Genomic DNA, 70,224 nt, shown 5'->3' with positions numbered 1-70,224 from the left:
ATAAAACCCTTCAAAATTTATCTGGACTTGGTGTCTCTACATAAACCTGCGGAATTGAGGTACGGGTACTTTACAATATTATATTAATTTTTATCGCTTTTTTTTCTTCTTAATGTGCAAGGCATTTGTACTTTCAATGTCCTGGCCCTTTTCAACATCTGAAAATGTCTGAAAGCCAATAAGAAAGAGTGGAACTCGATTTTTGTTTTAATTTCTGTCCTTCTGTCTTATTAAAGGAGTCTTAATGGTGAGTCATTGTATCAATAATTTTTTTTTTTTTTAGTGAGAGGAGGGGCAGCAGAGAGACAAGAGACAGTTTCCTGAAGGAGACTTTGTAGGATCCACCTGGCATACCCATTAGGGAGTGATGCACTGCCCATCTGGGGCATTGCTCTGTTGCTCAGTGCCTGGGTAGAGGCCATGAAGCCATCCTCAGCGCTGGAGGCCAACTAACTTACTTGAACCAATTAAGCCTTAGCTATGGGAGGGAAAGAGGGAGAGAGAGAGAGAGAGAGAGAGCGCACAAGAGAGCATGAGAAGGGGGATATGGAGAAGTTGAGGAGCAGATGGGCACTTCTCCTGTGTGTCCTGACTGGGAATCAAACCTGGGACATCCACACACTGGGCTGATGATCTACCACTGAGCCAACCAGCCAGAATTTTTTTCAACTCAAAGGGATCCATTATCTGCTCATTGACAAGTAGGATTTTAATAGTGATGCACACCAGTAAGCCTTTTATGACTTAATCAAGGAAGCAAGAGGTGTCCCCAGGAGACTGCAAAGGATGCAGCCCTCACACAATCCAAAAAGTTCATTCCCAGAGTTAACCTAAGAAAGGCAGGGAGCACTTTGCTTTTAAACAGCTATTCCAAAACACAGGAATCACATGTTTCCCTGCTTTGAACACAGTAAGGTTTTAAATTCCCCAAGCGTGGATCCACAGCCAACCCAGCACCTGACAGAGGCCTAAGCACCCTCTAGGTGGCAGGGATGACAGAAAACAATGACGATCTCTGAGAGAAATGGGATCAACAGAAAACAAGGGTTCTCAAATCAAATGTCACACACAAGTGTGTGTGTCACACCCCCCCCCCCCAGGACCCCTTCATCTCAAGCAGTCACAAATTAGTGTCTAGTTAATAAAGTTTCTTGGCTGGATCACCAAAACTATGGGAGAGAAAAAAATTTTCTTTTTTTTCCTACCCTTCTAAATTCTTCTGGCTGGTTTAATAACTAAATTAATATGGAGACAGCCTGACCAGGTGGTGGTGCAGTGGATGGAGCCTTGACCTGGGATGCTGAGAATGCTGGTTCAAAATCCCAAGGTTGCCTGACTTGAGAGCGGGCTCATCTGGCTTGAGCGTGAACTCACCAGCTTGAGCGTGGGGTCACCGACCTGAACGTGGGATCATAGACACAACCCCATGGGCTGGCTTGAACTAAAAGGTTGCTGGCTAGAGTCCAAGGTAGCTGACTTGAGCAAGGGGTCACTGGCTTGGTCAATGCGCACATGAGAAAGCAATCAATGAACAACTAAGGTGCTGCAACAAAGAATTGATGCTTCTCATCTCTCTCCCTTCCTGTCTGTCTGTTTCTATCTGTCCCCCACCCCCTTTCCCTCTCTCTTTTTCTTAAAAAAGATTAACATGGAGATAGAAAAGCAAGTTTGGTAAATAAATGTTCACTGGGTCATAGAGAACATTAGTCAGAAAGGCTTTGCTAAGCCCAGACATAAACCCTTGCTTATATGGTTAGTTAATCTATGACAAAGGAGGCAAAGATGTACAATGAGGTAAAGACAGTCTCTTCAAAAAATGGTGTTGGGAAAGCTGTAAAGATATACACAAAAAATAAATTCAGGCCACTTTCTTTTGCGTGTGTGTGTGTGTGTGTGTGTGTGTGTGTTACAGAGACAGAGTCAGAGAGAGGGACAGATAGGGACAGACAGACAGGGAAGGGAGAGAGATGAGAAGCATCAATTCTTCGTTGTGACACCTTAGTTGTTTATTGATTGCTTTTTCATATGTGCCTTGACCAGGGGGCTACAGCAGACCAAGTGACCCCTTGCTTGAGCCAGCAACCTTGGGCCCAAGCTGGTGAACCTTGCTCAAACCAGATGAGCCCGCACTCAAGATGGCGACCTCGGGGTCTTGAACCTGGGTCTTCCACATCCCAGTCTGATGCTCCATCCACTACATCACCGCCTGGTCAGGCTCGGGCCACTTTCATATACAAAAATAGACTCAAGATGGGTTAAAGATTTACCAGTAAATGCTAGACAGGAAACTATAAAACTCCTAGAAGAAGACATAGGCAGCAAACTCTTTGACATGCTCTTTTTCAGATTTTTTTGGGATATATTTCCTCAAGCAAAGAAAACAAACAAACAAATAAACAAATGGGACTACATCAAACTAAAAATGTTTTACACAATGAAGGAAACAACCAACAAAATGAAAAGACAACTTAGTGAATGGAGAAGATATTCACCAATGATACATTAGATAAGGGACTGGTTTCCAAAATATGTAAGGAACTCACAAAACTTAACACTAAGAAGACAAAAACTCAGATTAAAACGTGGGCAGATGACCTGAATGGACACTTTTCCTAAGAGAAAAGACAGATGTTCAACATCACTAACCATCAGGGAAAGGAAAATTAAAGTTACAGTGACATACCACCTCATGCCTGTCAGAATGGCGATCATCAATGAATCTACAAATAACAAGTGTTGGCGAGGATGTTGAGAAAAGAAAACCTTCGTGCACTGCTGGTGGGATTGTAAATGAATGCAACCACTGTGGAGAAGAGCATGTAGGGTCCTGAAAAATTAAAAGTAGAACTTCCCTATGACCCAGCAATACCACTTCTGGATATTTATCTGAAGAAAACAAAAATACAAATTCGAAAAGACATATGCACTCATATGTTCATTGCAGTATTACTGGTAATAGTCAAGATATGGAAACAACTTCATTGTCTATCAATAGATGGACAGATAAAGTAGACATGATATATATATATATATACACACACACATATATATATGCACACACACACAAACACACAATGGAATATTACTAAGAAATAAAAAATAATTAAATCTTATCATTTGCAAGATCCATCTTACCTTTGATGAATTGTGAGGGTTTTATGCTAAGTTAAATAAGATGAACAGAGAAAGTCAAATACTGTGTGATCTCACTTATATGTGGAATCTAAGATAAAATAAATAAATACACAAAACAGAGGCAGAGGCACAAATATAGAGAACAAGCTAATGGTTGCTGGTGGCAGGGGGCAGTAGGGCAGGATGGGAGGGAAGAAAAATCTGAGACTTATAGAAAAAAGGATAAAAAACGGACGTCTTAGATTCCTCCCTGTCTATTCCCATTGTAGTTATCTATGATGAAATTTCCCTCCTGAAGCAGGTCTATCTAAATTCTTACTGGCAGAAAGGGGGAAGGACTTTATTTGTTTTGTTTTTGTTTTTTCTGAGTCTTTTGTTTCTTGAAAATAATTTAGGCCCTGACAGGTTGGCTCAGTGGTAGAGCATCAGCCCAGCATATGGAAGTCCTGGGTTCCATTCCCGACCAGGACACACTGGAGAGGTGCCCATCTTCTCCACCCTTCCCCCTCTTCTTTCCCCCTGTCTCTCTCTTCCCCTCCTGCAGCCAAAGCTCCAGTGGAGCAAAGTTGGCCTGGGTGCTGAGATGGCTTCATGGCCTCAGCCTCAGGTGCTAGAATGGCTCTGGTTGCAATGGAACAATGCCCCAGATGGGCAGAGCGTCACCCCCTGGTGGGCATGCCAGGTGGATCCTGGTCGGGTGCATGTGGGAGACTGTCTACTGCCTCCCTGCTTCTCACTTCAGAAAAATACAACTCCCTCTCCCACAAAAACCCAGCTTAAAATAATCAGTATTCCTCAAAAAGCATAGTTTGGGATGGTGCACTCCTTCCTCCTCTCCCGAGCTGGATGAGATCACCCAGAGAGCAGGGGCGGGGAGAGGTAGGGTTGGTGATGGGGCAGTAATGTCTGTGCTTCCCTCTGTCCCTCTGTCCCACTTCTCTGTCTAGCTCCTTCTTAGCATCTATCTGGGTCTCCAGCTTGTCTCTCCATCTCTCTGCCTGCGCCTGTCTTTGGTGACACACAGACCTGCCCTTGCTCTGCTGCAGGGACCGGCACCTCTGACCCTGAGGATGAGTGAAGGAGGCCAGGAGGAGGGGCAGGGGTGTGAGTCTCACAGCTGCCCAGATATGACTCAAGTCTGCATGGGAGGAGGAGGAGGGTTAGGTACAGTGCTGGGGATAGGGCTTGGCAGCTGAAGAGGAAGAAGGGAGTTGGCCTGACATCCCTTGGTCCCTGTTCTTTGGCCTTTTCTATGTCCTGTCTTGCTTGGGGTCATGGAGACGTGAGCCAGTTATTTGGGGATGGGTCCAGGACAGAGTCGTGGGGAGGTCACACTGTGGAGATGTTTCCATATCTGGCTGGTGGGACTGGTTTGGAGTATGACCTCAGGAATAGGGCCACATGGGTCAGAACCCAGCCTAGGGTGAGGGAGAGAGAGAGAGGCAGAGACAGAGAGACAGAGATAAGCAGAGGCTGGGACCAGAGACAGAGAAATGAGGTCACAGAAGGATGGAGACAGAGAGAAATAAAGACACAAAGAGAACAGGGAGAAAAGAGACAAAGAGACAGGCAGACACAGAGATAGATGGAGACAGAGGCACACAGAGAGAAAGAGAGAAACAAAGGCACAGATATTGACAGGAAGAACAGATAAAGACAGAGAGAGATAGAGACAGCAATAGAGAGACAAGAGAGCTAAAGGCCCAAGATGAGAGAGAGAGAGAGAGAGATGGGTAGATTGGGACTCGGAGAAGACAAGGAGATGGAGACACAGAACAGAGAAGGAAAGAGAGATGGGAACATACAGAGGCAGAGACAAAACGACACCAGTTAAAAGAGATTATTAAACAGCCTGGGAATGATTTAAAACATAGAGAGAAAGAGAATTTTAATTTCCTCCAACCTGACCCAACCCCAGCTTCCAGGAGCCCTGTAATATGTGGCACTCCCTCCACACTCTAGCTCAGTGGTAGTCAACCTGGTCCCTACCGCCCACTAGTGGGCGCTCCAGCTTTCACTGTGGGTGGTAGTGGAGCAACCAAAGTATAAATAAAAAGATAGATTTAACTATAGTAAGTTGTTTTATAAAGATTTATTCTGCCAAACTTAGCGAAAATCCGACATAAAGTACTTGGTAGGTAATTATTATTATATGCTTTAACTTGCTATAACTCTGCTTTATAACTTTTATAAAGTAAAGCTACTTCCTTACTTTATAAATCACCATTACTGTGGAAACCGGTGGGTGGTTAGAAAATTTTACTACTAACAGAGATGCAAAAGTGGGTGGTAGGTATAAGAAGATTGACTACTCCTGCTCGAGATCATCTGCAAGGTCCTTTGGTTGTGCCTCCAAAACATAAATTCTGCCTCGCTGGGTCTCCACAGCTCGACTTCCCAACTCCTGGTCCAGCCCCTCATTGCTTCCACTGTGGTCCACCTCAGCCTATTTCTGGAGGGATGCAGCTTCTGTGAACAGCTGCAACCCCCTGCCTGTTCTCCTCCCTCCTCTAGGCCACCCTGTGCTCTGTTCCATGCACCTCCAACACTCTTCCCCTCACTCTCTTCCTGGATGACTCCTCATTTCATCTCAGTCCAAAGGTCACTTTTTCAGAGAGGTCACCCCTGACCCCTTCCTCAATCTAATACAGGGCTTCCCTCTTTCATCTTTTTTTTTTTCTTCTCACAATATCTACACTTTTCTTCTAGACCCTTGGTACAATTGATATGTTACCTTTTTTTTTTTTTTAGATTTTATTTATTCACTAGCTGTACCTGGCCATGCGTTGCTGTGGCTCAGTCTGGTTAAATGGAAAAGAAAGAAAAGAGAAAGTGCACGTTTCTAATGTTTAATTTCACAATGCTTGTGGGTATACAATGCTTTTTGTTGTTCCATTGTCTGTGCAGATACAGAGATTGTCTGGTTTGCTGACTTCAGAACACGCAACATATAATTGTCCATGTGAGAAGCAATCCATGTGTAGATCTAAAGCACACAATTCTAAAGATTGGTCCTGAGCTTTGTTGATGGTGATTGCAAACGCCAATTGAATTGGGAATTGCAATCTCTTATATTGAAATGGCATACCCGTTGGAATCATAGGAATGTGAAGAATGAGGACATCTTCACCTTTGAAAGGTCCTGTCAAGATTGTTGCTTCTACAACATTGCTCATTACTTTTTTACAGCGCACAGACCCAAACACTTCATGTTTTACCATGAAATCCATCAGCGATTTCAGCTTCTGTCTGAAAACACGTGCTGTGATGTCATGCCTATCCACCGGCGATTGCCCAGGAAGTAAGAGCTGTTGTATATCGTCCCAAGCTGGATTGCATGTGAATGTAATGAATAGGTCTGGACGCCTGTAGTGACGAACATACGCAATTGCATCTTGAGCATACTCATGCATATGACGTGGACTGCCTGTATATGAAGATGGCAAAATCGTTAGTCTTCCAACGTTAGTTGTATTATCGTCATTTACAACTGTATCTCGTGAATGAACACATTCTTCAGAGTGAAGCTTGGTCTGATTCAAATGGATGAATATCAAACATTCTGTCTGATTTTTGCATACATATCTACGATGTCTTGGTGAAACAATTGATGGCATTTCAAAATGTAATTGTCTTCATTCTCTTGAATCATTAATCGGTATGAATGATAGTTCATTGTGCTGCATTTCATATTTGTTTCTTCTCCACTGACTGGATTTATCATCTTAACGTTGAAGTGATATCCATCGGCACCATCCAAAATGATTGGATATTGCAGGGCATCGTAGCATCAATGAGTTTCTGTTTTGTCAGTTGATTGTTTCTCCAATGAAGAACAATATCTCTAGGTTGGAATTGATCTCTGACTCTTCCAATTGCCACTTCGTCTATAGTTGGAGCATTGAATCTTCGCACATGTTCTCCAGCAGCCGTTTTGTCAGCATGAATAACAATCTTGTGTGTATCAGATGGCATCATGTCAATTGCAGTTTTGAACAAATGCACTAAATTTTTTTTTTCGTGAAGAAGCTCTTGCAGTTGGGAAATATCTGCAAGATATTTTTTTTATGCCGGTAGAAATTCCACAGCATGCATTTAATTCATCATTGTCATCACCGATGAAATACATTCATAGGAATTTATATTGACCATCTGGGAAAGGAAGCAGGGAGCCGGCTTTATGATAAATGTGTCTTTTCACTTTAAAAGTTGGCATGAATTGAGCTGTTACGATTTCTGTGCCGAACGACGTCATTTGGAAGCATGAGTTCTATTTCCTGATGTTAGGTAAGAAATGCTTTGATTCGGCGGTACGTCGGCAAGCAAAGTTTTTAATGGCTCTGGCAGTTCTCCAAGTTGAGGTAGTTTAATTTTTCCAGTGGTGCAACACATTCCTTTTGTTTCTCCATTAAATTTCAGAGCCTTGCAATAAGGACACACTTCAGTCATAGTGCCAATGAGAACATGCCGGTTCAAACTATAATCATCAGCCGGGTTGTGCCGGAATGCAAGGTGATTGTAATCACGTGATTGCTGAGCATGGAGTCGTGTGTGACGCTGATCTGCTGTTTCTCGTTGAAGTCTTTCAGCCACTCTCAGCCTGTCGTGTTCATTCTGTTGAGAACGAAGCAGATCTGAAGCTGCAGAATGCGACTGCTGTGCTCGCAACCGTGCATCCTCAAGTCGGGCTGCACGTAAATGGATCATAAATTGGAAACATTGAAATGGAATCGTAAAATATTTAGTATAGCGTGTGTTGCTTTTATGTCCAACAAATGGCACTTTATTTATTTATTTATTTATTTATTTATTTTTATTTTATTATTATTATTATTATTATTTTTTGTATTTTTCTGAAGCTGGAAACAGGGAGAGACAGTCAGACAGACTCCCGCATGTGCCTGACCGGGATCCACCCGGCATACCCACCAGGGGGCAATGCTCTGCCCCTCTGGGGCGTCACTCTGTTGTGACCAGAGCCACTCTAGTGCCTGGGGCAGAGGCCAAGGAGCCATCCCCAGCCCCTGGGGCATCTTTGCTCCAATGGAGCCTCACTGCGGGAGGGGAAGAGAGAGACAGAGAGGAAGGAGAGGGGGAGGGGTGGAGAAGCAGATGGGCACTTCTCCTGTGTGTCCTGGCCGGGAATCGAACCAGGGACTTCTGCACGCCAGGCCGACGCTCTACCATTGAGCCAACCGGCCAGGGCGATGGCGCTTTTTTTTAAAAAAAAGCATGTTTTTAACCTGTCACAGGTGTGACATCTATATCTATTTAATAGTAGGTATATAAAAAAGAGCATGTATTTGAATGCAATGTTGTCTCAAAATTTCAAAGCAATCAATGAAGAACTTTCAGATATTTAAGATTTTGAACAAACAAATATTTACATTTTTATTTATATAGATAACTCCTTTATCCATCATAAAAACAACACCAAGCAGGAGCTGTTATTAGCTATATTTTACAGATGAGAGATATGAGCACAGGGAGGTGAAGTGGTTTAAGTAGAGGTTAAGAAAGGCCGAGTTCGGAAGAGATGGAGATGGACAAACAGACAGCGATAGACAGATATCAAGAAGGAGAGAGTTGGAAACATGGTGAGAGGGTCATCAAGAAGACAGGTAGATTATACTGAAACTGTCAACTTAAAATTAGCTCAAAGTCTAGAATTATATGCCATTATCATGGCTTTTCAGCATTTGCCATATTCCCCCTTTAATCTATATACAGACAGCAAATATTTACTTATGGTGTTTCCACTATAAAGACTGCTGTCTTAGGGACAAATGCTGATGAAGTATTTCAGCAGTTCCTCCTTCTTCAAAGACTTGTATGTCAACATAGAGCTCCATGTTTTATAGGACATACTCGAGCTCACTCCATGCTCCCTGGAGCTTTAGCACAAGGGAATGCCCCCCCCCCCTTTTTTTGTATTTTTCTGAAGTTGGAAATGGGAAGGCAGTCAGACAGAATCTTGCATGCACCCGACTGGGATCCACCTGGCACGCCTACCAGGGGGGGATGCTCTGCCCATCTGGGGTGTTGCTCTGTTGTAACCAGAGCCATTCTAGTGCCTGAGGCAGAGGCCACAGAGCCATCCTCAGTGCCCAGGCCAACTTTGCTCCAATGGAGCCTTGGCTGTGGGAGAGGAAAAGAAAGACAGAGAGGAAGGAGAGGGGAGGGGTGGAGAAGCAGATGGGTGCCTCTCTTGTGTGCCCTGGCCGGGAATCAAACCCAGACTCCTGCACACCAGGCCGATGCTCTACCACTGAGCCAATGGCCAGGACCTAGGAATGCCCTTGTTGATCAAGCTACCCAAAATAAAATTATTTGGAGCAACCATGACAGATGGAGCAATTCAGTCTCATACTATTCATTACCAGAACGCTGCAGCCCTGTGTAAACAGTTTTAACTTTATCGGGAAGCAGCATGGCAGATTGGGAAATCCTGTCCAAGGGGTCCTATACTGCATATTCTGGATTTATAGTAACCTCTGTCAGAACAGGAGAGGCTGCTAAGCATGTTACAGCTCATTGTCTGTATGCATTTTTCTATTATTGGATTTCCTAAACTGGTTAAACTGACAATGCTCCTGCATATGGAGTAAAAGCATTTACTGTATTTTGTCAAACCTTTTGAATTATGTGTATTTCTTACCATCTTTAAAGTCAAGTTATTAAAGTGTACCCAGAAAATATTTTAAGGTCAATTTAAAAAAATTTAAAAGGGGGGAGTCATATCCTGGAACTCCTACGGGTCTACCATATCATGCTTTTTACTTAAAAAATTTTTAAATTTCTTTTGAAGGCTGATGAACAGGAGATGCCAAATCTTTTTCTCCTGCAAACTACTACCTTCTTTATTTGATCCAGCTAATAACACTGTTTTGTCTTTTTCCAAATAGCTCCAGATATATGGAAAAGGTTTATATAGGCAGATGGGGATCCTCAAACCCCTCAGCAAGATCTTCCGAGCAAGGCTTTTAAGATACCAAGAGGCAGAAAAAGCCCAATAGAGATCAAGGGAACTACCAGCTTTTAGGATATGCCCTTAAAGGCTTCAATGCCCCAAAGGGGTCTCATAGGATGCCATCTGGGTCCTGCTTCAATAGTGGAAAGGAAGGTCATTGAGCTAAAGCCTGCCAGACTTACATGCCTCTGTTGTGAGGAAACAGGGACACTGGAAGGTAGGTTTCCCTCCCGCTCCTCTAAGGGAGGGTTCAGTCTCTTCCAGCCCTGCTCCAGCCACCTATGACCTAACCTTGCCCAGAATGCTGGGGTTTGCCACTGAAGGCTGAAGGTGCCCAGGGCTGTCAGCCCCATCTATGACACTGTGGACGAACCTAGGGTATTTCTTCCAAGAAGCAGGTAAACTGATCTCATTTGCACAAGGGCCACTTAACTATGTCTTGCCTGAATAGTCAGGTTTTTTATTCTTCTCTCAAAGATCTCTGTTGTGGGTGCTGATAGTACTATTTTCTGCTGCTTTGTTTAATATATAGTGTTTCTTTTATTCCTCCTACCTCAAAGCCCCACTCATATTTCAGAATGGGTCCTACTCCTAATTTAGAGCTCTCTTTCCCCCTTTTGCCAACTTCTATTATAAATCTACCTTTGACACCCAGCTTAGTGTATCCCAAGGTTCTCTTTACCAAGCCACAGTCACAGAGCTCCAGGGAAAAGCAACCTGGTCTCATCTCTCCAGGCAGAGGAGAACAGAAGCTCCATCTCCACACATGCTGCAGATGGCTTTTTCAGTCTACCTGAATCTTTACCAGCTAGAAGCAGTGGTCATTGGGACTTGGACGTGAGCTGCAAAGGATAGAATTATGACAACAATTCCAGTGCCATGTGGACTTTTCCTGGACTCCTGCTCCTAACAGACTGAACTGGGGTTGGGTTGCATTTTGAAAAATGAGTGGGATTTGGCATGGTGTTGGGGCCAACTTGGATTTGGTGAACATGTTAAGGACACTACTCTTTTATGGATTCTTGCTGTATTGGCCAAGAGTTTGCTTAAAGGCTTTAATCACTGTAAAAAAAAATTAGAAGACTGGGTAAAGAAGTTGTGGCACATATACACCATGATATACTATTCAGCCATAAGAAATGATGGCATCGGATCACTTACAACAAAATGGTGGGATCTTGATAACATTATATGGAGTGAAGTAAGTAAATCAGAAAAAAACAAGAACTGCAAGATTCCATACATTGGTGGGACATAAAAACGAGACTAAGAGACATGGACAGGAGTGTGGTGGTTACGGGGGGTGGGGGGAGGGAAGGAGGGAGAGGGGGAGGGGGAGGGGCACAAAGAAAACAGGATAGAAGGTGACGGAGGACAATCTGACTTTGGGTGATGGGTATGCAACAGAATTGAATGACAAGATAACCTGGACATGTTTTCTTTGAATTTATGTACCCTGATTTATTGATGTCACCCCATTAAAATTAATAAAAATTTATTTATAAAAAAAGGAAGACAGGTAGACAGTGATATTCAGACACTCATTTTAGGAACTAGGGGTAATAATAATTTAGTAAATAACAGATCTAACGGCTATATACCACCCACTCTTTTCTAGGTGCCTTTGCAATTGCTTTACACATGTTGTCCAGTTTGAATATTCATAATAAGCCCATGAAGTACCCATTATTATGCCCACTTTTCTGAAAGAGGAAAGAGGTACTGAGAGGTCAAGTAGCTTACCCACAGCAAAATGGCCGTGAATCAGGGCTCCTGGCTCCAAAGCCCACATCTTCAGCTCTTTGTTATGCTGTCTCCCTCAAGCATGTCAGCTAACAGGAACAGAAACTGAGGGACAGGTGAGCCAACTTCCTAGAGACGCAGGTCACGGGGGCCCAGGATGCGCTTCCGCCCCTCACTTGAACCATCGCCCTCACCCTCACTTATAGGGGAGGTGCAGTCTTGGCCAGAGAAGATGCGAAGCATTAATGGGGAGGTGATGGGGTGACTCCCCTTACCCCCCTGCCCAGAGGGCCCACTCTTATTGCTTAACTGAGAGAGAGCCCTCCCTCCCTTCCTCACCGCGTTTGCCCAGAGGGCTGGCTGAGCAGGAGAGAGAGTCATTAATCTCCCCAACACAGTGGAATAGAGGCCACCTATTCAGAAAGAGCATCTGGCCTCACGCCCAAGGCAGCCCCAGTGTCTATCCCAGCGCCTAGGGCCCTGACCCTCAAGTTTTACCTGGTAAACACAGGAAACACCCGTGACTGGGTTTGAACAAGCTTTCAGGGTGGGGTCCTTGGCCGTCTCTGTTTTACTCAGAAATCGATTATATTATCCAAAGAAAAGTGTTTTCTTTCCTTTTTAGGGCAATTGGGGATTTGGTGGTGTGGGCATCTCCCTTCCCTGTTCCTGTCCTGGGGGAGAGAGGTGTTTGTATGCAGTGAGCAGTGTAACCCTGGAGTCCACCCAGGAGGCGGCAGGATGGAGAGAGGGGTTCGGGAAGGGGTTTTAGTGGACAGTGGGAGCTTCCTGCCTCCTAGGGGGCCACGGAGAACACTGACCACGTGTGAGATGGTGCGTGGCTGTGGGCTCCTCATCTACAGTGAAGCTGTTCTAGGGGACCTCAGCCAGTATCAAAGGAACATCAGTGAAGATGGTGGCCTTGTGGGGCCAAAGGCTCAGACAGTCCCCCATTTTACTGGCACCGAGTGTACTGAGTTATCAGTCATCACCCCTCAGAAGAGGATAAGGGGTCCCAGGGAGAAACTGGACATTTTTTTGCCAGGCAGGTATGGAAAGGGCCAGTGGGCTTGGAGCAGATTGAAACTGATTTGATCTGTGAGGTCCAACACTGCAGCCACTTTAGGTGGCTGTTGAGCCCTTTAAATGTGGCTCGTGTGGTGGAGGGACTGGCTTCTAAATTTTAAATGTTTTTGTTATTTATATATTTATTTTAGTTTTATTTAAGTGAGAAGAGGAGAGGTAGAGCAGCAGACTCCCACGTGTACCCCGACCGGGATCCACCTGGCAAGCCCACTAGGGGGCGATGCTCTGCCCATTTGGGGCCATGCTGGCAATGGAGCTATTTTTAGTGCCTGAGATGTAGGTTTCACCAGTCATTCTCAGCACTGGGCTGATGAGCTTGAACCAATGGGCCATAGCTGTGAGAGGAGAAGAAAGAGAGGAAGAAGGGGGAAAAGGAGATGGGTGGAGCAGATGGGTACTTCTCCTGTGTGCTCTGACAGAGAATCGAACTTGGGACATCCACATGCTGGGCTAATGCTCTACCACTGAGCCAACCTGAGTCAGCTGGCCAGCGCCCTAAATTTTATTTAATTCTAATTAATTTAAATGGAAATACTGACATGATTGGAAAAGTTTTAAGTATGTTTGGAACAATCTGGGTATGTGAACCTACTTTTTTTAAATTTAGAAATCAAATTTAATGGTGTGCTGTTGATCAGTAAGAGTCCAGCGTGCGGAGGACCCGGGTTCGATTCCCGGCCAGGGCACACAGGAGAAGCGCCCATTTGCTTCTCCACCCCTCCACCGTGCCTTCCTCTCTGTCTCTCTCTTCCCCTCCCACAGCCAAGGCTTCATTGGAGCAAAGATGGCCCGGGCGCTGGGGATGGCTCCTTGGCCTCTGCCCCAGGTGCTAGAGTGGCTCTGGTCGCAACATGGCTACGCCCAGGATGGGCAGAGCATCGCCCCCTGGTGGGCGTGCCGGGTGGATCCCGGTCGGGTGCATGCGGGAGTCTGTCTGACTGTCTCTCCCTGTTTCCAGCTTCAGAAAAATGCAAAAAAAAAAAAGAAAGAAAAAAATTAAAAAAAAAAAAAGAGTCCATAGGTTTCAGGTAAACTTATTTCTATAGCGTTTGGACTGTTGATTGTGTCGTGTGCCCATCACCCACAGTCAAATTGTTTTCCAAGATGCTCATCTTCACTAGCTATTGGAGAAATGAGCCTACTTTTTCAACTCTAAGTTTATGGGCTCTAGAGAGCAAGTGTTTCTAATACAAATTTAGTGTTTGAATGGAGATGCTGCTATAGGGATGAGGTAGTCACTGGAGTTTGGAGACTTGCTATGAAAAATGTAAACTATCTTATTAAAAAAATTCATAATGATTACATGCTGGACTAATCATCATTTAGCTTTAATGGGTTAAATGAAGTATACTACTAAAAGTAAAATAAAAATTTGACTATTTGTCTTTTGAAGGTGACTACTAGCAAATTTAAAGTTGTATGTGTGGCTCACATTCTGTTTGCATTTTTTTTTTTTTTCAGAGAGAGAGAGATAGGGACAGACAGGAACAGAGAGAGATGAGAAGCATCAATCATTAGTTTTTTGTTGCGACACTTTAGTTGTTCATTGATTGCTTTCTCATATGTGCCTTGGTTGCGGGCCTTCAGCAGACCGAGTAACCCCTTGCTGGAGCCAGCGACCTTGGGCTCAAGCTGGTGGGCTTTGCTCAAACCAGATGAGCCTGCGCTCAAGCTGGTGACCTTGGGGTCTCGAACCTGGGTCCTCTGCATCCCAGCCCAATGCTCTATCCACTGCACCACCGCCTAGTCAGGCGTTCACATTCTGTTTGGATTGGACAGGGGTGATCTGGAGGAATTAGGAACCGAAGATTAGCAAAACAAAAAAGTTTAAGGGGCAGTAAGTAATCTTAAGTGGATATTGCTGGAAGCACTTTGCAAGCTGTTGTGGCAGGGGCCAGTGAGAGTTTTCTTTTTTATTTCCTCGTTATCCTGGTCCCCAGGAATGCCTCCGACCTGTAAAATTGCTTTAGGAACAGCAGCACCTAGTCTGGGCTACTATGAGGCACTCAGCTGCAGGAGAGCCCTGAATGCCTGATTGAAAAGTCTTCTGACCACACTTAGAATAGAAGCTGGAATCTTCACAAGGACCCAAAGGCCCAGCACGTTCTGTCCCCCTTTGTACCAGCTTTGACTTCATCTTGTATCCTTTCCCCCTCTTTTCTACCTGCCCTACCTGCCTATTTGCTGCCTCTTATCTCTGTGAAGCACCTTTCCACTGCCTCAGGACATTTGCACCAGCTCTTTCTTCTACCCAGAATGCTCTTTGCCCAGATAGCTACCAGTCTCAGTCCTTATTCAGGTTCCTTCTAAGATGTCCCCTCTTCAGGGACCAGTCTGTAAATGATATAATTGTATAGCTACTGTACTGTGCACCTGAAACAAATATGAAATAATAATGAAAGTCAACTGTAACTGAAAGATAAAAAAAATAATTAAAAAAATAAAATGTTGCCTGACCAGGCGGTGGTGCAGTGGATAGAGCGTCGGACTGGGATGCAGAGGACTCAGGTTCGAGACCCCGAGGTCGCGAGCTTGAGCGCAGTCTCATCTGGTTTGAGCAAAAGCCCACCAGCTTGAACCCAACCAAGGTCACTGGCTCCAGCAAGGGGTTACTTGGTCTGCTGAAGGCCCATGGTCAAAGCACATATGAGAAAGCAATCAATGAACAACTAAGGTGTTGCAACGTGCAATGGAAAACTAATGATTGATGCTTCTCATCTCTCTCCATTCCTGTCTGTCTGTCCCTGTCTATCCCTCTCTCTGACTCACTCCCTGTCTCTGTAAAAAAAAAAAAAAAAAAAAAAAAAAAGTTCCCTCCTAAGAGGAGCTTTCTCTGGCCCCTTTCTCTCCATCTAAAGTGGCTTTCTTTGCCCTTATTATCAGTATTTATTCTCTGATTTTATACACACACACACATACACACATATACCACATATATGTATATATATCCTTATATATTTATTATATAAATATAATATGTAACCTGATGTCCTGATATATACTCTTATCAGTATAAAACTGCTTCTTTATGAAATTACCAGATATTAACTAACTTAAATATTTATTCTCTTCTGGAAGTCAGAAGCCAAAAGTTAGTCTCACTGGGAAGACTCCATCTGGGAGGCTCTAGGAGAGCATCCATTCCCTGCCTTTCTCAGCCTTTGGAGGTGGCCCCTACTCCTCAGCCGGTGGGTGGCCCCGTCCTCCATCGTCGGAGCCAACAATTGCCCACCCACTCTCTGCTTTCATGGTCACACTGACTTGTTGAACTCTGATGCTCTGCTCTTGCCTTTCTCTTCTAAGGACCCTTGTGGTTTCATTGGGCCCATGGAGTTAATCCAGGATAATTACCCCGTCTCAAAATCTTTAATTTAACCACATCTGCAAAGTCTCCAAGTGAGATCACACATTTACACGACACCTTTGTTGGTGGGCATTATTTTTTATATACCATGAAATCATAAGACTCATTTTTTTTTCTTTAGGTGAGCAGAGGGGAGATACTGAGGCAGACTCCTGCATGCATCCCTGCCAGGATCCACCCGGCAAACCCATCTTGGGCCAGTGCTCGAATACCAAACTATTTTTAGAGCCTAAGGCTGATGCACTCCAACTGAGCAATCCTCAGCACCCCGGGTCACACTGGAACCAATCAAGCCACTGGCTGCAGGAGGGGAAGAGGGAGACAAGAAGGAGGTGGGAGAGAAGCCAATGGTCGCTTCTCCTGTGTGCCCTGACTAGGAATTGAACTTGAGATGTGCATGCGCCTGGCCAATGCTCTATCCACTGAGCCACCAGCCCAGTGCCATAAGACACATTTAATGATTCACTTGTTCACTCTGTCTCTTCTGCTGGAACACAAGCTCCTCTGTGAGGACAGAACATCTTTGTCAAAGTCAACATTATATCCCCAGCACCAAGAACAATGTCTAGCACACAGCAGATGGTTAGTAAATAGTCACCAAGTGAAGAAATGCCCCCAAGGAGGGAGGAATTAATGCCCTTACTAACAATTCATTCACCGTGAAAACAGTTCTGAAATTATCAGTTGCACATTACACTATACTGCTCACAAAAATTAGGGGATATTTCAAAGTGAATATGAAGTGATAAAATATCCCTTAATTTTTGCAATCAGAATAATTAAGAGACAGAGTCTGAAACACAGACTGTCCGAGATCAAATCACTACTCTTGGCCCTGGCCACATTGCTCAGTTGGTTGGAGTATTATCCTGATATGCCAAGTATGAGGGTTTGATTCTTTAATGTGCCAATCAGGGTACATACAAGAATCAACCAATGAATACATAGAAAATGGACAACAAACAACAAATTGGGTTATCTCTTTTTTCCTCCTCCCCAGGAGCCAGTTGGCTCAGTGGTAGAGCGTCAGCCCAGCGTGTGGAAGTCCTGGGTTTGATTCCCAGCCAGGGCACACAGGAGAAGTGCCCATCTGCTTCTCCACCCTTCCCCCTCTCCTTCCTCTCTATCTCTCTCTTCCCCTCCTGCAGACAAGGTTCCATTGGAGCAAAGTTGGCCCGGACACTGAGAACGGCTCCACAACCTCCACCTCAGGCCCTAGAATGGCTCTGATTGCAGTGGAGCAACGCCCCAGAGGTGCCAAGCATTGCCCCCGGTGGGCATGCTGGGTGGATCCTGGTCGGGCACATGCAGGAGTCTGTCTGACTGCCTCCCCCCTGCTTCTTGCTTCAGAAAAACACAAAAAAATCCCTCCTCTGACACTAACTGGGTGATCTTGGGCAAATCATTGACTCTCTCTGCACCTCAGTTTCTCATCCATGAAATGGGAATAATTTTAGTACTTGTCTCCTACCTAGATCGTTGTGAAAATTAAAGGAGTCATTCTATACAAAGCAGTGAAAGCTGGGCCTGGCCCACAGGAAACACCGGATAAGTGTTTGCTTTTGTTGTCGTTCTTAATATTTTTTTGCAAATACCTGAAACTGCCATGCCAGCCCAAACATGAGGAAGTGTAGGTGTAGTTCACACTAGACAAAACAAATTCCGCAGCACCTTGAAGGAGTCTCATGGTGTTCACCTCGGACACCATGGACTCAAGAAGTGAGAAAATTCAAAACTCAGTCTCGACTTCATCCGAACTTCAGGAATTCAGCTGCCAATTTCCTGATTAAGAGATTCGAGACTTCTCTTGCCGGAGAATGCCACCATTTCTAGTTCTTTTCTTAAAAGGGAAGGCCTTATCACTCCCAGTTCTTATTAAACTAAAAATAAAAATCCCAAAATGAAAGGAAACAAGCATTTCTTTGAGATCACAGAATTGCAATCCGGGGCACAGATTCAGGCGGAGGCTCAAATTACATCCCAATTACAGGGCTAACTAAGGCAAGAGGTTTTTATGAGAAAAAAGGAAGGGAAAAATAATTACATGAGCGGAAGAAAGGAGTTTCCTGAGGTGCTAGCCAGCTAAGTGACTCTTGAGCCATTCATCCCTGGTTACTGGCTCTAAACAATGTTCAGAACCATCAGTCCTTGTGGTCAGGAGGTCTGCTTTCCTGGTGGCTTCACAAAGAGTTGATTGTAAGACAGTGTTGGTTTGACCCTGCCCACAGGCTATTTTGCTCAATTCAAACATTGCGAAGGTTCAAGGAACAAGAAGACATACACGTAAGGCAGTTCCTCTGGAATGGTGGCTCTGGTTCTTTTTAAATATGGCTTCACTTAAGTCAACTTTGCACATTCTGTGTTCTGCCCCCTTCTGGTTGTGGAGTGAAATTCACGGCTATTTCCTTGGGTGTCATCCTCAGGCAACCCATAGACAGCTCTTGAGCCAGATCCAGGGTGCAGACACATCTGACCTGTTTCCCAGAGTCTGGGCATTTAAAAAAATGTGGTGAGAACACTTAGCATGAGATCTATCCTCTTAACACATTTTTAAGTGTGCAAGAAAATAGTGTAGAACACTGTGCTCTACAATAGATCTCTAGAACTTAGTCATCTTGTATAACGAGAACCTTGCACCTGTTGGATAACAATGTTCTATTTGCCTCCAGCAGCCAGCATTTACTCTCTGGTTCTACGTGTTAGACTATTTTAGATACCTCATAGAAGTGGAATCACACAGCCTTTGTCCTTCTGGGATGGCCTCATTTGACTCAGCACAATGTCCTTAGGATCCACCTGTGTTGTCTCACACACGGCAGGACTTTCTGCTTTTTTGAGGCTGCATAATTTTCCATTGTATGAATGAATAGTCTTTGTCCATTTTATCCAGTGATGGGCACTTGGATTGTTTCCACACCTTGGCTATTGTGAGTAATGCTGCAGGGAACATGGATAGAGAAATCAGTGTCTCTTGGAGATGGTGATTTCAATTCTTGTGGATAAATACCTGGAAGTGGGATTGCTGGATCATATGGTGGCTCTATTTTTAATTTTTTGAGGAACCTCCATACTGTTTTTCATGGTGGCTGCACCATTTCACATTCTCACCCACGGTGAATAAGGGTCCCAATTTTTCCACATCCTCACTGACCCTTGTCATACTTTAGTTTAGTTTTGTTACAGCTATCCTAACAGGTGTGAGATGATCCCTTCTTGTAGCTCTGAATTCCATCATCTTGTTGGTTAGTGACACTGAGCATCTTGTCATACACTTGGTCACCATTGCTATGTATTTTCTGGAGAAACGTCTATTCAAGTCTTTTGTTCACTTTTTTATCAGGTTATTATTATTCTTTCTTACTGACTCGCTTTTAGTGTCATATCCAAGAGATCATCACCCAGACAAATGTCACAAAGCTTCCCCTCTATGTTTTCTTCTAGGAGTTTTTTACAATTTCAGGTCTTCTGTTTAAGTCTTGAATATATTCTGAGTTGATTTTTGTGTAAGGTGTAAGATAAATGTCCAATTTCATTCTTTTGAGTGTGGGCGTCTAGTTTCCCCAATGCCATTTATTGAGGAAACTACCCTTTTCTCCTTAGGTAATCTTGGCACCCTTGTCAACAATAAACTGACCTTCTATGCTTGGGTTTATTTCTGGGCTCTCTGTTCTGGGCATTTAAAAAAAATCAGCCACAGAAATGGAAAGATCAGGAGAGTTTAAGCTTCTCTTGAAAAGGTCACAACATCAGACATCAATCAACGTCATGTCTGCATTCCCATGTGGCCACAGTCTGTCCTCAGCAAGCTCCAGAGGGCCCTGGGCCCTGGGGCATTCTGTTGGTTTTTCGTGACCCATGCCCTGTCCTCTTCCCTCATTTACATTCCCTGCCTGGTCCTAGGAGGCAGACAAGCTCCCGACCCCGGGGGAGAGGAAAAGTGAAGACTTGAACAGAAAGAGATCAGAGGGAAAGCAAGTCCTTAATAATAATAACAACAACAACAACAATAATAGGTACACATGACCATCATTATCAGACAGAGTGTTTATGTATTTTGTTCCAGGAACTATTTTACGTTCCTGACAAATGCCAACTTAATGTCCTCAACATTCTATGAAATAGGAACTATGGTCATCCCCATGTTACAGATAAAAAGCAACAACAACAAGGCATAGAGAAGCCAAGAGTCATTTCCAAGGCACACAGTAAAAAACAGCCAAATTTGAACCCAGCAAGACATGCAGGGGAGTCTGTATGTATCATTTCATTTCTAGTTAATTAATTTTTTTTTTTTTTTTTTTGGAGAGAAGTAGGGAGAGAGAGATCTTCCAGTTGAACTGGCAACCTCCATGCTCTGGGGCCATGCTGCAACCAACTGAGCTATTTGTCAGGACTTATTTTATTTTATTTTTATATTGATTTTTTAGAAAGACAGAGAGAGGGAGAGGAAAGGGCAGCATTTGTTGTTCCACTTAGTCAAGCATTTTTGGTTGCTTCCTGTGTGTGCCCTGACTGGTGATCGAACCTGCAACCTTGTTGTTTCTGGATGACGTTCTTAACTGACTGAGCTAACTGGCCGGGGCTCTAGTTAATTTTTTGAATGGAGATTATTTCCACATGGTACAAAAAGTATAGAGTATGCTTCTATAAAAGGTATAAAGGTTTAAATCTCCATTGTGACCCCTTCTGTCCTGTCCTCAGCCCTTCTTAAAACCATAACAACTAGAATGTTTCTCGGGTCATCTTCAAGGGTTTTGCTGCACATAAAAAACAAATGCAAAGGTTAATTCTTATTTTTTCTCCTGTCTTCGGCCACCAGGCTGGGCTCTTCGCAAAGTAATGTGCTTCTGGTGCCCAGAACACTTGGTTAACTCTTTAAAGTTCTTTTTCCTGTTATAAGCATCAGAGACCTGCAATGCCTGGTTAGTTCCCAGGTTTGTGAAACACTGCTTAGATAATTACACATGTTATAAAACAATGGCTGGCCTGAAAAATGACAGATGACTCATAATTATGTTTACTGCTGTAAAGCAAGTCTGTCAGTCTGGGAGAACTTGGTGGGCGGCACCCTCCTCCCTGGAACTTGCTCCTCATTTTATGGGGACTGGAGCTGGCCAGGAAAAGAACCATGAAAACAGAGCAAATAAGATCAAATAAAAAATGCACATAGGAAAAATCAAGGTTGGTGATAACTAATGTTTTTTGAGTACTTCAGATGTGCCAGACACGTTTTTTATTATAATAATGTTATTTTGAAATAGTTCAAGACTCAAAAGATGTTGCAAAACAGTAGAGAGTGCTCATACATCCCGCACCCAGTTTCTGTCAGTGAAAACATCTTTCACAAACATGGTACATTGTCAAAACTAGAAAACTGACAATGCTGTTAACTCAGGTTAATGATCTTATGTTAATTTTACCATCTCTCTCTCTCTCTCTCTCTCTCTCTCTCTCTCTCAATCATCACCAGTAGAATACAGAACTCTTTAATCTCCACAAAGAAAGTCTCTTGTGTTATTCCACAATAATCACAATAACTACATCCTTCCCCCAAGCTTAAGCCGTGATGACCACTGGCTTGTTCCGTGTCTCTATGATTCTGCGACTTTGAGAATGGTATAGAAATGACATCATACTTTGAGATTAGGGGTTTTCTTACTTGGCACAATGCCCTTGAGATCAAGTTGTCACATGTATCAATTGTTTATTCCTTCTGTAAGCATTAAAATAATACTTTGTAAAAAAAATACTTCGTATATTTACTCACTATCATTCATAAAAGCCTGAAGGTTATAGGTTTTGTTGATAAATCTGTTTACAGATGGAAAAACCAAGGGCAGAGAAGTGAAGTAATTTGTCCAAAGGCACACAGCAGATAAATGGTAGAGCTGGGATTAGAACCCAGGCAGCCTGACTACAGGGTCACCAACAGAGAGAGAAAGAGAGAGACAGAGAGAGAAAAGACCACTCTGGGTATTAATGGAACTTAATGGCTTATTTTCCTTTTATATAATTAAAGATGTCCTGATCCCATTCATGGATATATATTCACAAGAATTGAAATAAAAATCTTGAAGACATTATTTGCACACCCAAGTTCATAGCAGATTTATTCACAATGTCCAAAAGGGGGACACAACCCAAGTGTCCATTAATAGATGAATGGATAAGCAAAATGTGGTCTATCGATATAATGGATTATTATTATTATTATTATTATTATTATTATTTTTTGTACTTTTCTGAAGCTGGAAACGGGGAGGCAGTCAGACAGACTCCTGCATGCGCCCGACTGGGATCCACCCAGCACGCCCACCAGGGGGTGATGCTCTGCCCATCTGGGGCATCGCTCTGTCACGACCAGAGCCACTCTAGCGCCTGGGGCAGAGGCCAAGGAGCCATCCCCAGCGCCCAGGCCATCTTTGCTCCAGTGGAGCCTCGGTTGCGGGAGGGGAAGAGAGAGACAGAGAGGAGGGAGAGGGGGGGTGTGGAGAAGCAGATGGGCGCTTCTCCTGTGTGCCCTGGCCAGGAATCGAACCCAGGACCCCTTGCACGCCAGGCCGATGCTCTACCACTGAGCCAACTGGCCAGGGCCTGGATTATTATTATTATTTTTAATCTTTATTTAATTTTTTAAATTTAAAATGATTTCAACTGCCCCACTCAATAGGACACCCCCAACCCCCTGCATCATGTCCCCCATGCTCCATACAAAGTCCCTTTCCATTCCTATTTCATCCCCTTAATCCACTCTCTCTTACCCTCCATCCTCCCTTTCCCTCTGAGACATGCTGCCCTGTTATCTGTATTTATAGACACAATGGATTATTATTCAGCCTTAAGAGAGGAGGAAATTCTGTCATCTGCTACAGTATGGATAAACCCTGAGGACACTATGCAAAGTGAAATAAGGCAGCCACGGAAAGACAAATACTGCACGATGCTACCTACATGTGCCATTTAACATAGTCAAATTCGCGGGGACGGAAGTAGAATGAGGGTAGCAGGGCTGAGGGAAGGGGAACGGGGATGTCATGTTTAACAAGTACAAGGTCTTGGTTTTGCAAGATGAAAAAATTCTGGAGATTGGTCGCACAACAATGTAAATGTACTTAACACCACTGAGTTGTCCACTTAAAAATGGATAACATGGTAAATTTTGTTATATGCTGTTTTGAAAGCATAATTAAAATAAAGTGTTCAGCCTACCAGGAGGTGGGGCAGTGGATAGAGCGTCAAACTGGGATGCGGAGGACCCTGGTTTGAGACCCCGAGGTTGCCAGTTTGAGCGTGGGCTCATCTGGTTTGAGCAAGGCTCACCAGCTTGAGCCTAAGGTCACTGGTTCGAACAAGGGGTTACTCTGTCTGCTGTAGCCCCCAGGTCAAGGCACATATGAGAAAGCAATCAATGAACAACTAAAGTGCTGCAACAAAGAATTGATGCTTCTCATCTCTCTTCCGTTTTGTCTGTCTGTTCCTATCTGTCCCTTTCTGTCTGTCTCTGGCATAAAAAAAAAAATGTTCCAAAGACTCCCTGATTGCCTGAGTTGGTTACAAAGTTTGTGAAACATCATGTAGTCAATTGCATAAGTCATAAAACAATGACTACGTGTGAAAACCAGTGATGACTCTTAATTGTTATCAGTGATGGTTAAGTGACACAGCCCTGGAGCTTTCTCTGGCTTATTTCTTAAGGTGCATTGTATTAAAAGCTGTAAAAACTCAGCACGAATGTCTAATTGTGAAGTTGAACAACTTCACTCTTTGTCTACTGCCCCAGACTGGTGTTTGGAGAGAGTGATTTCTCGGTAATTTTTCTGAACCCCAAGTCCAAGTCCACAGCTTCTTTGGACATTATATTTCAGTGTCCTTGAAACAACCGCATGAGGCTGTGTGGTTATTCTTGCCATTTCACAGACATCTAATAGGCAGTAACGTTAAGGTTAGCAACCGGCACTTTGGCTTTTGAAGGCTGTGTGTCTGGTTGTCCGTTCCTTTGCCTCTTTTCAGAGCACATGAAAAAATGTCAGGACATTTTCTTTTTTCCTTTTTCCCCTCATAATTTTATTTAGAAAATTAAATTTAATGAGGTGAGATTGATCAGTAAGAGTACGCAGCTTTCTCTATAGCATTTCAACTATTGATTATGTTGTGTACCCATCACCCAATGTCAAATCAGTTTCCATCACTGTATATTTGTCCCTCTTTCCTCCCTCCCCCCAACCCCCTCCCCTACGCCCCTCCCTTCCGGTAACCACTTAACTTCAATCTATGTCCATGAGTCTCATTTTTATATCCCACCTATGTGTGAAATCATACAGTTCTTAGCTTTTTCTGATTTACTTAACTCACTCAGTATAATGTTCTCAAGGTTCATTCATGTTATCATAAATGGCAGAATGTCATCATTTCTTGTGGCTGAGTAGTATTCTATTGTATATATGTACCACATCTTCTTTATACTATTCTTTACTGAGGGACAAGTTGTTTCCATGTCTTGGCCACCGTGAATGATGCTTCGACGAACATGGGGGTTTATTTTTAATAAGAAACAAAGCTGGGTCTTGGAAATGGAGCCAGGTTTTCATCGTTACCTCACCCTGTGGGGTCCAGACACAGGCTCCAAAGTCCCCCAGTGAGATTCACTTCTTCTCCTACCCTGCTGGCTCAGAGTCACAGGAGCTAAGACTCAGCCTGAGCTGCTCTTGAGGGCTGCACTGGGTGAAGGATGGTGTACTGGTCCCCCTGGTCTCTTGGGTTGACCCCTCACTTCTGCTGACGACAGCCATTTCTAGAGGTTTAGCTATGAGACTTAATGTCTATAACTTACCCTTTTCGCTTTTTAAAATTACAGTTTACATTCAATATTAATTTCGAGTGCAGAGCATAGTGGTCAAACAATCATATAGTTTACAAAATGTTCCCTCTGGCACTCCCAGCACCCGTCAGTGAAGACGGCACACGTTCTGTACAATGCCACTGGCTCCAAAGGCAATCTCTGGGCCACCCGATGATGTCCCCCCTCTCTTCCTTCCTGACTTAGGTGAGACTCAGGGTCCCCACCCTGAGCCGAACCCCCTCCCACAACTCTCTTAAGTACCCCTACTCCTCACCTCGTCAGGGTTATAATTTCCCCCACAGCCGGGTCTGTGACTGTGTGTGTTAGTGAGTTTGCAAAGATACATATGAGTGTGAGACTTGTAAGAGTGAGAGAACATGTGAGTCTGCATGATTGTCTGGGTGAGCATGCTGTTAGCGTGCATATGTGAGTGCTGTGCACCTGTGTGTGTGTGTATGTGTGTGTGAGTGTGTGATGATGAAAAATCCACCTTCAGCAACATGGTCAGAGACCAAGTTCTAGCCTGGACGGCGACCGCCCTGGTGGTCTTTGGCCGGCCCTTTCCTTCCTCACCGGTACATTTACTAGTGGATTTGCATTTCATGAAAGCATTCTCGAGAATAGCGTGCCCCAGCCTGAGTGGCAGAAAAGATTCAGGGCAAAGGGATGGGCCTGAAGCGTTGCCCAACGCCCTCTTCCGTTGCTGGGGTTGGGACTCATCCCTGCTCACCTCCGCCCACCACCATGGCCCTCTGCCCCCTTTCCAGTTCTCCTTTCATTGGGATGCCCACTGCCGCCAGCTTTAAAGCTCCCAACAAGCGTTCACGGAGCTATTCTGATGACGATGGTGAGGGCCCCAATGGGCTGGAGTTTCCTTCACTATTGAGGGCAGTGACCCAGCTTGCTCCATCCTCACCTCTAAACACTTCTGAGAGCCCTTCTCAGCCTCACTGCCCCGTGTGATGTGCAGAACACAAGACACTCCTTTCCCTGCAACCAGTGCTCACTCACCCTCGCCAGTCTGCTGTGTGGAGAAGATATGAGGGGCAGAGCAGGGAAAACCAAACGGAAAGCAGAGCTGGTTAGAGCATCGTGCAGATGCACCAAGGCTGTGGGGTCCATCCCCGGTCAGGGCACATACAAGAACCAATCACTGAACACATAAATAAATGGAACAACAAATCAGTATTTTTCTCTCTCCCTCTCTCTCTTGTCCTTTTCCTTCCATTCTAATAATCATTCAATAAAAAATTTAAAACCAAAGAAAGAAAGCAGAGAAGTGTTTGCAGTGGTCTAGGCCGGCCGCGCCTGCCGCACGTCCTGGAACTCTCTGCTCGCCGTCATGTCCGTGATGTTCGCCCTCGCTGCTGCTGGCCTGTGGTCTGACTGACCTGCCCAGAGACGCCTCTCCTGGCCAGACAAGGCAACACAAAACCTCTTCCAAGCACTTTCTGTCCTTTGACCCTTAGTAACATGTAATGTTCCCCTCTGAAAAATGGGACACGTACTTACCCATGTTTATTGTCTTCCTCCTCCTCTAGAAAAGAAAACAGTCATATGAGAACAGACTTTGTATGACTTGTTCAATGCTGTGGTCTGGGAACCTAGGCCAGCGCCTGGCTTGTAGTAGAGGTTCAATAGGTATTTGTTGAATGAATGAATGAATGAATGGCCACGGTGGAGAGGAGAGCAGCTTGGTTAAACTGGTGGCAATGAAGATGGGGAACTTGGCCATTGCAACTCAACCAGACACATGTCTGACTTCTTTCCAAGTACTTAAAACTTTTTTTTTTTAATTAAATGAGAAGTGGGGAGACAGAGACAAATTCCCACATGTGCCCCGACTGGGACCCATCCAGCAAGCCCCCTTCCAGGCTAAGTTCCCTACCCAGTGATACTCTGCCCATCTGAGGCTACCACTCTGTTGCTTGGCAACTGAGCTATATTTTAGCTCCTGAGATGAGGCCACAGAGCCATGCTCAGCGCCTGGGGCCAACTTGCTCAAACCATTTCAGCCATGGCAGTGGGAAGGAAAGAGACAGAGAGAGAACTGGGGCCAACTTGCTCAACTCATTTGAGCCTTGGCTGTGGGAGGAGAAGAGACAGAGAGAGAACAGGGAGGGGTGAAGAAGAAGATAGTCGCTTCTCTTGTGTGCCCTGACTGGGAATTGAACCCAAGACTTTCACACACCAGGCCGATGCTCGATGGTTAGCACCGCTGAGCCAACTGGCCAGGGCTTCCAAGTATTTTTATTATGAACATTTTCAAACATGACAAAATTAAAAGATGCCTAGAGTGAACACCCATATATCCACTCCTTATATATTTCACTATACTTACTTTATCCTGTGACTGTTGCCCTTTCATCCATCCATCTTATTTTTGACACATATCCTTTTAAGTCACAGACATTGGCATGCTTCATCCTAGACTGTCAAACTTACTATAATTCAAAGTTTGTTTCTTTTTAAAGGTGAAATTCACATAAAATGGAATGCACCAAACTGAAGCTGTACTTTTCAGTGAGCTCTGACAACTGTGCACTCCTTGGGGAAACCAAGGTCAGTATGTGGGACACTATGTTCCTCCCAGAAGTCCCCTCATGCCTGGTTCCCAGTCAGTGCTCACCCCAGCCACGAGGCGAGCAGCAGCTGCATTTCCTCCCACCATAGATTACTTTTATTTGCTCTGGAATGTCATATAATTGGGGACATAAGCACGGACTCTTCGCGGAAGGATTCTTTCGTCTTGAGGTTCACTCATGTCATAGCAATTTGTCCTTTTGAATGCTGAGGGATAGCCATTCTCTGAGCACACTCCAGTCTGTTTATGCTTTCTCCTGTCCATGAGTACCTGGGGCCACAACAGACAAAGCTGCTACAAACATTTACGTAAAAGTCTGTGTGTGGACCGGTGCTTCCATTTCTGTTGGAGAAACACCTGCAAGTGGGATTGTTAGGCAACAGAGTAGACTCTGTTCAGCGTTATAAGAAGCTGTCAAACCTTTTCCCTAAGTGGTTATACCAGGTTGTGCTCCCATTGGCGCCATGTGGCAATTCTAATTGTTCTACATCTCTGCTACCTTCTGGAGTTTGGAGATTTAGCAATCTGGTGGGTGGAGGTAGCGTGCAATTGCATGGTTTTAAGTTGCACTTAGCTCTTGACTAATGATATTGAGCATCTTTTCACGTGCATATCGAACCTTTGTATATCTTCTATTGTAAAGTAGATCTCTGCTTAACTTCTTCCCAAAGGGGTTTTGAGATATGCGAATTGCCCTCATCTATAATAACTTATAGAGAGGAGCAACCTTCTCGTGTGTATTAGTTTCCTAGGGCAACTGTAGCAAAGGACCACAAACTAAGGGCTTTAAAGCAAGAGCTCTGGAGGTCAGACGTGCACAATCAAGACTTTTCCCCGCGTGTCTGCCTTCACCTCCTCTTCCCTCTTCTTATAAAGACACCAGTCATAGTGGATTCAGAGTCCACCCTATTCTAGTATGATCTCATTGTAACTAATTCCATCTGCAAGGACCCTATTTCCAAATAAGGTCCCATTATGAGGTCCTGGAGATTAGGACCTCAACATACCTTTTGGGGAGACACAATTTAAACTGCCCCCTAAATTATGCCCAGACTCCATTTGGACAACAGTGATGCCTCCTGAAAATTTTAGAACGCTTCTCAGCACTAACTCTGAGGCAGGTACGGTGCATGAAGTGGAATTGTTATGTTAGCATTACCGATAAGACGTTTGACCCCTCCAGGGACGGGTGGAGAGGTCAAGGAACCTGCCCAAAGTTAGCCTGGGAACAAGGGTGTGAAACGCCAAACGTCATGCCACGCCTACGGCTTTCCCAGAGCAGTACTTCCACTGGCCTCAAGGTGGCGCCGGAGAGCAGATGGTGGATTCCAGCACTTGGTGTTTAAGCACATCTCCAAGTTAAAGGTGAACAAGAACCATCCGAGTCCTTTGTTCATACGCAGCTCTTGCTTCAATTGGTCTGAGGAGGAGCCAGGAAGGTTCGCTTGTACCAAGTACCGAGGGGATGCAGATAAGGTCAATGGCCCTCTTCTAACGTTCCTAATAATCACACAAACAACCAGCAGGCTCTGTGCCCTGAGGTAGCCCCATGCCACAGAGCAGGAAACGGATGCAGATTTGAATCCAGCTAGTCTAGTGCAAGGGACACTCCTTCAGTATGAGACAGTGTCCAAAGGGGACCCAGGCCGGGGCCTGGGGTGGGGGCTCTGGAAGTGGGAGGGGGGGAGTGTGAGATTCAGGGTCAGCAAAGAACCCTCCTCTATCCTGGGCTGCTCCCCCTAAACTCTCACCAGTGAAATCTTTCCTCTCTCTTTTTCTCATTCTCTTTTCTATCTTCCTAACCTTCAGAACCTTTCTCTATGATTCTGCTTCAGTCTCTCTTACTCATTTTTGTGTGTGTGTCAGAGACAGGGAGACAGATAGAGAGAGGGACAGACAGGCAGGAAGGGAGAGAGATGAGAAGCATCAATTTTTCATTGCAGCTCATTAGTTGTTCATTGATTGCTTTCTCATATGTTCCTTGACCAGGAGGGCTACAGCAGAGCTAGTGACCCCTTGCTCAAGTCAGTGACCTTTGGGCTCAAGCCAGAGACCTCAGGGTTTTGTTTATTTATTTTTTATTTTTATTTTTATTTTTTTTTGTATTTTTCCGAAGTTGGAAACGGGGAGAGACAGTCAGACAGACTCCCGCATGCGCCCGACCGGGATCCACCCGGCACGCCCACCAGGGGGCAACGCTCTGCCCACCAGGGGGCGATGCTCTGCCCTTCCGGGGCGTCGCTCTGTTGCGATCAGAGCCACTCTAGCGCCTGGGGCAGAGGCCAAGGAGCCATCCGCAGCGCCCGGGCCATCTTTGCTCCAATGGAGCCTCGCTGCGGGAGGGGAAGAGAGAGACAGAGCGGAAGGAGAGGGGGAGAGGTGGAGAAGCAGATGGGCACTTCTCCTGTGTTCCCTGGCCGGGGATTGAACCTGGGACTTCTGCACGCCAGGCCGACGCTCTACCACTGAGCCAACCGGCCAGGGCCAGAGACCTCAGGGTTTTGAACCTGGGTCTTCCGCATCCCAGTCCAATGCTGTATCCACTGCGCCACCGCCTGGTCAGGCTCTCTCACTCATTTTTAAAGCTACCCAAAAGTGCAAGCCCTCTCTCTTTCCCCCTCTATCCCAATCCACCTTCAAATCACTTCTTCTAATCTTTTTCTTTAATGCTCTCTGTCATCATCTCTTTCTCTCTCTCTTTCTCTCTCCCTCGTTTTCCCCCACAACTCCCACCACCCTCCCCCTGGCCTGGCCTCATGCCCCCACATATGCTATTGTTGGCCCCAGTGCAGTGTGGTTTTGGGCAAAGGTGCGGGACTCCCACTCTCTGGGCTCTGCCCTGCACCAGCTGCACAAGTGGCATCAAATCACTAAGCGCTCCTGCCCATCAGCCTCCTGGCTTGGCTTGTGGAAAGCCTCCCTCCTGACGTTGCTGTCAGACCTGGAGAGACAGATGCAGAGAGGTGTCTGGCACTCAATAAATGATTGTCATCATTATTATGATTACTAATAAAAGGGAACCCACCACCGGCCTCTCTGTAGCCAACAACTAGATACTTATCTGATGTGTGGAATGCATGTGCAAAATACTCCCACTAACAAAACTGAGGCCACTCCCTGGCCTCAGTTTCTAGCCAGGATCAGCCTCCCCCAACAGTGACGACAAGGACACCGGGCACAGGACACACCAGTTTTCAGAGTCACAGCCCAGTACACTTATCATCCTTAGTTCTGGCTTCTGTGAGATCCTGAGCCAATACTGTGCGTTTTAGGGGTGTGTGAAATCAAGTGAGAATCAGTGACAGTTGGTTTCAATTAAGTGTTAATTTAATAAAGCAGGGATATGAATAGTCAGAAGGTGGCCACAAGGAGTGGTGACACAACACACACACACACACACACACACACATGCATCCGTGCGTGTACACACACACACACACCCTTTCTAACTCTGCCTGGGGTCTCAGCCTCAGGACACAGTCTTTGCCAGGTGTGGCTTGATGATTTTACAAGCTTCTGTTTTCACTCCCTTAGACTTTAAGTGCAGAGGTTGAACATCATAGGCATGATTATTGTTACCAGTTTTTATGGAATCTTTCTTTCTTTCTTTCTTTCTTTCTTTCTTTCTTTCTTTCTTTCTTTCTTTTCTCTCTCCTTCCTTCCTTCCTTCCTTCCTTCCTTCCTTCCTTCCTTCCTTCCTTCCTTCCTTCCCTCCCTCCCTCCCTCCCTCCCTCCCTCCCTCCCTCCCTCCCTCCCTCCCTCCCTTCTTTCTTTCTTTCTTTCTTTCTTTCTTTCTTTCTTTCTTTCTTTCTTTCTTTCTTTCTTTTTTTTCTGAAGTAAGAAGCAGGGAGGCAGAGACACAGACTCCTGCATGCACCAGACTGGGATCTACCTGGCATGCTCACCAGGGGGCAATGCTCTGCCCATCTGGGACATTGCTCCACTGTGGCTGGAGCCATTCTAGTGCCTGAGGCAGAGGCCATGGAGCCATCCTCAGTGCCCAGGCCAACTTTGCTCCAGTGGAGTCTTAGCTGTGGGGGGGGAAGGGAGAGACAGAGAGAAAGGAGAGGGAGAGGGGTGGAGAAGCAGATGGGCGCTTCTCCTGTGTGCCCTGGCCGGGAATCGAACCCGGGACTTCTGCACGCCAGGCCGATGCTCTACCACTGAGCCAACCGGCCAGGGCTTCTTTTTTTAAAATTGGATTCATTGGGGTGACATTGGCTAATAAAGTCATGTAGGTTTCAGCTGTACAAAGAACCCATCTTTTTTTTACCCCCCTTCCCTCTCTCTGTCTTCCTTCTTCCTATCCTCCCTCAGTCTGACAAAATGTGTAGTGTGATTCCTATGGGCCTGGAACTTTAATTTATGTAATTGGAATTAGATTATGTATCTCTTACTCTAAGTCACTTTTCAAACAGTGCTGTGTTTTTAAGACCCAGCTGTATTGCTGTGTTCATGCACCCACCCCACTGTGTTGAACTCCAGGGTGATGCCCCCACATTTACCCAACAATCCCCCCAGGGAAGGAGATGCATTGACTGCGAGCTCCCAGCCATCACAAAGAACACTGCAAGGCATATCCTTGTACGTGCTTTCTTATGGGTGTGTAAGGATTTCTTTGGGATGTATAGCCAGGAGAGAAATTGCTGAGTTGTAGGTTGTGAGTCACCATGTAATTTGATGAAATAGTGCCTGATCCTTCTTCACAACTGGAGGCCCCACACTCCCCGAGTAGCACCTAAAACATCCTAATGTCTGTATGTCCCTGACCACGCTTAACACTATGCAACCTTTGAATTCTCTCCAGCCTAATTGGTGCAAAGTGACATGTCCTTGTTTCAATTTACATTTCCCTGGTAACTAATGAGTCTGAGTATCACCTCATGTGCATGTTAGCTTTTGAGGTTCTGCTTCTGCAGATGGCCTGTTCGTCTCCTCTACCCACTTTCTCACAAGGGTGGCCACCATTTTTCTTATTAATTCACAGGAGCATCTTATAGGTTCTAGTACCTTATTCACTTTTCCACATGACAAATAACTTTCCCATTCTGACAAATGCCTATAAATAGTCCCTTTCACCCTCCTTTAATCCCAACTCTTCATCTTGACACAACTAAACTAATCAATGCTGTGTCCTAGGACCTGTGCTCTGGGAGTCTTAAGAGTCATTATTTCCTGTTCCGGAGATCCAAAGACACCCTCCTTGCTTTTGTTCTGTTAATATTATAATGTGTCTTTCCCATACTGGCTTTAATACATCTGGAACCTACCTGCATAGGTGGCATTATGGAAGAATCTAAGTTTACTTATTTATTTTAAACTTTTATTATTTGGTTTTTTATTTTATTTATATTTTCTCAATTACAGCTGACATTCAATATTATTTTATATTAGCTTCAGGTGCACAGCATAGTGGTTAGAGATTTTTATAATTTACAAAGTGTTTTCTCTAATAAATCTGGCCCCCACCTGACACCATGCATAGTTATTACAATATTATTGACTGTATTCCCTAGATTTAGTTTTCCCTATACTGTTTATAAGCATACTGTGTTCCCCCATTTACTTGGGTTGCAGTTTTATCCTATTTTAGACATGCTATATAGTATTATATTGAGGTTCAGGGGTCCCTTTCTGAGCTCTTTTTATTTTGTGTCACTGATCCAGCTGTCTGTCCTTGCATGAGCACCACACTTAAAAAGAATACATTACCCGCGCTTTTTGGTATGTCCTAATATCTAGTAGGGCAAGGAGCTTACTTCTTGCACCACCACAGCCCTGTCCTCTCAGCACTTACATCACCATGTGGGGAAGACACAGAGCCTCTCCGCCCTTAACAGAAACTATTTACAGACCTCTGTCCCCTCCTGGTTCGGGAGCTGGACTCCATACTGGAAAAGACACATCCAAGAAGAGAAAGTCAAAGCTACCCAGGAAAGTGTGCACTGCATCTTAGCTCAGCGTTCCGTTCCTGAAACTTCGTTTCCCCGTCATCTCCTCTGGGTCAGCATCCTGAAAACCGATGACAGCAGCCCAGGTCCTTGAGGTTTTGTTCTCCATTTCAAGCCCAGCTGTTGGCAGTCCATGCTGAGAGCAGTTGCTTGAGCGAGTCACGGAAACATGCAGGCTTCTTCTTCCTTCTTGCGGCCCCATTGTTCTCCTGTGGCTTTCCTTCTCAGGATGCAAAGTGGCCGGCCCACCTCAGGCACCCATGTTCCAGGTGAGAAGAAGGGGAAAGTCTAAACACATGCCCTCCCTTTTCTCAGCCAAACAGAAACTTCCCAGGAAAACCCTGACACTGACCTTCAGCTTATATCTTACTGCTTAGAGCCCAGGCCACGTGGCTGCCTAGATGTAGGGTGAATATCTTTATGTGGGTCATGTGCCACCCTGAGTAACAGCTGGCCTTAGAGGGTAATGAACTAGGGAGAATGAAGACCACATCTCAGTTTTGCCCAGTTTGCCTCATGCTGAGTCAGACTGGTTCACAATACCCCAACCTCAGCCTCCGCTCCCACACCTCCCTCCTGACACCCTGCTCACCCTTGAGCCTGAACGTGACCGAGGGCATGTCTGGACTCTGACATCAGGAGGAAGAAGCATGGGGATGAAATATGAGCAGAGACTCAAGCTCCCTGCATGTCCCATGCTTTTTATCATAACTTTAGCAAATGCCACATCAGCGCATTACCATTAAGCTGGTTGAAGAAACAAGAAACTGTCCAAATGCCCACTTGCAGTAAAAATTGGTAAATAAATTGGCATATGTTTATACAATAGGATATTGTGCAGCAATGAGATGAGATGTTTACAACTACTGACAAAAATCTGGCCCTGGCTGGGTGGTTCAGTGGATAGAGCATCGTCTCCATATGTAATAGGGTTGCGGGTCCCGGTCAGGGACACGTACAAGAAACAACCAATGAATGCATAAATAAGTAGAACAACAACAAATTGGTGTTTTTCTCTCTCTGTCTTTCTCTCCCTCCCAATCAATTTTTTTTTTAAATCTGGAGGAAACACACAAATAAAATATTGAACTAAACAAATGTTGTGTGATTTTTTTTCTATAAATCTATCTAGACGAATACATTTATATTTCTTTATGCAAAGCACAACTAAACTAGTTTTGTTTGCTCAGGGAATTGTCAAGACTGGTCCCTGTTGGCATCTGCTTTGCACAGGCTCTTGGCCTATGCCTCGCCTGTCCCTGTCCCTACCTCAGACCCTCTGCCCTTGTCCTTTGTCTGTAATGCCAGACCCCGGATATTCCCAGGGGTAGTCAGTTACTTTTCACCCTGTAGGTCTCAGTTCAAATGCCACCCATTACTGTCCCGGGCTTCTGTGACAAATTACCACAAAGTTAGAGGCTTGAAACAACGCATATTTATTCTCTTACAGCTCTTGAGGTCAGAATTCAAAATCGGTCTCAATGGGCGACAGTCAAGTCCTGGGCAGGCCGGGTGGGCGGGGGTGTCTGCTGGGGGCTCCAGGGGAGAAGTCACTCCTGTGCCGCCTGCATTTCCAGGCTCGTAGCCCTTCCTTCACCCTCAGAACCAGCAGTTTAGCCCTCATCTCGTTCTGACCCCCGACTCCCTGTGATGAGGACCCTTGGGATTGTAACGGTCCCACCCAGATAATCCAGGATAACCCTTCTATCTCAAGAACTTTAACCACACCTGCAAAGTCCCTTTGCTGAGTAAAGTCCCATATTCACAGGTTCCAGGGTTTAGGTTGTGTACATCTTTGTTGGAGGGTGGAGTTGTTACACTGCCCTTCACACCCTCTGTGTGACCATCCAATATAAACAGGTGCCTCCCCCTAACATAACTTCTCTTTCCTTGTGCCCCTTTCTCATTATATTCATATCATTTACATATGTACAATAGGACCTAATGTACTTGTCTATCTCTGTGTGGAACGCGAGCCCCATGAGGCAGGAATTGTTTTCGCTGTTTTGCCTGCTGTGCCAGCCTCTGGAACCTCGTTCCTGGCACACAGTAGCCAGACTACTCCATCAATCTTTGTGAAGAAATAAAAAGCAGCTGGAGGGGGTCTGCTTCTTGTGATGGAAATAACGTCCTAGAGCAAGCACAGCAGTGGGGGCGGGGATGACCTGCTCCTGGCGGCGCAGGGCCACCTGCTGAGTGCGGCAGGGGGGAGACCACACACAGAGTCCACTTCGCCTTGGACGCTTTATTTCTGGTCATTCTGGGAAACGTCCCCAGGACCCAACTGGAGAGATGGGATCAGCCCACTGTCAGGGAAGAGAGACCCTGGAAACTCGGGTGGGGGTGGGGCTGGAGGTTAGCACTTCGACATTCTTTGGAAGGAATGAAGGGGGAGACTCTGGAAGGAGTGTCAGGTCCCCTCAGGGGTGAGGGCCTGCAGGGGGTGGGGGCGCCAGAATGCTGAGCCCTGGGATTGCTCAGGAGTTGGCCCGGATTGTGTCCCGGATCCACTTGTTGAACTGGCAGAGGTTGGTGTAGACACCGGGTCTGTTGGGCTGAGCACAGGGAAAGTCTCCCCAGGACACGAGGCCCTGCAGGGTGCCACCACAGACCACGGGGCCCCCGGAGTCGCCCTGGGGGGAGAAAGGGAGGTGGGGCAACAAGGCACAGAGACACAGAGACAGAAAAGGTAGACAGATGAAGAGACACAGATAAAGACAGAGAGAGAGAAAGAGAGAATGTTAACATTTCACCCTACATCCAAATCTGTCTCTCTCTACCCAACTCTGATCTCTCCTTGCTCTGAGCCCCCCATTGCACCCTCCCTGTTTCCCCCTCACTGCCTCCTCCAGCCTGGGAAGACTGGGCTTCTTCTGCTGGACACTTCCTCCTTCTCCTTCCTTGCTCTCACTCTTCCTTGACACCAGCTCATCTTGGACAGAGACTTCACTCATGCAGAGAGGCAGTTTGCCGTGAGAGGCTGGCCTGCGTGTTGTAAGATGTTCAGCAGCGTCCACGGCATTTATCCACTAGGTGCTAGTAACTGCCCTCCTTTCTGCCCCCACCCCCTGCACAGTTGTGACAACCAAAAATATTTCCAGGCATTGCAATAAGTCCCCTGGGGTTGCAGAATTACCCCCAGTTAGAAACTGTGAATGAAAAGGGGGCTGCCTGGCATGTCTGACAAGCTCAGTAACTGAAAGTAACCAAATAAGATGTTCTAATTATTAAAAATAAATTCTAATTTGAGTGAGTTATTGCAGGAAGTCACATCTTGTATGACAAGTTAACCTTGACCTTGAGCAAGCCCCGCCCATTGTTTTTGTGTTTCTGGAATAATAACATACTTTAAATGTCAGCATGATCTCTTCTCCAGACCCACAGAGACAGACACCCTGATACTGGGAGGAGATGCCCTCAACATTCCTCATGGTTATCTTTTACCCCCGTAGCTCCGTAATATGAACACGAGACGTTAACCATCCATGTAAAAGAAACATGTATCTCCCCATGTTTCTTTGTATCCAATCCTAGAGACACCCCTCCCTTTTGCTTTCTCCCACCTCCTTAATGGACCACCCATGGATTCTAATAATAAAATAAATAAACCCGCTATTCCCTGGAACATTTTCTCAATCCTTTAAAATTTTGCCTCTGGTCTGACTCAGATAAACTCTTTAAACCTTTCTTGAGGCTTGGAGCTTCCTTTGTGGACAGAATTGCTGGACTAATTTGGGTTGCTGATCCTCAGTTATCCATAGCTCCATGTTATCAGCCTTCTACCATAATACTAGCCACTTTTTACTGTCATTTCTTAATTATTTTTTTATACAAAATAAGAATGACTACTCAGAGCCCAGTATCAATTATAAGAAAGCCTAACCAAGGCCTGGAAACAACCAAAGTGTCACAGGCACACGGTACAATTAGTTCCTGTGCCATGGAGATGTCACCTGAAACCCGTGTGTTCCTATGGACCGATGTCACCCCATTACACTTAATTTCTAAATAAAAAAAATTAGAAAAAGAGAAAGCCTAAGACTTGGCTTCCTTTCTCATTAGCAGACACCATTTAAAGCAGGGGTAGTCAACCTTTTTATACCTACAGCCCACTTTTGTATCTCTGTTAGTAGTAAAATTTTCTAACCGCCCACCGGTTCCACAGTAATGGTGATTTATAAAGTAGGGAAGTAGCTTTACTTTATAAAAGTTATAAAGCAGAGTTACAGCAAGTTAAAGCATATAATAATAATTACTTACCAAGTACTTTATGTCAGACTTTTGCTAAGTTTGGCAGAATAAATCTTTATAAAACAACTTACTATCTACCTTTTTATTTATACTTTGGTTGCTCCGCTACCGCCCACCATGAAAGCTGGAACACCCACTAGTGGGCGGTAGGGACCAGGTTGACTATCACTGATAAAGGATAAAGAGCTTCACTCCCTAGACCTCTAAATTTTAATTTTAATTTTTTTCTTTTTTTTTTAAGTGAGAGGCGGGGAGGCAGAGAGACAGATTCCCACATGGGCCATGACCAGGATTCACCTGAAAAGCCCACTAGGGGGTGATGTCTGCCCATCTGGACCACTGCTCTGTTGCTTGGCAAAACCAAGCAATTTTAGTGCCTGAGGCGAGGCCATGGTGCCATCCTCAGTGCCCAGGGCCAACTTGCTTGAATGAGCCATGGCTGTGTGTGTGTGTGTGGGGGTGGGTGGGTGAGAGAGAGAGAGAGAGAGAGAGAGAGAGAGAGAGAGAAGGGGAGGGGAATGATGGAGAAGCAGATGGGTGCTTCTGTGTGCCTTGACCAGGAATTGAACCTTGGACTTCCACACCCTGGGCTGATGCACTACCACTGAGCCAACCAGCCAGGGCCTAAATTTTAATTTTCTCGTGGCTTAATTTTTTTCATGATTTCTGGCTTTAAAAAGCTGCAGATTTTCTTTGGAGAGGCTGTCAGTTAAGTGCGCTGAGCCTTGGCTTCTCATCTGTAAAATAGAGCTAATATTAACAACACTTAAGTGGGTTACTCCACTGAGGTATGTGAACTACTTAAAACAGTGTCCAGTGATCAGCTGCTCTCACTATGACACTGTTCATATTAATGTTGTTGTTATAATTCTTCCTTTCAGTGGCCAAGCCCAGACCACATGCTGGTATAAAAAAACAACTTGTAGTCTACAAAAACAAACAGACAAAAACCAAGCCATACAACAAAATTTCAAGGTACTAGGCTTGGCTAGAGGAAAGCTGAATGGTTTAAAATGCGAACCTTCACATTAGACATGTCTTCTTTTGATGAGAGCCACCTTCATTGCTCTACCCAGACAGGTGTGCTTCCACTGTGAAGTGGGAACAGAATTGAAACTGGGAGATCTGGGAAGCTGTTGCAGTTGTCAAGTGTGTAAAATTAGGGTGGTGGAGGTGGTTAAGAGCTTGATAATTTACATCCCACTAAAACAAACACCTGAGGGGCTAAATACATATAGAAGAGTCCTGATTGCTGTAACTGTTTAATTTTAATTTTTTAAATTTCTGTCACTCAATAAATAGAGCTTCCATGAGAAAATAGGTAAGCTCTGTGTTGGGGATCAAGAAATATTGTTAAACATTGGCCCCGCCCATCTCTCCAACCTCAACTCCTGCTGGCCTCCATCACCGCCCCTCAAACACTGTCCCTAAACATGCTGGCTTCTTCCTGTTCTTTGAATGAGCCAAACTTCTCTCTGCCTCAGGGCCTTTGCACATGCTTTACTTACCTTTTAACCTTTGCAAGGCTGGCTCCTTTGTGCCATTTAGTCCCTGCTCAAATGCCACGTCTCCCAGAAGGCCTTCCCAACCACCATTTTGAATATTGCCCCCATTGCTGGCTATCCTAAAACTATGTTTTAGTTTCTGCCTAGCCCTTCCCACTCTCCGAAATTACCCTATTTACACAGTTTCTTGGCCATGTTTTTATTTTCTAAAAAATTTAAAGGTGTCTCTTTTTACCTTTTTGCTCCTCCTGCCCTTTCAACAACTTTGTTATCAATCTTCTATATTAAATATTCTCTTCTTCTTTTTTAAGTACCTAGCATGGGGTTTCCCTTTTTTTTCCTCAAGACATCTTCCTAACACTTGTTGAAAAACTCATGCTAGGGTTCGATCCCTGGTCAGGGCACACATGGGAAGCAGCCAAAAATGCACAACTGAGTGGAACAACAAATGCTTCCCTTCCCCCTCCCTTCTCTCCTTTCCTCTGTCTCTAAAAAAAAAAAAAAAAAAAAAAAATCAATCTCTGGCTGGATAGCTTTGGAGCGTCCTCCTGGAGTGCGAAGGTTGCTGGTTCGATTCCCCAGTCAGGGCACATACAGGAGCAGCTCGATGTTCCTGTCTCTCTTTTTCCCTGACTCTCTAAACAAAAAAACAAAAAACCTCCAAAACAAACAAAAAATATCCAACCAATAAAACAAACAATAAAAACAACTTTCATGTTACAGATTTTGTGGGAAGACGACAATTCACTGCTATCTGCCTGAAATTTGCCAAAATAAATAAGCAAAACTGTGATGTCTGTTCTATGATTTGATTTCTTTACCCTGTTGTGCCCTGCACACCCTCCCAATCCTATCAAGCAGCTTTGATCTCTCCCTCTCCATCTGTGTCTTATCCAGCAGTCACCAGCTCCGTGGGGCGGTTGAAATGTGCCTGGCCCAAACTGAATGACACTGTCAGTGTAAAAATACACACTCACTTTCAAAGACTTATTATGAGAAAAATGTAAAATATCTCACTCATAATTGTTTTATATTAGTTACATTTTGAAATGATGGTACTTGAGATATTGGGTTAAATATATTATTAAGATAATTAATTTTACATGTCCTTTTAAAAAAAAAATTGTTGCAGCCCTAGCTGGATTGCTCTGTGGATTAAACATCGTCCTGGCACACTGAGGTTGGAAGTTTCATCCTGGTCTGGGCACACATGAGAAGCAGCCAATGACCGCTCAGCTAAATGTAACAATTAAGTGGAATAGCGGGTTGATGCTTCTCTTTCTCGCTCTCTCTCTTTCTTTCAATCAATAAAAAATTTTTTAAAAATGTTGCTATGTGAAAAGTTACTCATACACCTCATGTTGTATATACTTCTATTGGACAGCGCAGTTGCATAATATAAGCTCTGTGAGAAAAGGGGCCCTGATTGATTTGGTCATGGCTGGACTCTCAGCACTGGGCTAGGTTTCTGGCTCCACAGCTGGCCCTTAGTGTGCATCTGCTGAACGAACCAGGGAGGTCTCATTTCTTACCTGGCAGGAGTCTCTGCCGGCTTCATCGCCAGCGCAGAACATGGTGGCATCTATCTGTCCAGAGTAGGCCTCCTTGCACCGTTCGTGACTTAGCACAGTGATGTTCAAGCACTGGAGGACCTTGGGGAAGTTAACTGTCAAGCAGAGACACGCAGAGTAGGACCACGGTGAGTGGCAGAGAAAGATGGGAAACGCCAGAGTGCTCAGACAGAGACCGGGAGAAGACAGACAAAGCCCACCATGGAAAGGGACCTGGTCACTCACCTTGGGGACTGCTGGTTGTGCCCCAGCCAGAAACTAAGCACTTGGTCCCAGCACGTGGACAGCGGGAGGAGATTTTGATGGGCTTGACGTCCTGACTCTCGAGGATTTTCCTGTTCAGTTTGATGAGCATGAGGTCATTGGAGTGGCCAGGGTGGCAATAGCCAGGGTGCGGGATGGTTTTGACCGCTTGGAACAGCTGCTGTCCACGTTCATAGATGGGTGACGTGGAATGGTGGCCGAGACGGATTTTGAAAAGTCTGAGGAAAATGGTGCAGATCACAACCAGTCCGGATCCCGATCCCCATATCCAATGCTAACCCCAGTCCCAAACCTAGTCCCAACTCCACGTTCATGCCACCCTCAACTTCAGTCCCCACACCACCCTGATCTCCAACCCCGTGCTTATACCCACCCCAGCCACATCTCCAACCTGAAATCTCCCCCCCACAAACCACCAACATATTCTTAACCCCAAATCTAACCACCCCGTACCTCAAATCTAACCATCTCCCACCCCATCGCTAACCTTGATCCCAACCGTACCCCAATCCCACATCTCTTCCCAATGTCAACTCCATCTCAATTCTATCCCCATCTCCTTCCAATTCCAGAGCCAACCCTAATTCTCTCTCCCTCTCAAACCATCAGGATATGCATGCCTCTCCCCATTTCCAACCTCAAATCCAACTCTAATCCCGTCTCTAATCTCTTACCCACCCTGAAACCCGCAACAGGTGCAACCCAATCCATCCCATCCCTAACTCCCACCCCCTTCCACTGCCCTCTTCCCAAATTAACCCCATCCCCAGTCCTATAGCCTCTTGTTCCCTCACCCACAACCCATCTCTGCCAGACCGAGGCCTCCAAGGGCCCCCTCCCCAGCCGCCTTCCCCCAGCCGGGGTCAGCCCGGCTCTCGGAGCGCCACCCACTTCTTCCGGCAGTGGGCGGCGGTGAGTAGCCACTGCGGGTTCACCAGCGCGGCCCCACAGTAGAGGGTGTTGGGATGCAGCAGCAGCGCCCCCTGCCACGGCTGGGCGTGTCTGTCGCAGTCGGACCCATTGACGATGCGGTCGCTGTTGTTCCTGTCATTCGCCCGGGGGTCCTCCTCTCTGGCCTCAGCTTCAAGGTCCCGGGTGCTCCCAGAGGCCCCGTTGTCGCAGGAAGCACCGTCGTTTGCAAGAACAGGCGCTGGGTGCAGAAGAGGGGCAGGAAGGGGCTCGGGGATGGAGTTTGGATTCGGAGAGGTGTCTGATTTCTGAAGGGTGCTGCTGTTGAGGGCGTGTTGCCGGGGTTTTAGGGGCGGGGCCAGAGATCTAGAAGTGGAGCTTGAAGAAGTGCGGAATCCGCTGGGAGGGAGAGAGGCTTAAAACTCAAGGGCAGTGTCCAGGCTCAGGTGGTGAGACTGAGCTCTGACTGGACTTCAAGATTCTTAAGAATGGTTAGAGCTTGGTGGGCGGGACCAGGGAGGCTAATAATGGACAACCTCAGGGTGGAGCCAAGGGTCAGGGGGTGGAGCCTGAGGATAGGCCAGAGAACAAGACTTTAGGTAGAATGGGGTCAGGGCCGCAACCTGGATGTGAGAAGGGCTTGGAACCGACTTGGGTAGGGCCGAAGCCAGGGACGTGAAGGAGCCATCCTATAAAGACCACTAAATATGGGGGGTGGGGTAGGTCCTAGGACTTGATGACAGAAGGTGACGCCCTGCTTTCAGTGAAAGGGGGAATCACAAAGGCTGGGCCTGACTGGGGTGAGCACAACTCACGGTGCCCTGACTGTAGTGTAGTCTGCACTTGAGGTGTGGTTGAGGGACAGGGTCAGAGTCAGAGTGCACAGGTGGGGGGGGGGCGGGGGTGGAGCAGAACCAGGAAGCGGGCTCAGCTTGGGGGACCCAGTGGAGGGGCGAGCAGAACCGGCTTTCTGCATTCTGAAACACAAGTGCGCCTCCTGAATGCTCTTCCACACACAGGCCCGCAGACGCGATACCCTACTCCATTGCCAGTGCTCCCCTAGTTTGCTCACTTGTTCATACTCTTGCTGATGACTCAGAGGACAGAAGCGCTGTGCACAGACTCTCAGAAACACACACACAGTGAAGCACACACGCGGTTACACAGAGACAGGCGCTTCCCCAGGGACAAACACACATTCGGCTGTTTCATGGTACAGACACACCCGAGGCACACACTCAGGGGAGACCTGACTTGATCTCACATCTACAGTTTCAGTGACATGCCTGTGGAATTCGTCCACGCGTGCACACTGCTACCTGCACTTCTGCATGCAGGCAGGCTGGCACCGTGACAAGATTCCAGTCAGTGGACCCAGTTTGGCACACCTGGTCCAACCTGCTTCTCAGCGCGTCTGTCTCATAGGGACAGCCTCTCCTGCACACTCACTCCGATGAGGCAGGGACAGACACGCCACACACAGCTGCTCTGTCACACACATGGCCCCATGCAAACACACCGTCAGATACAATCGTCTCAAGCAGTCAACTGGTCACACAGGGAGCCACACAAAATTTCGCACCCAGCCACAATGACACAATCACAAACATGGACATGGACTCACATTCGCTCAGTCCTGGGACAGGCACTCCTGTACCCCAGAGTCACCCACAACTTCATGCGCAGCGAGCTGGCATGCACACACAGGGGTTCTTGTTACCTGTCAACCCCAGAATCAGAGCTGTGATCAGGGCACTGACCATCCACGTCCAGGGGGCTCCTGCTGTAGCCATGGTCACTGCACCTGGCAGGAGAAGACAGAGAGTGGGGAGGTCCAAGTGACTTGGGGAACCTTTATCCCCACCTCCCCCGCTACTGGTTTCCCAGGGCAGAGAGGGAACAGGAGGATGGTGGCCACCACCACTGTCAGGTTGTAGTTGGGGGTAACAGACATTCAGCACCCTCCAGTCGGGGCAAGGAGGGAGGAGAGAAAGAGAGAGAGAGAGCTGCATCTGAGACTAGAGCCACACGCAGAGACAACCCACCCCCTGTCCCCCTCCCCTGGCCTCACCTGGCGCGGCCCCCAGGGAGGGGGTGGGGAGTCTGCTCCCGGCTCAGCCGCAGACTTCCCAGGCCCGCGCCGTACTGCAGCCAGCCGCCTCCTCCTCGGCTCCCGGCGCCCGGCCCGGGTTATAACCACCCACTGCCGCCTGGGGCGCATTCCCGGGCAGTGAGGCGCCCAGCCGGGCCTTAGCAATCACTCCTCCTGCCTGCCCCCCACCTCCGCCCCCGAGCACCCCCCACCCTGCCCCGAAAGCCACTCCCTAGCTCCCTGGCCCCGGGATGGGGAGGGGTCTCCGCTCCGGGGCGCGCTTCGTGGCGGGAGGATTTTCCTTTGTTCCCTGCGCCGTCACTCATTCCACCTCTCTCGTCCCCCTCAGCTCATCGTTCCGACGTTTGTCTGCGTGTTCTCCAACTCTGTTACCCTTCCAGCTCTCTCTGCTTGCTCCCCGCTGAATCCTTCCGAGTCTCCCAGTCTAAGGTGCCCACGGAGTCATCACTGCTCGAGTCTCTCCGTCTCTCTTAGCTTCCCCACCCTCCCCCGGCTGAGGATCCCTGCCTCTCGGTGGTTCAACGTGTCTGTTTCTCTGTCCCTCCCTCTCTGTCTTTCTGTGTCTCGCCATCCTGCTCCTTATCTGAATCCTTTGCATGCCACATGTACTTTGGAATTCTCCGCGTTAGTTTTTTAAAACTAGCTTGATGGAGGTATCACTGAGGCACGAGAAACTGTGCATGTTTAACATTCCAGGTTATGAGTTTTGAGACACACACGATCAACCATCATCACAATCAAGAGAGTAGGCACATTCATCACCCCCAAAGTCTTCCTTGTGCCCCTTTGTGTGTCTCTGTGATTCTGGGTTCATCTCTACACCTCCCTGTCTGTGTATCTTTCCTCCCCCACACCTCTATGTGACTCTGTACTTGGCCACCTCTCTCTCGCTTTGAGTTTATCTCTCTAGCATTCTCTCTCTCTGTCACTAGCTCTGAGTGTCTGTATCTCTGTGTGTTTCTGTCCCTCTGTCTCTTCAAACCTGCATTTTGGGTCCAGACAACTTTGGTCACTTTGCCAAGGAAGGTCTCAACTTCTTCTCCTGCCCTTCACCCTGTAGCCGGGGACTACCAGGGACCCAGCCACAGGAGCAGGGACCCAGCCTAGGCACACCCCTCACCCACACAGCTTGAGTGGCCCAGCTGCCCAGCCAGGTGTGGGTGAGAAAGTTGGGCAGGGCCACTTGTCTCTGAGGAAACAGCCTAAGAGGTCAGATAGGGGGCGGGTAGTTCCTGGCCGTTGGAGAAATAGGACACTGGGTGGGGAGCCCCAAAGGTGGCTTCTCCCTCCGTGGGCCTGGGCCATCTGGGGCTACCTCTCCTGATCTCTTCTCCATCCTGGTTCTTTCAGGATGTGCCCCAGCTTTGTGTGTCCATCTCTAACTGTGACTCCAAGTCTCTGTGCCCACTAAGATGTAAGAGTCAAACACTCATTCAATGCATATTTGCTGAGCACCTACTGTGTGCCAGGCTCAGATCTATCCATGAGCAAAATGGACAAAGACACCTAAGATGCTGCCCATGGGGTGGTCACATTCCTTGAAGGAAAACCCTGAGCTGTCTTGCTCATGTCTGTCACCCAGCACCTGTTGAATGGAAGTTTTAGAGGCCTTGAAGCTGACTTAGTGCACAGGGGGAAAAAACTTAAAAAATAAAATTCTGAGGTTTATTTTTATTATAATGATAACTATTTCATGCATTAAAGTAAAGTGACCAACTTTTTTACAATGAAAAGTAGGACAAAAATAAATTAAAAAACACAATATCATAAATAAAAGAAACATTTTATTCATTGCAACAATAATACACTATAATAGGATAAATGCATAATAAAAACATTTATAATATTTTATATTGTAATTATGCTTACATACTTATTAATTTTTAATAATAATTATAAGAAAAAAGTACTCGCCTGACCAGACAGTGGCACAGTGAATAGAGCATCAGACTGGGAGGCAGAGGACCGAGGTTTGAGACTCCGAGGTCATCAGCTTGAGTGCGGGCTCATCTGGTTTGAGCAAAAGCTCACCAGCTTGAGCCCAAGGTTGCTGGCTCGAGCAAGAGGTTACTCAGTGTGTTGTAGCCCCATGGTCAAGGCACATATGAGAAAGCAATCAATGAATAACTAAGGTGTCGCAATGAAAAACTAATGATTGATGCTTCTCATCTCTCTCTGTTCCTATCTGTCTGTTCCTATCTATCCTGCTCTCTGGCTCTCAATCTGTCTCTGTAAAAAAAACAAAAAAGAAAAAAGTACTCATTTAGTAAAACTAAATACCAAACAAAACCACTAATTTGGAGGATATGCTGGTATATTTATCATTTTCTAATTAAAACTGTTTTATGCAACTATTAAATCAAAATGAATTATTAATAGATATGATTTGAGGTTAGATTTCCACTTTAAAACTCGAATTTTGGGAAAATACTTGTAAATAAAATTATACGTATTTGGAAATTATTAAGTAGATAATAAATTAATAAAACTTGAGTTGTGCTTACCTGTCTGTGATTGAATATTCACTGAGAAAGAAATAATTGTGAGTCTACAATGTTGTATGTGTTTGTTGTGTTTCAGTAAGAAGTACACAAAGCCATTTTTGCGCTCGGTATATCACGTGCTCTCTCAAGGTCTTCCATGCGGAGCGCATGCATCTCATAATTGCGTCTCACTGCACTATACTGTACTGATTCTTGACGAATTGTCATGTCAAATACAAATATGTCACATCATGCGCAATAGATCTCTGCATTGATCGAATACGTACATTTACAGATTAGTCTTCCAATATCAAAAAGGAGGACATGTAGGAGGATGGAACTTACAAAAGAAGGACTGTCCTCCTTAAAAGAGGACAATTGGTCACCTTAAATCTGGGCTTTTGCCTGACCTGTGGTGGCGCAGTGGATAAAGCGTCGACCTGGAAATGCTGAGGTCGCCGGTTCAAAACCCTGGGCTTGCCTGGTCAAGGCACATATGGGAGTTGATGCTTCCAGCTCCTCCCCTTTCTCTCTCTCTGTCTCTCCTCTCTAAAAATGAATAAATAAAATAAAAAAATAAATAAAAATCTGGGCTTTGGCTGCTTAGCTCAGTTGGTTAAGAGTGTTGTCCTGAAACTATAAAGTTGAAGGTTCGATGCCCTGTCAGGGCACATATGGGAAGCAAACAAAGAATGCGTGATTGAGTGAAACAACAAATGAATGCTTCTCTCCACCTTTCTTTCCCTTTCTCGCTCTGTCCCTATCAGTAAACAAAATAAAATTAAGCCCTAGCTAGATAGCTCGGTTGGTTGGAGCATTGGCTTGGAGCATGGAGGTTGCTGGTTTGATTCCCCAGTTAGGGCACATACAAGAACAACTTGATGTTTCTGTCTGTCTTTCCTTGTCTTACGTAGAAAATAAATAAATAAATAAAATTTCAAAAGTGACAAATCTGGCAACCTAGTACGTTCTTAGTCTTTTAAGTTTAGCTTACAAACCTTTCATTCTAGATATGGCTTAACACAATTTTATGGGTTCTTTTAATAATGTTTGATCTAATTTGAAAACTATCTTCAAACATCTTAAACTACATTTCTAAAACAAACACATTTAATCTCTCTGGAAAATCCTTCAATTGTGAGAGAAACCTCCCAGCATTAAAACATGTTTATACACCTCTGTATATTATGCTTATAAATATGATCAATGTTGCATTTTTTTCAAGTTTCCCAACACTGGATATAAAGTTGGTTTGACTCCAACTTAAAAATCACAGATCGATGACACATTTCAAGCGGAAGTCACAAGGCTGTCCCTACAATGAGTAAAATTCTCTTAAACATACAAGCCCCTTTAGTACCAAATGTACAGAGACTCTGCTTCAAAAAATATTAGTGATAAAGATTGGGCCTTTAAATAGTTCTCTGCTTAATTTGAAAACATATCAGAATGGAAAGAAGACCTCCATGTAGCAGAGCAGTGAGGATTCTAAACTCTGGTACCAGTCTTCTGTCTTTCAAATTCTGAGTTGGCCACCTATTATGTGCAAGGCCTTGGGCCAACCATGGAGCCTCTCTGAGCCTCAGTTTCCCTCTCTGTAATTAAGGATCAATACTGGTACCTAGCTCACGTGCTTGCTATGAGGATTAGACAAAATGAGTTAATATATATAACCCTTAGAACAGTGCCTGGTGTGTGCTAATTAAGTGTTTATTGCTATTATTATTATCCATTAAGTAAGACGGTTAGCTGATGTTAATTTTGGTCTAGACTTTGATTGATTGGGTTCCTCCTGGTGATCCCAGTACATTTTATGGCCCTACTTATTGTTTATAACTTGTAGAAGGGGTGGGTCAAGGCAGGCCCGGTCCCTTCCCGTGACTCAATCTTTCCACGTTCTCGTAAAAGTCAACACCTGCCTCCTATCACACCCTCTTGATAAAATTTTCTATTTCCTTGGTTCTTAAGATACATAAGTGCTTTTCTCCAACTCTAACGATCTTTGGAACTGAGGCATTGTTGTTTATTTATTTATTTTTTTCAAACACTCCCCTTGTCCTGGGACCACATCACTCTTCTATTAAAGTTGACCCAGGATTGGCTTTGACTCTCTCCTATAGTGCAGTCACGCTGTGTAATAACTTCCTATTTCCTTCTAGTCTGCCCCGGGCAAAAGAAGGGTGCATTAAATACTTGTGCAACAAATCGATTATTGCCTCTGATCCTCCCTCTGTTCCTAAACGTTACTCCGCTCCTAAACCCAGCCCCATGTAGGGCCCTCTATTCCCTTTCTCTGGGGGGCTACTTGTTCCACTCGTCTCCCTGGGAGGACACGTGACTTAGATGTTATTTTTGTCTTCCTCAGCGATGGAGCAGTGGGGGTTGTAGGAGAAGAATGCCTGAGGTCAGGGACAGGTCAAGGAGGGGTTGAGGGCAGAGGGTGTACATTGTTTTGGGGCATGCATGGTACACGTTGGAAGGAGAACCCCAGAAAGCATGCAGAAGCCTGGGTCCTCACACAGCTCTGCCTGTCTGCTCCCCTCATTTCCTTGAAGGCCTCCATTCTCCCCTCTTCTCCGCCCATTCCCCCCTTCCCTCTCAAATGGACCTCTGTGAGATCTTCCTAATACCCAGACCTGACCCTGTCCTTCCTTTCTTCAGGGCCCTCGGGATTAAGTTCAACTTTTTCTGCATGGCACTCAGGGCTCTTCGCCGTCTTCTACTGACCTATCTCACGTCATCCACTTCTCCTGCCTCGGACCCCAGCCCCCACCATCCCGAGTGATTTGCTATCTTTGGGACACAGCAGGTATTCTCATACACCCAATCTTTATTTAATTTATTTTTCTATTTTTAAATTGGCTTTTTAAAGAGAGAGTAAGGGAGAGGAAAACATTGATATGCTGTTCCAATTATTTCTGCATTCACTGGTGGATTTCTTGTAGGTGCCCTGACTAGGGGTCAAACTTGCAACCTCAGCATACTAGGATGATGCTCTCACAAATTGAGCTACCTGGCCAGGGCCTGACAGCCCCAGGCTTTTCTACAGCTTGAACCCTTTATGAGAATGCTGCCCACCCAAACTTCTCCGTATAGTGGATGCACGTTCAGCCTTCCTTCTCCAGCACACCCAGCCCCAGCCCAGCCCTCACCTCTTCCCCAGGCACCATCACCTCAGCCTCCTTCTGACTGGTCCATCCTACATAGCCCCAGTACTGCTTCTGCTCACAACCCTTCCATGGCTTCCCGTTACCCTCAGGAGAAAGTCCCAACCTCTCCACCTGGGGGCTGAGGTCGACCTGGTCCCAACTATCCTTTCCCACCACTCTTTCCTACACACAGTGGTCCCCAAACCCTCTCACCTCCCTGCTTTTGCTGTTACACAAGGTGGGAGTCAGGGACACCTCCCTGAATGAGTAGAATGAATTAGGCTGTTGAAGTAATGAGAAATATCTGGATTCCAGAGCAGCAGAAGTGGGAAAAATCAAAAAGCATCGCTAACGATGAAATTCACACTTTATTGAGCAGGCAGGTGTGCCGGGCATTAGCACACGTGCCTCACATGTTTGAGACCTGCAATCCTCCTGACAACAGCCACTGACTTCTGAGCAATGGACTGTTAGTATCCTTGTTTTACAGATGAGCGTCTGCATCAAAAGGAAGGCACTTCCCAAGGATGCTCGTTTAGCAAGTGGCACAGCAGGGATTCCCATGCAGGTTTAACTGGACCTGTGATCACTCCTCCGCAGGAAGCCCATGGAATAATCAGGGAGGGGGGCTGCTTGCAAGGGATTTTCCTGTGTCCTCTCAGTGGTGGGAGCAAGACCTCAGCCTGGGTCCCCACTCACTCCTAGTGATACAAGGATGGCGCTGGGGTAAAATCAGGCAGAATTAAGCATTAAAGGTCGGATCTGGGCCGGTAGGGGCAAGGCAAGGTCTTGGTCAGAGATATTTTAGAGGCAGCAAGTAGGGATTCAAGTCAAGAGTTGGATGTCACATGTCAGAGTTAGATGGCTTGAATGGTTTTTTCGATCCACTGGCTATATCTGCAGACATTGGTGTAGACTCCCGGCTTCTCCTTGGATCCACAGGGGACGTTACCCCATGACACGAGGCCTCGGAGGCGGTCTCCACACACCAGGGGACCCCCGGAATCGCCCTGTGGGAAAGAGGGAGAGAATCAGAAATGCAGGGAGAGAGGAAGGAGACACAGAGGCATAGAGAGAGGGAAAGGGAGACAGAGATAGAAATACTTGGAGACAGACAGACAGACAGACACACAGAATCACAGACAGGGAACTAGAGAGACCAAGGGAGATTTAGAAGAATGGAGAAATAGAGAACACCAAGATCCAGAGATCTTGGCAGACAGAGAAAAAGAGGAAAAAAAAGAATAAAGGTTTAGAACAGAACAGAGCCTGACTGGTAGAGGGGTAAGGGAGACAGAAGGAGAGAGAGAGAGAGAGAGAGAGAGAGAGAGAGAGATGCATGCCCTTCCTTTTCATCCAGCTCACTGTGCATCCTTTTATCTTGGTCTCTTTCTCCCTCTTGGCTGGTCCAGGTCCTTCAGAGTAACTTTCGGCATAAGGTGGAGAGACCCAGTGGATGACAGTGGAGTAAACCCAAGTTAAACATATTTGGGAGTGAGGATGGCGCCCCTTCTCTCCTCAGCTAGAGTCCCCTCCTCCACAGCTTGGCCATGTTAGCAGGATCTGTGGGGGTTCTGAGGACAGTTTCCTCCTGCCATCTGCCTCCTTCCTGTGTCTCTCTGCTCCTTGTCTCTCCCCCTCCGTCCTTGGCTGCATTTCCCATCTCTGCTGGCTGCCTTTGGATCTCTGCCTGTCCCTGACTGGGTCTCTGCGTGTTGAATCGAGTCTCTCACCCTTTTCATGCCTCAAAGTCTCTCCCAGCTTGTCTCCGTAAAGCTCTGTTTGGGTCTCTGTCTGTGTCTCTCTCTTCCTGTCTGTCTGTGTTTTCTTGTCTCTGTCCTGTGTTATAGAACTGGCGGGTCCCGTAATCGGCCTCACCTGGCAGGAATCCTTCCCATACTTCTCATCGCCAGCACACACCATGTTTTGGGTGATCTGGTCAGGGTAGGCACGCTCGCACTCCTCATGAGGTACCAGGTGGATGTACGCACACTGGATGGTGTTAGGGAAAACGTCTGACGAGAGAGAAGGGTCAGGCTCACTTCACAATCCATCCTTCCCACATCTTACATACAATCTCTCCCTTCCCCATTGGTCTTTATTTCCCACTAAGTCCCTTCTTCCTATTTGTCTCTTATTCTTAAAACCCATTGCCATTGGCCCTGACTCCTGAAAGGTCCCTCATATGTCATTCTTTCCTCCTATTGGCTTGTCTTCCTCATTAGTCACTCTTTGTGAGTCATTTCCTGCTGGTGTTTCCTTTCTCCTAGGTCTCGCCTCCACTTCTCTCTCCTCCAATGGTCTCACCTTCTCCAGTAGTTCCAGCTGACCTCTAGATTCTCTTCCTTTATTAGTGTCCTCCTTTATTACACTCCTTTTTTCTTTATTGGATCATTCTGGCCCATTGGTTCATCCTGATTGGTCACCACTTGACTATTAGTACTGTCCTAACTGGTCCATTCTTTCCCCATTGGCTTTCTCTCCCTACTGGCCCTTCATCCAATGGTCCACCTCCCTCATTTGTCCTTTCTTAAATGGCTCTGCACTCTCCCATTGGTTCTCCCTTCCTACTGGCTCTCCCTTCATCCAATAGTCTACCTTTTTATTTTTTGGCCCTTCACTTACAGGGCTACATTCAATGGTTCCTGCTGATTTGTTGGACTTGTCTCTTCCTCTAGTGACTCCTCTTGACTATTCACTCTTCCCCAATGGTTCCTCCCCTATTAGCTCTCTCTACCCATTCACTCTCTCGATTTGCAACCTTCAGTTGGTTCCCCTGCTTTGTTCATCTTCTTCTTTCAGTAGTCCCTCCTCCGCTTATCTCTTCTTGATCATCGGTGTATACTGATCGGTCCCTTTTGAAAACTGGCCTCCTGGCCTCCTTCCTGATTGGCATCTCCCCATTGGCCATCCCTCCTCATTGACTCTTCATCTTATGGCCCATCTACCCATACCATTTACCCAGGGGTCTACTCTCTCTATTGCCTATTTACTCATTGACCCAACTTTCATATTTGCTTTCCCTCCTCATTGACCTTTCACCCAATGATACACTACATCATTGTTCCTCACCATTGGACCACCTTCATCTTTGACCCTCTACCATTTGGTCCACCTTTCCCATGACCCATCACCCATTGGAAAGCATCCCATCATTCTTGTCCTACTGACTATTTGCTGTCTTGCCCCAGCCCAGGATGTGGCAGCTGGTGTGGTTGGCGGAGCAGTCCCTCTCCAGGGTCAGAGGCTGGATGTGTTCAGAGAGGTTGGCTCGGCGCTTCAGGCGTAACAGCATGATGTCCTGGTCATGAGTGGCAGCATTGTAGCCAGGGTGGACCACAGTCCAGACAACAGAGCTTTGCTCCTGGAAACTCTCTCTTTCATAAATGTTGTGCTTCCCCAAGTAGACCTGAAGATTCCTGAGAAAGAGGAAAGCTGGGTCTCACTTTTAGCCCTTGGGCTGCAGCTGAGACTCCAGATGGGGCCATGGTGGGAGGTGGTAGGAGCCTGGTACACCATGAACTATCTGGCCTGTTTTCCCTCAGTCTTCCCAGCTCAGTAAATAACAATTCTATCCTTCCAAGAATAAACTTGGAGACTATTTTTGACTCTTTATTTCATGCTAACTTCTAAGCTGGACAGAAATCCTCTTGTCTCTACAAAATATATCCAAAATCTGACCACTTCTCACCTCTCCCCCTGCTGCCATCTTGGTCTGAGCCACCATCATCCCTTACTTGGACTATAGCAATAACGACCTCACCAAACACCTTGCTTCTGCCTTTGGCCCTCTATGGTCTATCTTCCACAGAGCAGCCAGAGATATTTTCACAACATAAGTCAGTTCTGTACTTTGCTCAGAACTTACCCATGACTTCCATCTCACTCAGAGTAAAGACCAAAGTATTCACTGTGTCCCACAAGGCTATCCATCACCTTGCAGGTTTCTCCTCCCAATTTCTCCCCCTCCTTCTGCTCTAGCCACACTGATTTCCCTGCCTTCCTTTGAACACCACAGTCATCCTCCCACCCCAGGGCTTTTGCACTGGTTCTTCCCTCTGCCAGCAACTCTTTTCCTCAGATACTTGCATGGCTCACTCCCTCACCTCCCTCAGACGTGACCTCTTCAATGAGCCCTTACCTGGCAACCCAATTAAGATGCAAATATCCACCCTAACAGGCAATTTCTATCTCCCTCTCTTGTTCTCTTTTCCACCAGAAAACCTATCATCATTACTTTGTGTATGATAAGTGCATTATTAAATATTTATGTTTTCTTGCCTCTCCTCCTACCATAGCACCAGTGCCCAGCAGAAGTGTCTGCGATGATGAACATTTCTCAGTCTGTGTTGTTTGATATGGTGGCTGCCAGCCACAGGAGGCTCCCAGGCACTTGAAAAGTGGCTCGTAGATCTGGTATTTCATTTCATCTTTATTCACGTAAATTTAAATAGCCATACGTGGCTGATGGAACAAGTATCAAGATGTGATTTTTGTTTTGTTCAGAAACAGCATCTCAGTGCCTAGAACAGTATCTGGAACATGACAGGTATTCAAGATCTATTTGTGACACGAATGAAAGAGCCACTCCCTCCTCTGAAGCCTCCCATAGCTCCCTGTTGTCCTCAGAATAAAGCCCAAGTATCTCATTCCACCTGAGAACTGGTAACACTCCAGATTGTGGTTACTTCAGGGCCTTTGTCCTTGTGTTTCTTCTGCTCTAAATGCCTTTCCCCCTGCTTCCCTGGGCCAACCTTTCTCATTTGCCATGATTCAGCTTGAATTTCTTTCTTTTTTTTTCTCAGAGACAGAGTCAGAGAGAGGGATAGATAGGGACAGACAGACAGGAACGGAGAGATGAGAAGCATCAATCGTCATTTTTTTGTTGCGACACCTTAGTTGTTCATTGATTGCTTTCTCATATGTGCCTTGACTGTGGGCCTTCAGCAGCCAAGTAACCCCTTGCTCAAGCCAGCGACCTTGGGTCCAAGCTGGTGAGCTTTGCTCAAACCAGATGAGCCTGTGCTCAAGCTGGCGACCTCGGGATCTCAAACCGGGTCCTCTGTATCCCAGTCAGGATGCTCTATCCACTGTGCCATCACCTGGTCAGGCTCAGCTTGAATTTCATCTCATCCATTGATAGGAGGTACTTCTCCTCTTTCCTCTTGGGGACCATCCCTGTTCTTCTCCTTCACTGAACTTAGAGTCATCTGTAATTTTATGATTTTTCCAGAGTTCGTTTGTTCAGTAACTATCTTTCTGTCCCTATGTTCCCAAGGGGGGTACTCTTGTCGACTCCTGCATCCTCACTCAAGTCTGGCCCTTGGTGGGTGCTCGCAATCAATGGTACCAGATGAATGAATGAGGATGGTGGGAGCAAGGTCAGTTCTCCCTGAGCACGGGGGGGGGGGACCACCCTGGGGGACTCCATGACCCTGCATGATGAGACCCCTCTCTGCATAGTCATGTGAGCCACCTGCTGCTTTTGAAATGCCTGAGTTGTCCCTTGCTATTTCTCTGAGCCTCGGTTTCCTCATCTGCAAAATGGGGCCAACGGGCTCCTGCAGTGGGAATTCCAGAAAATGGAATTCCACTGCTTCACTGGGCAGCTGGCTCGTAGTTAGCATTGAGCAGCTGTTGTTAATCTAACTTGCGGTTATTAGTGCCCCAAGGATTTGTCCCAGGCCCTCTATGCTCCTCTACCTAGGCCCACTTTTTGGGTGATCTCATCCTGTCCCATGGCTTTAAATATGACCTGCTTGCTGATGACATCTTAGTGTTTATCTCCAGCTTCAACCTCTCTTCTGACTGCCAGCGGCCAACCTAGCATCTTTGTTGGACATCTCCCAGCTATCTCAAACTCATTTGGGCTAAAGTGAAATGTCTGATGCTCTGCTGCTCGCACCCGAACGACCTCTCTTTCCCTCTCCTCTGACTCAGCGGGAGACACAACCAGACACCCCGTCATCCTAGGCAAGTCCTTGGAGCTCAGCCCTGCTTGCTCCACCCCCCACCCCATGCCACCAAGTCCCGCTGGCTCAATCTCAGAATAACTCCCAAGGTTTCCAACTTCCGTCCATCCTCACTGCCAGCAGCCTGGCCCCAGCCATCATTTCATGGTGCCGGATGAGGACAGCGATCTCCACACGCATCCCTTCATCTGCCCTTGCAGTCCGCTTCCCACAAGGTAGCCAGGGTGCTTTTTACAATGAAATCGGATCTTGCTGCTTCCCAGATGAGGACTCTCCAATGGCTCCCCGTGCACCCGGCATGAGTCCACCCCTCCCTCCAGGCCCTGAGTGATCCGTTTCCCCAGTGAGAGGTCAATTCACCAATCCTGCTGGTTTTTTCACTACTGTACCCCAGGGCCCTAAACAGCACCTGGCACATATTTAATGCACAATTAAATATTGGTCAAATGAGACTGGTTATCAGATAGCCTCACACTGGGACAGGGGGATGTGTGTGTCATTTCACGCCTGAAGTCTGCAAGACACTGGCAGGCTCTAATTGCAACCACCCTGCCCCTCCCCGCTGTGGAAACTCACGGTTTTTTGCAGTGGGCAGCTGTGAGGACCCACAAGGGGTGGATAAGGACGCCCCCGCAGAGCAAGTGGCCTTTGTTGTAGAGAGCAGCTTGGTAGGGGTGAGACAGCTCCTCGCAGGGTCCGCCAGACAGCACCTTATCTTTCCTCTCTGCCTGGACTGCGGGAGGGAAGCGCTGAGTCAGAGAGGAGGTCGGGAGGTAACAGGTGCCTCCCCCAGGGTAAACCCAGCCCTGTCAAACCATCAAGATGATCTCCATCCCCACACCCTACCGTACCCAGTACCATCCCCAAAGCCGACCCCATCTTCACCCCAGCCTCCCACCCCCTTTCCTGTCTGCATCCCCCCCTTCATCGCTTAGCTTCCAACATCTTCCTCTTTTCAAACCCAGCCCACCGCCACACCCACTTCCAATCTCTGTCCCATCGGCAGCCCCCACCCTGTCTCCAAACCTCCCCACCCCTCTTCCCTTTCTTCCCACCTGTGGCAGTCAGGACCAATGCTGCAATTACTGTCTTCAGGGCCATTCCTGGGAAGGAAAGCCAAGCGCTCCATCAGTCCCTGTCTCAGACCCCACCTGGGCCCTCCGCCTTCTCTCTCCTATGGCTCTCTTCTTCCTGGCCTGCAATGTTCCACTGACCCTTGACTTTTGATCTTCATACAGCCTCCTGATTTCTTGTCTCCTGCACCCCTGTCTTCTATCTGAGGATCCCATGAAGGCAGGTGCCAATGAGAAGCCAACATGGTGTCTGCTGGTCCCAGGTGCCGCTCACTGTACAAGTCTCATGAAGTCTTTCTACTCTCCCCTCAAGTACCAGGGAAGGTTGGCCTGGGAGTACCCTGATGTCTTTGTCTCCCAGAGCATTTTCTTCTGCACCCTGGCTCTGCACTCACCTGCCGCTCACCCCTGCTGGTAGGTTCTGGGGTGTGGTGTGGTCTTACCTGCTGGGGCCCTCTGCCTAGTGGCCCAGAGGTTCTTGGGTTGGGGGCAGGGGCAACACATGTCACAGGCAGACAGACAAGGAGGCAGAGTCAGAAACGCAGGGATCTGAGGGGAGAGAAGGGATTCTCAAAGCAGTGAAATCTTCTTGGAACAAGAGAAGGAGACAGAGTGAGAGACTGACCGAGACCGAGAGAGAGACAGAGAGATAGTAGAAGACACCAGGTCTGCAGGGCCCAGGGCATCAAGGACTGCGTGACAGATAACCCAGGGGCTCCTTGCCTCACTGGAAGAGGCTGTTCTTATCTCCAGATGTTCCTTCCTGGTGCTTCCTTTTAACCCTGAATCCTCAGGTCCCTGAAGAAGGAGGCTGCCCCACCCTTTCCTCTTCATCAGTGCCTACACACATTCCTTCCACCCCCACAGTCTCTGATGACCCCTGACCCCAGCTGCCAGGGAGGGGAGCACTTGTCCTTAAGTGCTCTGGGGGCCCGGACTCCTGGATCTGAAGTTAAAGGGGGCTGGAGGCCTGGAGTCCTGGGTGTGGGGAGAGAAAGATGGAAGCTTGCCATCCTCAGTCCTTGGACTTCAGGGTCCTTAAGCAAGAAAGTGTCTGAGGATCCCAAATGTGGGCCTCCTGGGTAAGTGAGCAGTAGCCCTGGCCTCCAGAGACCCCACCACCTCTGTCTGTCTGTGCTCAGAACCCACAAGTCCTTGGGCCCTGGGAACCAGGACTCAGGGGTTCGGTGGAGTTGGGGTGATTCACTCACCTGCCTTGAAGTCCCTCTATGGGGACTGACGACCTCCTTGTCCCCACGAGAGAGTGAGCCAGCTAGTGAGAAAGCATGTGTCACAACCTGGCACTCGGCCCTGCCCCGGGCTGGGCGCAGGCCCAGGCGCTGTGTGTGGGGAAAGGGCCCGGGAACAATCAGGCTCTGTCCGCCCCCAGCCCCCAGTGCCATGCTCCTGGCAGCTCCGTTTCTCAACCTCTTTTCCGGGCAGGCGGGTGGCAGGCGGCTGCATTCATAGCTCCCCTTTCTCCCTGCCTGACGGTCCTCTTGTGGTCTTTGCTCGTCTACTCACCTCTGCCCGGATATCAGGACTCCTGACCTTCCTGGTCCCCCTCTTCCAAGTCTGCCCACCTCGGAGTTTCTGCCCCTTTCTCTCCCTGGCCCTGGCGGGGTGTCTCCATGTCCTTCTTTCTCTCAGTCTCTAATGGTATCTCCCTATCTCTGCCTCTTTCTCCATCTTTTTCTCTGTCTGCCTTTCCCCTTGATTCCCCGTCTCTAAGTCTCTCACTGGTTACCTTCCCCTAGGCTTCCCCGACATCTGGGGAGAAGCGAGCGCGCACGCGCGCGCGCACGCGGAGGAGCGTTAGGTTCTCGGGGAGCTGGGAAGGGAGACAGAGATGGGGCTGAGGATGCTTGTGGGGCACCGGGGGGTTTGGGGACTTGATGAAATCCAACATATGGAAATAAGCAGGAAGGCTACACACTGAGAGCGATGTGGGGGCTCTTGAGCTACGGAGGAATCCAGCAGGATCCGAGGTGGGAGGGCTGGTGTCCGGGAAAGGCAGGTGGCAGCAGGTGTGGGCTGGAGGAGCGAGGTGCCCGTGGCAGCGTGGAGGGAAATACCGGTGGTTGTGGCGATCCCAGGGACCGGCGAGCTGCAGGGCGTGGCACGGAAAATGGGGGATTGCAGGAAAGTCACTGGGCAACTGAGGACATGTGATCTTAATCAGGTCCACCTCAGCATCTTTTTTTTTTCTTGCCTTAAAAATAACTGTCACAATTTTTGCTTGGCCCCCATCACTGCCAGGATGAAAACCAATTTGGCATTCAATGTATTCTTTGGAACTGCTGCCCTGGCCCCCAGGGTCCCCCCAGGCCCTTCACACTCATGTCCCCACTGAACTCAAGGCCCATCATTCTTGCAGACAGCAGGCTGGACCTCTCCTAGCCTGTTGATCCTGAGATCCTGCCCCATCGCCCCTCCTCCCTGTGTGGCTCCCTTTTCTCTATCCCCATCCCTCCCCTGCTCAGACCTACCCATCACCCCAGGCTCTTTATCCTCCTCTGCATCCTTTACTTGATCCCAGAGCGTTTGTTCTGCATCCAGATCTAACCAGTTTCTCTCCTTCTCGCAACCTACCCTGGATCCCCCATCACCCTGGGGACAAAGTCCTAACCCCTCAGCCTAATGTTGGAAAACGTTCAGCACCCGCAATGGTGCTGGCCAGTGAAAGTACAATGCCCGGTGCACGTGTGCTTTTAAATTTCCTGGTACCCACAATTTAAAAATAAAAGTAAAAATAAACAAGAGTTACTACTGCCTGACCAGGCGGTGGCACAGTGGATAGAGTGTCGGTCTAGGATGAGGGGGACCCAGGTTTGAAACCCCGAGGTTGGCGGCTTCACTGAGGGCTCATCTGGCTTGAGTGCGGGTCGCTGGATTAAGTGTAGGATCATGGACATGACCCCATGGTTGCTGGCTTGAGCCCAAAGGTCGCTGGCTTGAGCAAGGGGTCACTTGCTCTGCTGTAGCCACCCCTCACCCCCCATCAAGGCACATATGAGAAAGCAATCAATGAACAACTAAGATGCCACAATGAAGAATTGATGCTTCTCATCTCTCTCTTCCTGTCTGTTCCTATCTATTTCTCTCTCTGACTCTCTCTCTGTCTCTGTAAAAAAAAAAAAAAGTTACTACCAACCTGTACTTCTCAGTCTTCCTTTCCCTTTTCCCCTCTAATCCTACTCATGAGGATGTAAAGGCCAGCATGGGTAAGACAGTCAATAACATTGTAATAAGTATGTGTGGGCCCAAGTGGGTCCTGGAAATACCAGGGAGAACAGTTTGTAAAGTATATGATTATTTAACCACTATGCTACACACCCGAAACCAATAGAAAATAATATTGAATGTAAAGTGCAATTGAAAAATTAATTAAAAATATAAAAAATAAATAATAATCTAAAAAAGAGAAATGAATTTATTTTAATATTTCATCTAACTCAGTGCATGCAAAACATTGTCACTTCAACATGAAATGAAAGTAGGGAGAATGTACAGATAGTTTGCTTTGTCATTTTTGCAAACACAGTTTGGCATCCGATGTGCATTTTATGTGTCAACAGCACATCTTGGTTGGATCCTGCCACATTTCAAGCAGTCAAGAGCCACGACTGGGGCAAATCAGCCCATTTGAAGTTTCCTTGAACCATGTCATGACCTCTGACCTGTAGGCCTTCACCCATTCTATCCTCTCTTCCCAGAATGTTCTTACAACTTGTCCTACAAGTCTGCTTAGATATCACCTCCTTCAGGAAGCCTTCCCTGAACACCACCCAATTCCCACCCTGCTGCGGTTAGGTTAGTCACGCTCCCATCAGGGTTCCCACAGCAGGTCCCTCCCTCAGTTCATCTGCACCATGACCATCTAGATTCATGTCCAAATCCCCAGTTTGACTGCAGGCTCCTTGAGGGAAGGCACTGGGGTTGACTCAGCCCTGTGTCCCAAGCTCCCGCACAGGTCCTGGCCCAGAGGAAGCCTTAGGAAATGTTGACCAAATGACTAAATGACTTTGTTATGCCCACTCCTATTTTACAGATAAGAAAACTGAGACTCAGGAGATGAAGTTTATTGCTCAACCTCAAACACCCAGGAAATGGTTGAGTTCAAGAGTTGAAACTCAGCTTCCAACCTGGTGGTGGCCATGGCCCATCTCTAGGTGCCCCCACCGGGTCTACCTCCCTGCAGTATGGGATGGGTGGGTGCAGGAGGAATAGTTGAGAGCTGTGTGGGAAAGGAGGGAGGTGGTGGGCAGTGAGGAGTGGAGGAAAGTCTAAAAGAGGGAATGAAGTCCGCGACCCCAGGCACTGGCCACTGACCTTCCAGGCTTTGTCATCCCCACATACCACACGTGTTTAATTATGGGATGATTTTTGTCCCAGTTGACATGCACTGCAAAGCCTTCAATAAAGAAAACATTTTATAAAACAACTGTATGAACGTAGAGTCAGGAAAAAGTGATGGAAGTCACAAACAATGGAAAACTAACCCTCACCTAAGGCTTCTTCTGTGTCAGAAAATGAACTGGCGCTTTCTGAATATTTTTTAGCCTTCATTGTGATCTTGAAAAATAGGTGCTACCTTTCTCTCTTTTAAACTTCTTTTTCAGTTTATTTATTTATTATTTATTTTTTTGAGATAGGCGTGGAGAGAGACAGGAACATCGAGCTGCTCTTCTATGTGCCTTGTCTGGGGACTCGAACCAGCACTCTGCTCTGGGATAATGCTCCGAAGGAGCTTTCTGGCCAGGGATTCATTTCTTTTTTATCTTCAGAGGAAGGGAGAGAGGGGAGGGGGAAGGGAAGCATTCATTTGTTGTTCCACTCAGTGGTACACTCACTGGTTGCTCCCTGTGTGTGCTCTGGCCAGGGATGGAACCTGCAACCTTGTTTCAGGATGACACTCTTAACCAACTGAGTTAATCGGCCAAGTTCTAAACAGAACTTCTCTTTTAAAAATTGATTGATTGATTTGAGAGAGAGAGAGGGAGGGAGGGAGAAACATTGATTTGTCGTTCTACTTATTTATGCATTCATTGGTTGATTCTTGTACCTGCTCTGACTGGGAATTGAACCTGTAAACTTGGCCTACAGGGATGATGCTCTAACCTACTGAGCTACTCAGGCAGGCTGGTGCTGCTCTCTTATTTCAAAGAAGAAGGAACAGGGAGGTAATGTGCTTAAAGGGAAATAGCTTACTGGAGCCAGAACTGGCACTAGGACCCACAAAGCCCAGTTTCTGAGATAAATGCTTTCAATTACTGTGCTACCCTGTCTACCCAATGAAAAATAAAGCATTTAAAAAAAATTCAACAAGAAGGACTATCTGAAGTCATTGCAAGGCAACCCACATCCCAGACTTATACAAGGGAGCTGCGGAGAGGAAGAAGGGCCAGTTGACTCCTGTCAAACTTTGTGCAACTGCCATGTTTTTTTACTTTTTAAAATGTTGGATTGGTTATTGATTTAGGGTGTCATGCTGGAGAGAGGGGAAGCTGATGGGACTTCATGGAGGTGGGTGGCCCAAACTCCTAAACATTCTTTCAACTTGTCACCGATCAGAGGCAGGACAGGCAGGGTTGAAGGCTTGGACTCCTGGGTCTGAGGGAGGAGGGGCCGGGGACTTGGACTCCTGTGTTTTGTAGGAGGAGGGGTGTTGGTTTCCTGTGTGTGAAGTGTAGGTGGGGAGGGGCACGTGAGACTGAAGAGGGGATGAGATGAGGAAACGAAAAATCTGGAGCATGTTGTCCAGAAGGGAATTCTGGGAGAGAAACTGGAAAGGCAGGTACAGGGGTGAGTCCTGGGCTGCAGAAGATTCCTCTGTCAGCAGAATGAGGTGTGATTGCTCAGAAAGCCTCTGATAACTACAAGCCCTGGGGTGTAACTAGGCTCTGAGTCACAGGGGACTCCTCCCTCCTCTCTTCCAGAGTCCGCTTCCCCTCAATCTTTGAGAACAGGAGCCCATCTATGCGGGTTTCCAACCCCATCTTTCTCTCCTACCTGGGACGCTAGATGTTCACTTGTGGCAAGCCCTTGTGAGATCTTGTCTACCTGCCAGTCCTAACCTACGGACCTTTTCCCTCTCTCCTCATTTGTCACCTGTGAAATGCTGAGAAGCGCTTTCAAATCCATTTTAACCCTGATGAAGTAGGTATTTCTCATTTTCTCTTCTCTCTTTCTCTCTCTTTCATTCTCTCCCTCCCACTTAATGAATGGGGCAAATTGAGACCTGAGAAATAAAGAGAAACACATCCCTGGACAAGTGGTGGGAAGGGAGACAGAGTCAAGACTCAAAATCAGATGTATTTCCCTTTCCTGTGTCCCTCTCTTAGGATCTCTCCTCCCCAACCTTAGCTCTGAAGAGGTTCCCACCTGTATTGCTCAGGTTATAAAAGTGCACAGGTGCAGAAGAAGAAACAGAAGGAAGAAGGCACCCATGACTATGTCCACAAGCAGTTTGGTTCATGCTCTTTATTCTGTGAATATTCCATTTCACATGGCGAGGATAACATACATAAACATATACATTTGTATATTACTTTTTTCACTTAACAGATAGCATAAACATTTTCCCATGATACTAACAATTCTGTATAATTATTGTCTTGAACAGCTCCATTAATATCCTTGTCACAAATCCACTTATTGTTTACATAAACAGTCCACTGGTTCAAACCTTGCTCCACGTTTTGGATTTATAAGAATTACAAGGTCTAAGGTCTTGAATAAGGGTCTTGATTCACCTTGCCTGTCTTCCAAAAATATTACACCAATTTACAGTTCCAGTGTGGTTCAGGCTGTTGGTCTCATTGCATCTTTACTGGCACTGAGATTTTTTATTTTTTGTTCATTTTGACCTTAGTTTTTATTTTGCTTAATTTCATTGGTTTACATACATGATATTGTTGAGGTTTTAATACGACTTTGAGCAAAGGTAAAATAAAATATAACTACAAGTCATCGATGTTCTTATTTCTGTAAATTTCCTGTTTGAGGCATAGCAATGGAGAGATGAGAGTTCAGAGAGGTTAGCTATTCCTTCTCATGGTTTGCTTTATCCAGTCCATGTACTTGCAGACTTGGGTATAAACACCTGGGTCATTGGGTTGGCCACAAGGGAAAGTTCCCCATGACACAAGTCCTTGCAGGGTGCCTTTGCATACCAGTGGTCCCCCTGAGTCACCCTGGAGGGGAGAGAGCAGATTAGTTTTGATTTCAGAGTAACCAGCACGGAGGTCTCCTATTCATGGAAGTTATCAAGCCTTACTCTCGTGAAAACACAGCCTTCCCCTGGGCAATGGGAAGAAACTATTTTTTTCTGTGCACCAATGGGAGAGCAAGAATTAATACCATCATTCCAAGACAATGCAGGTTTTCTGAAGACATTGGCTTGGGCTCTGGTCAATCACAGGCAGGGGGCAGAGCTTTCAAGAAGTCAGAGCCCCACTTAATTTTCCATCAAAACGATTCTTTGCTAAGCCATGAAACAAAGGCACCTCAACTCCAGGGAATCCATACGTGCCCTTGCCCAGGGATGCTGTACAGCGTAGTCCTGGGAACTAGGGGCAGGACCAATGACCTAAGTCACAAGGTCAAGTGTAAAATGAAACTATGGACCACCTGGTGCAAATATATGAATTTCAAGACAACGTCGAGTGCTGTCTTGAACGTCGTGTGCAAGTGCATTAAACGTCATGTGGGACTGTCCTGAGTGTGGGGATCTCTCCCTGCACAGCTTGCATGTTCATGATCAGATCCTCATTGGGGAATAAGGGAGAACCCCCCCTATTCTTTTTTATTTTATTTTATTTTATTTTTTACAGAAACGGAGAGAGTCAGAGAGAGGGATAGATAGCGACAGACAGACAGGAACAGAGAGAGAGATGAGAATCATCAATCATTAGTTTTTCATTGCGACACCTTAGTTGTTCATTGATTGCTTTCTCATATGTGCCTTGATCGTGGGCTGTCAGCAGACTGAGTAACCCTTGCTCAAGCCAGCGACTTTGGGTCCAAGCTGGTGAGCTTTTGCTCAAACCAGATGAGCCCGCGATCAAGCTGGTGACCTCGGGGTCTCCAACCTGGGTCTTTTGCATCCCAGTCTGACGCTCTATCCACTGCGCCACCACCTGGTTAGGCAACCCCCCTATTCTTTAGGACACAGAGATCTCTCCCATCACCCCTCTCCTTAACAAACACCATCCCCAAGCTGCTGAAAGCTGAGAGTTCAGATCTGAGGAAGGAGAAGTGGGGGTAAAAAAAGGCAAAGAATAGAAGAGAAAGAGAGTTAAAGAGAAGAAAGGGAAGAGGAGGGGAAAGAGAAGCTAAAATATGAGACTGGGGAAAGAGGTAGAGATGGAGAAGTAAAGAGGAAATAGAGAAGCAGAACAGAGAGAGAGAGAGAGAGAGAGAGAGAGAGAGAGAGAGAGGGAGAAAGAGATATCCTAGCACAGAACGGACATAGAGGAAAACAAGGAAATGAAATGAGGTATAGAGAGAGGTGAGGGAAGATGATCCTCAGAGACAGAGCAGGGTGGGGGGTTACAGATGAGGAAGAGGGGGTGGAGAGGAGGAGGGGCCCCTTCTTTTCTCAGAACCAGGACCCAGCTGAAGTGAATGAGCTATAAGCTACTGGCATGAAATGTCAGTGACTGCAATAAATAATATATTAATGCAATACCTTGAAGATCTAAGTTAATATGAAAAAAAAATCCATGACCAAGGGGTTATCCCAATTTTAGATCAACCGGTTCAGTGCCATGCTGGGCTGAACCATATGGGAACCCAAGGCAAATGGAAAACTCAGTAAAACTGGTTGTTTTTCATTAAAAATTCTGATATTTTGTTCATCAAGGACTTTTGCATGGGTTTAAAAAAAAGATTGAATTAGAATTATCTTGGGTGCCCCTTAAAGTTTGTGCTTGAAACCAGTGCCTCACTCTCTTTCTCTGCATCTGGTCCCATTTTCTTACTACCAGGAACTCCCATTCAACATTGTGCCCACACTCAGGGTCACGCCAGCCCCCCGGGCTCCCACTCTGAGCTAAGCAGGGGACTGAGCAGAGAGAGTCAGGAAAGAGGGACTGTCAGCACCAGGGTCAGGCATGCAAACTGTGGAGAGAGGGGAAGAAGGGGCTCCGTGCTGGGAGGAAGTGTGTGGGGGGGACAGGGCCAGAGGGACGGGGTCTCACGTTGCAGGCGTTGGTCTTCGAGTTGGGGATGCCAGCACACAGCATGGATTTTGCCAGCAGGTCCTTGTAAACTTGTTTGCAGTCATCGAAGGAGATGAGCTTGATATCCGTACACATGAGCTCCGATGGAAAGGTCACTGTTGGGAAGGGGGTTGCAGGTCAGTTCAATGCCTGGGCCGAAGACCCCGAGTGCTGGTGGGGAGAAGATGTGGGCCCTGGACCTTGAGTTAAGAAGTGGCCATGGGTTCAATCCTATGGCCATGAAAAAGGGCATGTTTCCTGGTCTCCTGGGTGTGAGGGAGGAGGGGACCAATGGTCAGGGCTCCTAGGTCACTGGGCAGCCTCACCATCAGGGCTGGTGATGGTGCCCCAGCCAGAAACGGTACATGAGGTGCCAGGCGGATCGCAGTGAGTGGGCAGGTTGATGGTGTTCACCGCAGATGACAACCTGGCAGGATGGCCTAGCTTCACCAGCATGATGTCGTTAACGTGGGTCTCTGTGGAGTAGCTGGGATGGACGAACGACTTTGTGGCCCTGATCCTCTGGGCTCTGCCAGTGCTCAGCCGGTCACTGCCCAAGTGCACATTGTACTCACTGGGAGAAGAGAGGCATTCAGAGAGAGATACTGTCACTGAGAGAGGGGAACAGGAATGCAGAGATAAGGGACGGGGACCCAGAGGGAGGAGGACAGAGCCCCAGAGGGAGAGCTGGAGCCCCTGAGGCTCCCCCAATGTGTACCTCATCTTGCAGTGGGCAGCAGTGAGCACCCACTGCTGGTTGATTAGCACACCCCCACAGTGGAGCTGACTGCCTTTGAGCAGGGCCACCTGCCAGGGATGGGAGCCTCTTGGACATGGAACTCCATCAATAATTCTATTCTCAGTATCCGATCCTGAGTGGAGAAATGGAGAAAAACATGGGTGGCAAGCATCCAGGCAAAGCTGAGGAGTCAGTCAGCTGAGAAATTTGCAGAGGCAGACAGACAGGGAGGCACGGAGAAGGGCAGAGGCAGAAACTGAGCCCAGCGCACAGAGAGCTGCAGACAGAGACGGAGAGAGACGAAGGGAGGGAGCCTGCCCAGAAGCCCAGGGGTAGTCTGGTCTGCAGGCAGCCCCAGCCAGACGCTGGTGGGAGACACAGTGAGGGCAGGGAGCAGCCTGGGGGACACACGGACCCCAGGGGTCAGAAGGAAGCCGGAGGAAAGGGGACACAGCAGAAGAGTCTTGTCTCCAAGGGAGAAAGCTGCTGCAGGGGGAGGGTCCTGACTCAGGGACTCCTTGGAGCGCGGGGCCCTGGGGAGGGGAGGCGGGGACGCTGTGAGGCCCAGGGGCAAGGTCAGGCCCCCCAGTCTGGTCCTCACCTCCTTGTCTAGCAGATCCCAGAGCTAAGGACAGCAGTACAACCAGCAGGGGCGAGAGACTGGGACCTGCCATGTGTCCGTCCTCTCTGACTGTTGTTCTGTCCCGTGGAGGAAGGGTCTTTTCTGCTGGGGCCAGAAAGACCAAGAGTTCAGGAAGCAGGAGTCCTGGTCCCTAGCCCACTGTCCTTCCTTAGACTCAGGAACCGTGCAAGGTTTGCAGACAACTCTTTTCTCAAACCCAGAAGCCCTGTCCCTCAACCTCCTTCCTGCTTAGACCTAAAAACCTTGCTCCCCTGACATATGCTCCCTGCAGCTCAGGTTCTAGGCCCACAGACTCCCTCCCTCTCCGAGACACCCAAAATTCCACCTCCTGCTTCTCATCTCTTAGAACGAAGCCTCCAGCGCCCCCCCCCCATATCTATCCCCTCAGGAGGAGGCGCTAGTTGTCAGCTGCCCACTCAGCTTTGCCTCCTGCCCCCCAAAGGCGCCTCTCACCTGCTGTGGATCTGAGCTGGGCTCCAGACCAGGTTGGGAGCGAAGCCTGCCTAGCCCTGTGCAGGGCGTCCCTCTTATAGCTCACCCGCCCCCGCCCCGCGCCTGGTGTTTTAGGGTGCGGGCCGAGCCAGCTCTGGGACACCCCCTTCCTGAATTTGCGGTTGTCTGGAACCCCTGAGGCAGCTAAAGCAATAGGCCTGCATTCTGTCTCCACCCTCACTCCCGATGCAGGGCGGGGGCGGTCGGTACTCAGCCGGCTCGCCCCCGCACATTCTGGTCCTGGTGGCAGCTACCAAGGGAGGGACAGGTGCTGGCGCTGAGGGGCAGGACAGGAGTCAAGGACCTACCCAGCTCAGGAATCGTCTGTGTTCTGTGTCGTCCACTGTGGCCAATTTCCTTGCCTTCAGCCCCTCTGGGGGTGGGGTGGGGTGGGGTGGCGGAGACCTAACTGTAGCACCCTGTAGGGACTTGACGAGGCTAAATCTTAAATGTGCCATTGGACCCGAATCCAACCCCAAATCTAATATACGGGTACAAATGAGAAAGGGGAGACTTTCCAAACTTTACCCACTAAATGCTTACTGTGACCACTTAGTCTGTCTCCTACATGTATTTCTATACAGACTATGCACTGTTTTTGTAACAAAAAATATCTGTAGGAGGTATTATCTAATGTAAACTTTTATTCAGCCTATAAAATATCTTGAACATTTTTTCCCCCTCTTAGTACATTTAGATGATTTCTCCCTTTTTACACTGTGGCATAATATTTCATACTCTAATATTATTCTGATCATGTGACCCATTTCACACTGAAGTACACCTGGAGGGCTTTCATCAGAGTTATGGTGAGAGGGATTTCTTTGTACAATCATCTTTGCTTACAGAGCTTTTTTCTCTCTGCCAGAAACTGTTCTGGCCTTTGAGGACACAGCTTCAACAGAACAGCAAAAATTCTACATATGAGTTAAATCATCTGGGAATTGGCTTTCCCTGACTGGCTTCTTTCATTTAGCACAATGCTCTCCAGGTTCATCCATGCTGCTGCGAAGGGTAAGATTTCCTTCTTTTTATGGCTGTGTAATATTCCATTGTGTAAATGTACCACAGCTTTTGTTTATTGAAACATCTACTGATGGGCATGTGTGTTGCTTCCAAATCTTGGCCATTATAAATAATGCCAAATAGATGCATATATTCTTTTGAATTAGTGTTTCAGGATTCTTTGGATATATTCCAAGAAGTGGAATCACAGGGCCATATGGAAGCTCCATTTTTAATTTTCTGAAGTAACTCCATACAGCTTTCCACAGGGGCTGCATCAGTCTGCATTCCCATCAACAGTACACTAAGGTTCCCTTCCTTCCACATCCTTGTCAACTTTTGTTGTTTGTTAATTTATTGAAGATAGCTATTCTGACAAAAATTTCTTTACAGTGGCTCTCATTCCAGTGGGTGGAGACATTGAGTAGAAAACAAATGCATAAAATATGTAGTTTTTGTTTTATTTATTTTTATTGAATTGGTTAATAAGGTTATACTATAGGTTTCAAGTATACATGATTTGTATATTGCATTGTGTGCCCACTACCCAAAGGTAAATCATCTTCTGTCACCATATATTTGACCCCATTTACCCTTTGTTCCCCCTACCCCCTTCCCTCTGGTAACCACCATACTGTTTGTTGTCTGTGTCTATGAGTTTTTACTCTTCTTGTTTGCTCATTTGTTGCTTTCAGTTTTGTATCTCACATGTGAATGAAGTCATATAACTTGACTTTTCCTGTCTGATTTATTTTGTTTAGCATGATATTCTCAAGGTCCATCCATGTTGTCACAAATGCCTGTATGTCATCATTTCTTATAGCTGATTAGTATTCCATTGTATGTATGTACCACATCTTCTTTACCCAATCATCTATTGAAGGACACCTCAGTTGTTTCCATGTCTTGGCCACCATGAATAATGCTGCATTGAACATAGGGGTGCATATGTTCTTACAAATAAATATATTTAATTTGGGGAGTAGATGTTAGAGGTGCAATTAAGCAAGACTTGTGGAGACAAAATACCTCGGCAAGGAAATTTTAATAACTTCTGTAGAAGGGTGTGCTGCCGCTAAGGAAAGCCATCCAGCAAGCTCACAGGCAGGGGTTTGGGTTCTATTTTAAATCCTAACGCAGGCCCTAGGATGGGTCTTGC

At 46.8% G+C, this 70,224-nt stretch overlaps 3 protein-coding genes across 6 annotated transcripts; all 3 read right to left on the bottom strand.

Moving 5' to 3' along the window:
* Window positions 1–35,897: 35,897 nt before the first annotated feature.
* Window positions 35,898–44,380, bottom strand: LOC136332125 (kallikrein-5-like). The gene is made up of 6 exons (XM_066271424.1): window positions 44,244–44,380; window positions 43,893–43,976; window positions 42,155–42,413; window positions 41,225–41,481; window positions 40,961–41,094; window positions 35,898–36,305 (listed from the first exon to the last, which is right to left on the bottom strand). Exons 2-6 carry the CDS (start codon window positions 43,963–43,965, stop codon window positions 36,150–36,152), a joined length of 879 nt encoding a protein of 292 aa, XP_066127521.1. The 5' UTR covers window positions 43,966–43,976; window positions 44,244–44,380; the 3' UTR covers window positions 35,898–36,149.
* A 5,886-nt stretch (window positions 44,381–50,266) lies between these two features.
* LOC136332127 (kallikrein-6-like) lies at window positions 50,267–58,721 on the bottom strand. 3 transcript variants are annotated; one of them, XM_066271429.1, is made up of 8 exons: window positions 58,487–58,721; window positions 58,174–58,235; window positions 57,406–57,511; window positions 56,945–56,992; window positions 56,466–56,622; window positions 53,089–53,336; window positions 51,796–51,932; window positions 50,267–50,927 (listed from the first exon to the last, which is right to left on the bottom strand). In XM_066271429.1, the coding sequence occupies exons 3-8, from the start codon at window positions 57,464–57,466 to the stop codon at window positions 50,775–50,777; spliced, it is 804 nt and encodes a 267-aa protein (XP_066127526.1). In that variant the 5' UTR covers window positions 57,467–57,511; window positions 58,174–58,235; window positions 58,487–58,721; the 3' UTR covers window positions 50,267–50,774. The 3 variants fall into 3 exon arrangements, with proteins under 3 accessions (XP_066127526.1, XP_066127528.1, XP_066127527.1); XM_066271431.1 differs by lacking the exon at window positions 57,406–57,511; XM_066271430.1 differs by lacking the exon at window positions 58,174–58,235.
* Window positions 58,722–63,460: 4,739 nt separating this feature from the next.
* Window positions 63,461–68,053, bottom strand: LOC136332131 (kallikrein-7-like). Of its 2 annotated transcripts, none has more exons than XM_066271435.1 (6): window positions 68,022–68,053; window positions 67,527–67,649; window positions 66,905–67,058; window positions 66,513–66,760; window positions 66,166–66,302; window positions 63,461–64,158 (listed from the first exon to the last, which is right to left on the bottom strand). In XM_066271435.1, the coding sequence occupies exons 2-6, from the start codon at window positions 67,597–67,599 to the stop codon at window positions 64,003–64,005; spliced, it is 768 nt and encodes a 255-aa protein (XP_066127532.1). In that variant the 5' UTR covers window positions 67,600–67,649; window positions 68,022–68,053; the 3' UTR covers window positions 63,461–64,002. The 2 variants fall into 2 exon arrangements, with proteins under 2 accessions (XP_066127532.1, XP_066127533.1); XM_066271436.1 differs by having other exon boundaries at window positions 67,527–67,652; window positions 68,022–68,047.
* Between the last annotated feature and the right edge of the window lie 2,171 nt (window positions 68,054–70,224).

This window comes from Saccopteryx bilineata, chromosome 3 (assembly GCF_036850765.1).
Source record: "Saccopteryx bilineata isolate mSacBil1 chromosome 3, mSacBil1_pri_phased_curated, whole genome shotgun sequence".
NCBI lineage: Eukaryota > Metazoa > Chordata > Mammalia > Chiroptera > Emballonuridae > Saccopteryx > Saccopteryx bilineata.
The sequence above is the reverse complement of the archived record's forward strand: the minus strand, read 5'-3'. Positions and strand labels throughout refer to the sequence as shown.

Coding starts and splice junctions, on each gene's coding strand:
- LOC136332125 (XM_066271424.1), bottom strand. CDS start 43,965: ATGGCTACAGCAGGAGCCCCCTGGACGTGGATGGTCAGTGCCCTGATC. Junction 42,414..43,892: donor TCTGATTCTGGGGTTGACAG/GTAACAAGAACC, acceptor TTCTGCACCCAG/CGCCTGTTCTTGCAAACGAC. Junction 41,482..42,154: donor GCCGCCCACTGCCGGAAGAA/GTGGGTGGCGCT, acceptor CATTTTCCTCAG/ACTTTTCAAAATCCGTCTCG.
- LOC136332127 (XM_066271429.1), bottom strand. CDS start 57,466: ATGTGTTGCCCCTGCCCCCAACCCAAGAACCTCTGGGCCACTAGGCAG. Junction 53,337..56,465: donor GCTGCCCACTGCAAAAAACC/GTGAGTTTCCAC, acceptor CCTCTTTCTCAG/GAATCTTCAGGTCTACTTGG. Junction 51,933..53,088: donor CTGGGGCAAGACAGCAAATA/GTCAGTAGGACA, acceptor CTCTCTCGTCAG/ACGTTTTCCCTAACACCATC.
- LOC136332131 (XM_066271435.1), bottom strand. CDS start 67,599: ATGGCAGGTCCCAGTCTCTCGCCCCTGCTGGTTGTACTGCTGTCCTTA. Junction 67,059..67,526: donor GGGATCTGCTAGACAAGGAG/GTGAGGACCAGA, acceptor TTCTCCACTCAG/GATCGGATACTGAGAATAGA. Junction 64,159..66,165: donor CGAAGACCAACGCCTGCAAC/GTGAGACCCCGT, acceptor TCTCCCCTCCAG/GGTGACTCAGGGGGACCACT.